The 72,089-nt window shown below is 37.6% G+C and overlaps 1 long non-coding RNA gene and 1 pseudogene across 1 annotated transcript; one reads left to right on the top strand and one right to left on the bottom strand.

Moving 5' to 3' along the window:
* Window positions 1-12,137: 12,137 nt before the first annotated feature.
* Window positions 12,138-45,949, bottom strand: LOC122136707 (annotated as a pseudogene).
* Window positions 45,950-66,316: 20,367 nt separating this feature from the next.
* LOC109095117 lies at window positions 66,317-71,792 on the top strand. Its single transcript, XR_006154133.1, has 3 exons — window positions 66,317-66,551; window positions 67,379-67,497; window positions 71,727-71,792. It is a non-coding gene; the product is annotated as an uncharacterized LOC109095117 (long non-coding RNA).
* The last annotated feature ends 297 nt before the right edge of the window (window positions 71,793-72,089 follow it).

The raw sequence follows: 72,089 nt of genomic DNA, 5'->3' as shown, positions 1-72,089 counted from the left end.
TGCAAGAAGTGATTTGTTGAGTTTGGAAACTGCAACATCAACAATGACCACAAGCTTCAAATAATTTTACCAAACCTCTTTCCAGAGACACTTTGCATTAGTGTTAAATCTTATTGCATTATATTTTGTATAGCTGATGTCAGTTAATAACAAATAATCACTTGATTTATTTGTTGAATTCAGAATAATGTTTATAATTTCAGGTCATCACTTCCAGAAAACATCTTGGTTTCGTATGGAAACCCTTGTTCCCTGATGGAGGGAACAGAGATGTTGTGTTGAATTTTCGACACTAGGGGTCACACTTGGAAGCCCCTGACACCTCTGACATCGTTGAAAAAAGGCCAATGAAAATTTGCGAACACAATTTGCATAACAGGCCAAGCCAGGATATCTGGGTATGAATAGGCCAGCATGGCATTTGCGCATTGTTTTGTTCTGAGGAAGTTTTCAAGTGTCTCAACCCACTCAGAAGCAGTTCAGAGTTGTTGGCACAAGGAACACAGCATAACCATTTTTTCCATCAAGGAATAAGGGGTTACCATACGTAACAGAGACATTCCCTTGAAGGCTCGGTCACTTCAACGTTGTGTCAAAGTTTTGCCAACACTAGGGGGGTCCCTATACTAAACTCTACAGCTGCTGAGCTGTGCAATGAGTCCATGGGGTCACAGATGTTGACAAGCCCAGTGTGCCAAGACAAAATGCACCTCTCCTCCTCATAATCTTCCAAACACCCCATGACTAATGACTTCAATCTCCAACATCCGGGAGAGCCGCCATATAAGGCAGAGTTTCACCTCCAGCTGGAGCCTTTTCTCATTCTAAAAAAAAAAACAAGAATAAATAGCGGCTGAAAGTCGCTGGCTGTAACATTGAGAAAGCGTTTGTTTCCCCAAGTGGGAAAAGAACACTATGAAGACCACGTCCCCTACCTAAAGGGGGAGACAACATGTGGAGATACATCTTATGGACTCAATAACAGAGCAGTGGACTAATACACATATGGGGCCACCAAAGGGAGCCACAACATATGGAGTAGTAATCCATTATGAGAGTTCATTCGAGGGATATTTACGCTAAACTCAGTTATGTGAAGGCGTGTTGGAGTGATGGAACTGAACTGGAATCAATAAGTGCATATTAGAGAGGGGAAGGGCTAAATGCAAGCTCTACATCCCTACCATCCACCTGAGTTCAAGAGCTAATGCTCAAAACTCTGGATGAAACTGGTTCCATTCGCAGGCAAATGTATTGTGTGTAGCCTAAGATGTAGCCCATCATGCAGCTCTGCAAATGTCTGCTAGTGAGGCAACATTCACTAAGCTGACGAAGCAGAAAACACCCCTGGGTCGCGTGCGCCCCCTCACTCCCAGTGGGCATGATAATCCTCTGGCCTGATAGGCCATAAGAATTATATCCATAATCCAGTGGGAGAGTTTTTGCTTGGAGACAGCACTCCCCCTTCTGCTGTCCTCCAAAGCAGACAAAAAGCTGTTCAGATAATCTAAAACTACATAAAACTGCATTCCCGAGAGATGCACAGGGCTCATACTGGACACAACAGAGACAGGTCAGGGTCTCCTTTCTGCAGAGGGAAAGCTTTTGCAGGGTTCCCACCTGATCCCCGAAGGAGTGGTGGGAACCTTGGGTAGGGGTCCAGTCCCGGGGTCTCATGACAACGTGAGAGTCTGCTGTCCAAAATTCTAGAGAAGGACTGTATCTGATAACCAGTTTGTTCCTCCCACCAATCTGACATCTATAGTGTCATAGTTTGCTGCAACAGCGGCCATATACACATTGAGTGTAGATGCAGACAGGCACCTGTCCAGGCCCTCTTGGAGAGAAGGATAGCAAAAAACCGATGTCACATTTCGGAGGATCCTTCCCATGGGAAGAACACCAACTCCAAAAAAAATGTGCTCCATTTCAGGTATCGTAGAGGGAGCCCCTAGCCTGTGTAATGGTATTCACCATTGTAGGTGAAAGATTTCCTCCTGGTTGCGTCCAGGGACCTGACGTGGAGGTTTCAGAAATCTGGGCACAGGTGCCAGATTGTGCCTTTCTCCTGAGAGAGAAGGTCGCTCCTCAGGGGAATCCGCCAGGGAGGAGCTGATGCGAGCAGTACAAGCTCCAAGAACCAAGTCTTGTTGGGCCAATAAGGTGCCAGCAAGTGGGCCAGCTGTGCAAGGGGGCCTTTGTTAGGGAAAAAAAACCACAGTGGGCAATAAGCGGGATTCTTGTGGTGCCAACAAATCTATCTGCCTCTGACCAAATCGACTCCAAAACAGCTGAACCAACTTGGGGGTGAAGCCTCCACTCACCTTGGGGCATGACCTGCCATGAGAGGGAGTCCCCTATACATTTGAGTTCACCCGGAATGAGACCTGAGTCTCTGCTGACTCCACAGTAAGAGATGATGGGCGAGGTGTGTGCCTCTGTGCCATGCCCATCTCAGGACTCGGTTATAATGCTAGTGCTAAAGCGGTCTACTATGCATCAATCCCAGTGACTCATGCTCGGCTGAGGATGCCATGTGCCCCAGGAGCCTCTGAAAGTATTTGAGAGGGACCGCTGTTTTGTATTTGAGCATTGTCAAGAAGTTCAGCACCGACTGGGGTGTAAAACCCCTTATTCATCTTGGCCGGGGGGACAGGCTCCATCTCGCCCTTTGCCAGAAGGGTCGTGACTTCCACTGGAAAGAACAGCAGCATTCTTGCCTTGTATTGAGGTAAACAGAATGCCACTGAACTTCAGCGGACACCCGGAGAACTGAACCGCATAGCCGAGCAAACTGTCCTGAGGATCCATCGGAAGGGCTGGAGAGCTTAAACCAAGCATCCAGGCACCTTGTCAATGGTCTGAGTGGAAACTACGTTCAACATATCTGGGCAGGGCTCCTGCAGCTTTGGGGAACAGAAGTCACAGTGGCAGAGGACATTACGTGCCTTGTCAACCAGGTCTGCCAAAGAAGTCACTGATGAATGTGGGAATCAGAGTTCGCCAACATTTGTCATACTGACTCAATGACTAACCTGTTGCATCAGTACATGAGGAGTCAGACAATCTGCGTCCGGACAGGCTCTGCGATGCACCATCTTAGTGCCTGGCCGTCACACATGGGAGGGCCAGAAATGTCAGGTAAGGGAGTGTGACCCAGGGAAGGAGGAAATAGCTAATTTAATTGCCATTTAGCAAATGCTCTGCCATGTGGAGGATACGCTTGTTGTCCCCCTGGCAGAAGTGGAGCTATGCTGGTCAGCTTGTCCCTTTATCCTGCATCACCCATCTCAGGTTCACTTAGAAGCCTTGCGTGGGTTCTTAGTATCCTGATGATGGGCTGTTGGTGCCACCTTCCTGCAAGTGACTGGCCGATGTTAAGGCTTGACTGCCAGCCCAGGCGATGTGGGGCCTCAGCAGTAATTGCAGGTGGCTGTCCCCAGTGATGAACAGATGGAGGCTAGTGCTTCAAGGGTACAGGCGTAGGACCTGAGCCACGCCGATGCAAGATGTGTTTAATGGCCTCCATTTGTTTTTGTTTTTAACCATGGAGAATTGCTGCGCAAATTCTACACAATGTCACCAACCTGAAAAATGGGGGCATTGAGAAAGTGCACTTTCTCAGCATCCTGCATCTCTGCCAAGTTGAGCCATAGGTGGCGCTCCTAGACCACTAATGTGGACATCAGCCTCCCCAGAGCCTGTGCCATAACCTCGGTAGCCCGGAGGGCATAGTCACAGTTCCTTCATGCTCCAGGTTGGGACCAACCCTTGTGCAGACCCCTTACCTGACACCTGCAGGACAACCATGGTGTACAGAGCAGATGCAGCTTGTCCAGTAGCAGTACAGGCTCTCACCACAAGGGACGAGGTAATTTTTATGCTCTGGACGGCCCCTCCAGGTGGCGATGTTTTGCACACAAAAGCATCACAATCGCTCTCCCAACCCGAGGGGACCCCCATAATATTTCCCTCGCTGGACCGCTATCAAGGGTGATGAGAAACAGGGGAACCAGTGTATCATGTTATGTCAGAAAGGTGCCTTTCAAAATTTCATCAGTCACACGCTCCTCGTGACACTTCCGGAAAGAAAGGGAATTGGGGTGGACTGTGGCTGAGTGTTGCGCTTGGTCCACAAGAACCATTCATTCAAGCGAGAGTGCTCAGAAAAGGGTGGAAAAGTCCACTCAAGCCTTACAAACCCGGAAGTGCTGGTTCAGTCGAGTCATCTGCTTCCGATCGATCAGACCCACCCCTCCGATGCTGCGATCGACAACTCATCCTCATTGCGAGTTCCGAATGAGAGTTTGAACCCGCACTGAGGCAGGTTCTCAAATTCTAATGGGATACTCTTGTATGTAAGGGAAACAGGTCCAATTTATCTCAAAGGTAATCATTTAATATTTTAAAGGGAATTTGAACAGAATCACTGTTTCATGGCTGATCCCTGAGACGGCCAGCGATTCGTTGAACAAGCCGTATAACATCAACTCTGAAATGAATATTAATATCCAAAGTATAGTGAAAACACTATTAATTAGCACAGTAACAAGATCGTCAGTTTAAGACATTAACTTGTAAGCACAAAACACACAAGATACAGTAGGTTGACAACCAAAATAGGTATTACCGCCGCGGCGATACCTGCAAGTCAGTCGCGTGTTAAAATCATTCGTGAAACTACCGCCAGGTGGCGCAAAGGGACGGATTGCGAACTGAATGTAATTGTAAAATGAAAAGAAGACGTAAAACACAACAATAACATTATAATATACGTTATAACATCCTTAAAAGACATTAAAAAAATAGGATAGTCTTAGGCTACAGTTCTACTCATCAAAAATTTAGAGAAAGACCTTTTACACACAGGATCTTATGCATGCTATTGTTATTAAACAGTCATTACATATATAGGCATATATACACATTTAGCTTTTTAATCCATATATACATATATATATATATATATGTATATATATATGGATTAAAAGCTAAATGTTTTCATTTCAGTTCATTCTTGGGTTAAAAAAAAAAAATCTTCAGGTTCTATTTGCAGAGCGAAATGAGAATGGTGCAGCATTTACAAATAATTCTTATTCACTCTGTTATTATTCTTGATTTTTCAAACACTTTGTATTTTTGAATTATGCCTTTACTGTGTGACCAAAAATTGTGAATTTTGACTTTGATCGTGCTGGTGCCTCACGCGCATATATTCATTGGAAACACCAGTCGTTCACCGAGCCATGCGGCGCGAGCAGCGGTCCACTTTGGCATATTTTGCTCATTATGATTTTTTTTTTTTTTTTTTTTTTTTTTGCGTAGATACTGAAACACGTGTGAAATCCAAACCCTATTTTACCTAATGAATAAGAGTTTAGCTTCAAATGGGCAACATGTTTGGATTTGTCCGGAATGAGAGAGATAAACCCAACCTTACCTTATGTATCGCTTTAAAATTATTTTAAATTAATTTTTTTTGTTTATAAGCCTATATTATTATTTACTGCAATTATATTTATCCATTAGAATTATACATTTGTAATTCTTGTTCTGTTCTGATATATTTGTTGAATTGAAAGGATTTGTTGTAAAGTGAAGGGAGCTAAAAATATCCTGTTGGTACATTAGCCTATAGCATTATTAGGCCTGCTGTTATTATTCTGAATGTAATAAAAATGCAACTCTCACAAATTTAATTTATTTTTTAGCGTGTTTAAAAAAATGCAGCAAACGAAAATAGGCGATTAATTGGTTAAAATGTGTTATTGTGGGTTAACAAATTTACATTATATACTTAGCAACAGAGTATGGGCCTAATCTAGGCTATGTTGTTAACTATTTACAAGTTTTCGTGTAGCTATAATTTTATCCAGCTTTATTTTTCCATTGCATCTGAAAATGACACTCCGTGCGCTCAAGGCTGCCTCCCGTGATGCTCAGCTGTGGACGATTTCAAAATGTTTGATATAAAGGTTGCTGCCACATATTATATACAGGAATTGTTCATTAAAAAAAAAAAAAAAAAGTCAAAATATATTGTTAGTTTTATGCTAACATGCAATCAAGGTCTTCAGATACTATATAAGATACAAGTTAATTTAGACTATTTAACATGCACTGTGACATTTTACTGTTTCAACTTATATACTCCTTGAGATTTTAAAGTCAGTTTAATAATATTGAAATTCAAGTTGAATATGGTATTTTTTTTTTTTTTTAAAAAAAGGTCTTAATTGCTTAAATTATTTCTATGAATTAATAATATGTTATCATGACTCTATCATCATATCATTTTTTACGAGCTGTATTCGTTTTCCATTTCGGAAAACAAGCATACACTTTTTTTCTTTTTTAAATGTATTAATCGCTCACATAGCTCAAACAAGGTTTTATTTTATTTTTATTTATTTTTTTGAGGAACGTGCCACTGTCAGGGGAGTCACATCATCATTAGAGTTGCAAATTAACTTCAGAAATGGAAAATAAGGGCTAATAGAGGTTCTTTCTTTTATTCTTTATTTATAATGTTTATTCTTGAAGAAAAAATAAGTATTTACTCTTTAAGAAAATAAGGGACGGTCCAAATATTTGTAATGTACAATAATATAGGCCTATGTCTGTCCATTGGATTTTAAAGCATAACAAATGAAGGTCTATGAATGGCACTTAAAGTTTTCAACTAAAATATTATTTCAACCATATAACCTGTGAATAAATAAAATGCGTACTTTTCAATGAAAGAACAACTTATAGAGTATAGGTTGCTTCTGGTGTTTGGATTTGTACTTCAATATAATGAGCTCCAAGTTTAGAAAAGAATAGCCTACAGTGTTTTTTATTTTTTATTTTTTATTTTTATCTCTATTTAACATCATTAGCTCAATAAAATATGTCTTTCTTTAGGTAGACTGAATGTTTTCCCCCGCCTTGCTAAATGTTGGGCTCATGATCTGTGTTGTATTCACCTCAAACTGATTTTATACAACGTGGACGGTAATTTCAGGAGGAAGTTGTCTTAACTTAAAAAAAAAAAACTGTTGCATTAGGGCTGGGCGATGGCCTAAAAAAATCCCTGATTTTTTTGCCTCCCTACTTAAAATCAATATTCAAATGACAAATAAATTGTTTAAAAAACAAGATTTAATATAATTCTTTATCATTTACCAGTCAAATTTATAACTGAAACAAGATTATTAAAAAAGCAGTAGCTAATGTTATTACCTTAATGCTGGAAAGACCTTTATTTATTTTATTTATTAATTAATTTTTTTAATACTAGCCCATCATGCATCTAACCATCCACTCGATGTTAAAAGCTGTTCAGATTAAAACTGGCAGCTCCGCAGTAAGTCAGTGTCCATGGACGTAGGACAGACCAAGTGTAAATCAGTTTTCTAGTCTATATTTTCATCTTGTTATGCCGCTGGTTTAGGTTATGTATTTATTTTTATTTCTTATATCAATTATTTGTAAATATAGCAGACACTGTCTAACCGTGTCTTGTTCATTTCGTCGGGCGAAACATCTCTCTCACTCGGCAGCAGAGTATGTGAGAGTGGAGCAGCAACAATTTCCCTCCGCACTCCAAGCATTAAATAATCACTCCGCTCCGCGCTCACTGATACCAGAAACACCGCTCCGGCTTCACTCCATGGCTAAAGTTGAAATGTTATGGCAGCGTGTCTCAAACGTGCGGGGGAGGGTTGAGCCCAATCAGAACTACGGGAGCCCTGAGTGGAGCATCGGCCGTTTTATTTTGTTGCATCCATACAATATTTTTTAGAGTGTGAAATATAAATTTTCACAGAATGTAGCCTATTCATGAACAATATATTGAAGTTTTTCTAAATCCCAAACAGAGTCCAGACATCAGTAAAGTATCCGTTTATGAACGTGTTTTATAGGCTTTTTTTACAGACGTGACAAAAAACACAAGAGTTTTTATATATTTGGAGACTTTATGTGATTTTTAAAATGCACAAACCAGAAGCACAATATCTGCAGAGAAGGGCTGGCCATTCTCAAAACATAAAATATCAATTTTATTTCAATTTTCGTTTTGTGTTTTCAGAGGAAAAATCTGTGTTAAGACATCTCTCCGTTACGGACCGTTCTGAAAGAAGAATTTATGCAAACGCATATAAAACGCTTTAAAAACTTTAACAGAGATGTCTAGAGGGTATTTAATAGGTCTGCCTCCCACGTTAGATTTTTCTAGTGACTAGTCGTTCATTTGTCATTATTCGTTGCATTATTCAACTAATCGCAGGTTTATATTAAATTTACATCTGTAATCCATAATGAGCCTTAATATATTCCTCGCTCAAGCGCTTGCATTAAGTTTTCCCCAAAGCACAGGTAGTAAGTAGCCCAATAATTGTGAAAAAGGAGACATGTTAATTATTTATTAATAAACTAAATGTTTTCTTGTCAGCTGCAAGATGAAATTCACAGTGCTGACTCTCTCCACATGAACGTGCCTTCACAGATTACATAATGCTTTCGTTCTGAATTGATTCGTTTAAAAAGACATTTAAGGCTTTCTGTAGATATATTTCTCATGTATGTGAGACACCACAATTTTCAGTTATTTCATTATCAGGAAAAAAAATCATGTGACCGATCTGAGGGCGCCTCCCTGTCATGCATGCGTAATAATTTATGCACAAACACTTGAATATGAATAATAATTCACATTTTGCATATGCATTACAAAGCAAATATATATATATTTTTTTTACATGCAATTATCCAAAATAAAACCAAACAAGATTTGTAATGAAGATAAAATATGTAGACAAATAAGAATAAATGCTGCGAGCACTCAGCATCATGCGCCGAGCAAATCTTGCACTCTGATATTTTAAGGAATTCATATTATGCAAACCTGCATTTAAATGCGGCTACAATTTATTTATTTATTTTTATTTATTTATTGTTATATATTGTTATTTACTTTAATTACATGAAAGCAAGTAAAGAAGACTGAAGTTGTCAATTAATGAAGCTCTTTTTTACATTGTGTATATTTCGTTGATTATAATGAGAGAACTTGAGTTTAATCATAAGGACGTTTTATTAATCCGTCCATTCTTTAGAGTTTCAATGATTTAGTTAAATCGTGCAGGTTTAATTTATTAGTTTGTTGTTTTAATTAGGGCTAAATAATGGGAGCGAAATTATTCAGTGCCTCACGTTTTACTAAAATAAAGGAAATAATTTATAAAACATGCAAGCCTAGCTAGCACTGCTATACACTTTTAATGCTCCAATGAAAAGTAAACCACAATTTCTTTTGAATAATATAACACATAATTCATATTATATAAATAATACTGCACACTATTTAAATGTGTCAAAATCTAAAATATGGTGTAGAGAAAATATAAGCACAGGCTCATAGGCTTGACATTTATCCTGCTTGAATTCGTTCTAAGAAACGCCCATCTTCATAAACGCACATATAATTTTGTCTTTCATTTTCCCCGACTGCAGTCAAATATAACACTTCGGTGAGGCAAAACTGACATCTATTTGTGAAAATGTGCTTTGATGCGCTTGTTTGAAAACTTGTGATTAAAGCGCCACTCAGTGGTCAAAAGCTGCAAATGCACTTTGCAGACACGGCGGCGGTAGAACCAACGTTTTGGATGGCCACCTACTGTACTTCTCTTTTCAATATGAATAAGGCTTTATTAGATAAATCTAAGACATATAAAACCAATCTAAAACATAAGCACACGCACTCACACATTCACACAAGTTGCAGGAGGAGTAGAAAGTTAGGAAAGAATGGGTTTTAAGAGAATGAAAATGTTAAATCCCAAGTTTACAGCAATATGTGAAATTGCATAGACATACCCTCGCACTGAGTTCCTCAATGAGGTTTAAAATTATATTAGATAGCTACACCAGTTTAGATCAGAGTCTGGAGGTACCTTACTTGCGTTGCCTTTGTAAAAGGGGGCTCCCTTTGTTGTCGCTGAAAAGGGGGTTTCCCGAGGTTGCTGACTGGCTGGAAGTTCAGTAGTCATTGACGTGACATCTTGGGAAGCCCATGGTTGGGCGTAGGCTGACAATGCGGAGTTGTGGGCTGGTTGAAGTTTTAGACGGGCACGCGAGGTCAGACTTGGAGACACAACGTTACAAAACTTAACTCAGGACACGAAATCTCAACGGAAAAGAAAAGAAACTAAAGTAAAATAATAGAAGTAAAAGTTTGGCGAAATTAGGTGGTGTTTCTTCTCATCGTGGCTAAGTAGCAGCAGGCGTGCAGGCCGAAGCACGCTGGAACCGTGCTCAAAGAACGCTAAAAGGGATGACAAAAAGCAGCAGCTAAGAGCTGGCATGACTAAAAGCAAAAGCTAAAAAGCAAAAGCAAAAAAAAAGCAAAATTTGATGGTGTCCTGAGTATTTAAAACTGGCCTTTCGGCCACACCTCAAATGTTGTCTTGACCAACTAGATATTGTCTTTGCTCGGGGTGTTTGCGATGTTTGTCCTACCCATTCATAAATCGTATGTTATCTTATCAATCAAGTGGTCCGAATTTTCCCGCTCTTGCAGGGTCTAATTTTGGACATGATTCCTTTTGACAAAAAAAACTGATGGTCAGAAATGTTTCAAGCAAGAAGATTCGAACACACACATACTAAACATGAATATGAATACTTAAGCTATTCAATAGTTATTAAAAAGACAATAAGTTATTAGAAACATGATAGTCAAATGTGTGGGTTTCATAAATGATATGGAGTTAAGCAATGGACTGATATTCCTTTATAAGTCTTTTTTAAGTTCATTTGGGTGCATCTACATCTGTAAAATACCGTTTTTGTGCCATTCTCTAACATAAAGATGTTATGTGGAGACCAGAGGTAAAAGCTCCCCTTAAAGGAATTTCAGTCTGGTTCTTGTCTTGTAGGTGGGGGGAGTCAATTCATGTGATCATGACTACTATCATGGGTTTACATGTGATGGTAATGCTGTGCATCTCTTTGACCATCAATCTGGATTACTTGCCCCAAATTTGACAATCTTTTCTCCGAATTGAAATTGTCAATAATTGTTCTAATGGTGTTAATGTTAAAAGCTGTTCTGTGAAAGAGTTGGTTGGTATCTTGCTTCAGACTGTGGTGCTAGGAGTTGATTTACAACATCCTGTTGCCTTTCTGTGGAATTTGGCTCATGTTTCAACCATGCTCCTGATCGAATCTTTAATTTGTATAATTGAAAGTATTCACCTCATTCTTAGTTGGATGAATGAGAGGTCTGTAGGAAATCATCTGTTGGAACTGCTCCCATAACATCTCGTTGCTTTCCCTCCCTGCACATCATCATAGCCTCATACACAGAAGGGCAAGGACGGGAAGCAGCTGAGGTGACCTGTTTAATAAGTAAAATGGAGATTTATATTAACTTATGAGAGATCATTAGCACAACATGCCGATAGCCATGTCCTCACAACAAGGACATAAACCATCCACAAAAGCTGCTTCAGCATGGGCGCGGCCCAAACACTGAGCACAGCAGTTGTGCCGCAGTGAAGCTGTTTTAGATGGAAAGTAAAAATTTAAAAAAACACAAAACCAAAAGCCAAACTGTCCTAGAAAAAGTGCCCAGATCTCAATCCAACTGAGCATCTGTGGGATGTGCTGAACAAACAAGGATGATCCATGGAGGCCTCACCTCGCAACTTACAGGACTTAAAGGATCTGCTGCTAATATCTTTGTGCCAGATACCACAGCGCACATTCAGGGATCTAGTGGAGTCCATGCCTCAACGTGTCAGGGCTGTTTTGGCAGCAATAGGGGACCCAACACAATATTAGGAATGTGGTCATAATGTTATGCCTGATCAGTGTATATGCTACTTGTGCTGCAGCATTATGTCTTAAATACTCACAGCACCATATGGCCATATGTATTGGCATTAGCAAGTTCCTGTACTTGCAGCAGCAGAAGCAGCATCAATAATCTTGAACAACAGCAATAACCAACAGCAGCAGTGTAGCAGATCTATTCTGCCAAGACCAAATACATTAACATTGCCATATCCACTACCATGTTAAAATCTTCAGAGAGTTGTCATGATAGAACTTATTTTAATTAAATCACAACTGTGCAGCCCCATTTATGTAGTTTATTTCACATTTTATTTAATTATTAGCTTTTCAATAACTCACAAACCTTCTGCAGTTCTCTTCTAAAACCCCATTTATCAAATCTGGTCTATGGAATGTGTGCATGTATCCTTTCAAAGGTGTCCAAATAGGTATCAATATCTTACCATTTCCCTTAAGGCCTCTAAAGCCTCAATGTCTCCGATCTTAGCAGCAGCACAGGCCAAAGTGGGCGTTAGTGCATCTTCAAGCTCCTGTGGACATCAGTAACAATATAGTTTATCACAACTGTTCATCAGCCTCTTCTCCTTCTTACAGTTTTTCTGAATTGCTAAAAAACTAATTTCTTGAAACCATCACTCATTTTCTCAAAACCTTAAACACAAATCAAAATACTAAAACTAAATTCACGAAACCTCTGATTCTTCCATTAAAATCAAACAATCACTGTAAAAACCATTTCAATTACACTAAAAAAAAATCAAACGTTGCTCTCAGATCACACACGAGTCAATAAAATAAACACTACAGAGCATTCCTTTGACACTATAAAGAAAAATCGAGAACACAACATCCAGAACATTACAGAAAAAAAAGTAAACATTTTGTAATTCTGTAAAAAAGTATAGTATTTGCAACTAAGGTGAATATATTGTATAGAAATACTGTATGTACTGTAAGAATAATATTGTGCTGAATATTGAATAGTACTGAATGTTGGTATATATTCAGCACTTGGATACTGCAAAAAAATACTGCAGTCCAACTGTAAAGGCCAAAGAGGTGAAATAAAACTAAATGAATAGCAGTTTATTTAATAGTGATATAATAGTTACAGTACACTCAAATACTGTAAATTGTTCAATTGCAAAACCAGGGTCAATAAAAAGAGATCCAGCCTTGATAACACTCTCTAAACCTTACTCATTCTCTCCTCATCCCCTACTTCTTAAGCCTTTGTTATACTTTCCGCGTGTACAATCCGGATGTGGACGCAGACAGCGTGGACTACTTGTAATTATACTTTCCGTGTCCGTGAGTCCGCTGTCCGCTCGGCTGATGTGTTCCACGCATGCGCAATAGATCGGCTTGAACAGACTAATCACGACGACGTTTATGCAGGAGGAAGAGCTTCTTTGTCTGCTGTACTTGGCTAATTCGCAGAAAAAAAAAAAGAAAAGACGTAGTAGGGCAAGAAGTGGTGTGTGTGGCCACTGAATGGGATCAGGACCAAAGACAGGGAGTTCAGTATGTTTGTGCAGGGGATGCATGCAATGGACGAGGAGAAGTACCATCAGAACTTTCGAATGTCTGCGGACAAATTTGATTTCGTGGCCCGCAGAATCGGTGAACGCATCCAGCACAAAAAAGAACACACAGTGCTCCGATCATTGTGGCGGAAAGGTTAGCGGTTGACTTTACGCTATTTATCATCTGGATGTTCTCAGGTCGGTGTGGCTGAAAGCTACAGACTGGCCAGCTGCACTATATTGAAGATTATTCCAGAGGTGTGCACGGCCATTTGGGACACTCTGCAGCCGGAATTCATCCCCTTCCCATCCCAGACACAGTGGATGGACATGATTTTTGGAGAGTCTGGAACTTCCCAATGTGTCTTGGTGCCATCTACGAGAAGCATGTAACCATCAAAGCCCCCCAAGCACCAGCCACCCTGCCAGGCACGGATTTCACCAACCCGCATATGTTTGTTGCAGATGCAGCTTTCCCACTGCTTCCAAATCTCATGAGCCCATTCCCAGGTAAAAGTCTTTTGTTTATCAGAACTTAACTAAAGAATTATAAAATTATATTTTGCAGTAATACTGTCACAACAGCATGACATAAACCACATTATCAATTTGTTGCTGCAATGATGTGGATGTTTTAAGTTAAGCCCATGTATTTATGTAAATAACTTCATATAGGTATATTTAATTGTATTTTTGGGTACCATTTATAATTTATAATGTTACATTTAATTACCTATTACATTATGCTTGTGTAGCATCAAAGACACCACCATGTGTGTTGACACTGTTTGTGTTCCTCTCACTTTATCCCACAGGCTCCAATCTCATGACAGCACAGCAAGTATACAACTACTGACATTCCCAGGCCCGAAGGATCATAGAAAAACACATTCGGCATTATGGCATCCCGGTGGAGGATTTTTGGCCGACCAATTGACTGCAGCCCAGACAATGTAGTACACATTGTAAAAGCCTGTGTGGCTTTACACAACTACCTAACCCACACTGATGCATCTAATCCAGGGAACATGAGATACATACCATACACCTTGCCAGATAGCCCCACTGCAGACGGAGACACCCAGCCAGGGGAGTGGAGGCTGCATGTGGCAGGCTACGCCAATCTACTTGAGGCAAGGCAGCTGACCGCCAGAAGAGCATCACGGTTTGCACTCAACACAAGGCACAATCTGATGGCATTTTTCCAGACACCAGCAGGACATGTGCCGTGGCAAGACAACGTAGTAAGGAGGGGTCTCCAGAACATTTAAAATAGTTTAAATCAGCTTTTTAAATGATTTATCACATTCAAAATAAAAGTTTGTTTACATAATATGTGTATGTACAGTGTATATTTATGATGTGTATATATAAATACACACACGTATATATTTTGAATATGTATTTACATGCATATGTACAGTATATTCATATAATTTTATTTATAAATATATTTAATATATAAACTTTTCTAATATTCATGTGTGTATATGTATATATATATACATAATATACACCGTATACACAAATATATTGTAAACAAACTTTTATTTTGAATGCAATTATCGACAGCACTAGTTTAAATGGTTGTTTATGCAGTTTGCATTTTGGTATTTGCAATTTAATAACTACATTGCTTTTGAAATTTGTGTATTGACTTTGTAAATAAACAGCTGTTTGTGATTAGGTACTTCTAATTGTTGTTCTTTGAAACCTCTCACAAAAAAGATATGGAACACAGTCAATTTTGAAAGATTTATTTGACAAACCAAATATATAAAAAACATACTCAACAAAAGCAAGAACAATAGTATAAAGAACACTCAACACCAACAAATTTTATTATTGAGTGCTGTCATTTTGAAATGCCTGCTTCTGTTTATGATAAAGAAGCTGGTGTATTTCAAATTTAGCTTCCATGCAGACATGGGGTGAAAGTTTTGCCAGCATGCTTGTAACCATCACACCAAAGGCATGGTCCTCGTCCTCTTTGGCTTTGTCGATTTGTTGAAGCTGCTGGAGGATAGCATCTTCAATGGGTGTGGTAGGTGTATGTCTTTTTCGTTTCAGGGATGTGGGGAGGGGAAGAACCTCACTTGGCGGATGATGAGGAGGGTGTGGGGGTGATGACAGCCCAGCTGCTGCGGGGGTGGTGGGAAAAAACCTCTGGTTGTGGTGATGCCGTCAAAGTTCTTGAGGAAATGGACTCATCTGCTTCAATTGTTTCCAGGTTCAGTTGTGAATGTGTCGCCTTCTAGCTGCAATACAGTAATATTAGTTAACCATCTATGTAAATTCCTAGCAGCTAGTATGACAAATGTTCAGTACTTATGGCTGACAATGTAGGGACAGCAACAGAAATGTACATTTCTTTTTTAATTATTCTACATGATATATAAACATATATACTACTATATTGTAATTTTAAATAATGAAGTGTAATCATGTAGCAACTAAGCAAAAAAATTTAGTCAGAATGTTTACTACAATGATGGACGGACTGAAAAATTGAGTGTTTACTGTTGTCCTTTGGCATTATTACACACTATTTTTTCCATTTAATACTGTAAGCTGCTTGGACACATCTGTATAAAAAAACAAACAATACTACATTCACTTCACAAAGCTGCCCAAGAACCAAGCAAACATAAAAGGCATAAGTTTGATTCGCATTAAACGTTACCTCTACTGGGAAGTTTGAGTCTGTGTCCCGGTGTTTCACGAAGAGTCGGACAACCAGCTCAAGAGGGAAATGATGGAGGAGGGAACAACTCTACCGCCTGGTGCACCGCTCCTTCCCTTCAGCTTCTTCTTTGCCTTCACAAAACAATCTCTCAAATATTTCCACTTGTGGCGACACACACTTTTTTCTTTGCCCAAACCCTCCAGGAGTTATTGCACATTTGGATGTCTTTATATTGCTTTAAAGAAGTATTGTACAGGTGCGGGTAGCAACGGACTTCTTCACACAGCCTCTCTTCAAATTTCGGTCTCCATGTTGTTTTTCTGGGGAATGCGCAATTGGTGCTTTTGTAGTCCGCACAGTCATAAAAAAATGGGAGGCACGCGGTCGTCTACTCAGAGCCTCCGCGCACACTCTCAGATGACGATTTTTTACGTCACGCGCACCATAGACACTATGGACACTAGCGGACTCGCGGACGTGGAAAGTATAAACAGGGGCTTTATATGTACTCTTTCTCCTCTCCTTCTCAGATTGTTTCCATCTATTGTTTGTATCATCATTCAGTTACCTGTGCCAACTTGTGCACTCTGAACTGACTCATATTTTGTACAGCTGGTTTGATCACATCATTAGAATCAAGTGTGAACAATTTTTAACCATGAGTTCGATGACAACTGTGCTTTACTTGTGTTTAACCTTTGCCACTTGTGTTTACATTTTACAGCACAAATGCATCACGGTGTGATAAGTGTATAAGTAAATGAGAATGTGTTTAGAGTTTTGCAAAAAGAGTGCATGAGATTTGCAAAATAGAGCTTAACTGCCTGAACATGTTTAAGATTTAGCAGAAAGAGTGCTTTATTCAAAAAAAATGTGTTGAAGCTAGTGAGAATTTGGTTCAGAGATTGGGGTTTTAGTGTTTGAGCAATTCAGAAAAAAACTGTAATACGGTTCTACCATATAGAGTTACAGTATACAAACTTGCATACTGGGTGGGAATTCACTATGAATGAATCGCCCTCTAATAGCATTATTTGTTTGCACACAAGATCTGCATTTTTTTTTAAAAACCTTATTACTAAATTAATTATGCTAATGAGGTAAAAAGCACAAACATTTTGTAATTAATATAGTTTAAGAGGTCATGAACTGAAAAAATCTAAATTTCCTTGATCTTTTGACATATAACAGGTAATATCCTCTAAATTTCTCATTAATTCAATCCCCATATTAGTAGGAGTGGAAATACAAGACAGATACAAACACAGGATCACTCCATCAACGAAACCGTAGAGATGCATCCAAGGATTACAAGATCCTATGTAGCGTAAGTTTTGAAAAAATGGTCCTTGAACTGCCTTCCTTGTGATCATAACCCAGATAGCATGGTGCCATTGATACAATGTTGTGTTTTGAACCAAACCATCATTTTGGTTGAGATTGACATTTCAATGTTTAATGTATGTTGGATCAACATTGAATTTTGATGAAAGCCAACAGCACACATGGGTAAAACAGTGACATTGTACTAACAGTCATTTGTAGTTAAAGGGATACTCCAACCAAAAATGAAAATTTAGTCATTAATCACTTACCCCCATGTTGTTCCAAGTAAAGAAAAGCTTTGTTCATCTTCGAAACACAATTCAAGATATTTTGGATGAAAACCGGGAGGCTTGTGACTGTCCCATAGACTGCCAAGTAAGTTACACTGTCAAAGTCCAGAAAAAGTATAAAAGACATTGTCAGAATAGTCCATCTGCCATCAGTAGTTCAACCGTAACATTATGAAGCGACAAGAATACTTTTTGTAAGTGAAGAAAACTAAAATAATGACTTTATTCAACAATTCCTTTGTCAACAGACTCATCTGTGACTCCCCACATCATCCTTGTGTGGTGGCTGACACAGAACAACCGTAGGCAGTTTGAGTGATTAATGACAAAATTTTAATTTGGGGGTGGAGTATCCCTTTAATGACCACAAGATCATGCAGGCAGAACACTAGTGGGTGTTTCTCAATTAGTGGGGCATGTCAAAACCATGATGGGCATTTTTAATTTCTTTAGCTGATTTGCTCTAATCCATTTGGGTCTTGGTTTAGGGGTGGGCCTTCATGATTATAGTAAGTCTTTTTAAAAAATGGTTGAAAACCCCTTTTTTTTTGCAGTTTTGAAAATGCGCACTGATTGGTAAAACATCCATGTTGGTCCTGCATGTGCACTTCTCAGTAGTCTAATTGATGCTTCCTTATTAGAAAGAAAACAAAGGTGCATCCTATACAGTGGTCTTGTCTGTGAACCACCTGACATGCATAATATGCATCTATATTATTATTTCTCCTTTCCTTTGTTCTGTGTGCTTGTTATTTGCATTTGATTTATTGTAACTTAATTTTTTGTTACTTTTTAATTAAAAAAAGTTAAGTGTTTGAATAAACCATTCATTTTTCTAAATTCTTAAAAAAGAATCTTCCTTTAGTATTATTTATTAGAAATTTTCTGATTAAAGTTCCAACAACATTAACAGATTTCTTGAAGTGCAAGTGACATGAACACAAAACAATATTATCATACTTTACACATAGCCCACATGCTGCATCTGTTACTCAATGCTTGCAGAGCACCTTGCATTCTTTTCTTTAGTGGGGTGAAGGCAGATGGGGTGGGACAATTTAAAAAATGAGCACACTCTTCTGATAATGGTGATATTTATTATACATTGTGTTTTAGTCACACAGAGGATCATCACCTAAAACAGGGTCATCACCTAACTGCCTGACAAAAAAAAATAAACCAAAACTCCCTACATATAATAACACATAATACTACAAAAAAATACAAAAACACCATCACCAAGTCAATCTGCCAAAACGACAGGCTGTGGAATGTGCCACTTTATGGAGTAATAGTGTGGCTTAACCCCACCTCCGCAGCAGATCAACACATGTTTCTACATCAATGCCTGTTTAGCCTCGCCCACTGATTCACACATGTAGTGTAAATAACGAGAGGCAAACACAGGTCAATGCAGAAAACCAAACAATAAAGATAGCTCAAAAGACAACAAGATACTGTGCAGTGCCAAGTTGTGGATAAAAAACAGTCTTTGTATCATCTGCCTTCTGATCCCAACATTAGGAAAGAGTGGATGACCTTTATTTTTTAATGAAGTTCCAGACCGCATCAATAAGAACTTGTTCCTTTGTTCACTTCATTTTACCGTGGATTCATTTACAAAAGCACAATTCATTTTCAGAAAGATTAAAACTAAAAGATGATGGTGTGCCGACTTTACTGGATCCGACAGTAATGTCGCACCACACAAGCATTAGTAACTGTTTTTATTACATTGTCACTATTGCTTTGTCTGTTATTACAGATTGTTTGATGAGTATGAGTATTTATGCATTTTTAACCTAAAATCACAGCAGCGTCCATCTTTTAAGGATGTAAGCTGTCAAACATACACAAATGTTAGCCAGTCATACCAGTGAGCGTTTACTTCCAATTCTACCATCCGCCATGCCTAATCAAATAGAACTTTTTCCGATAAGAGGGTCAAAACAGGGAGAACAGTATTTTTTTTTAATAATAATAAAAAAAAACAAAACACAACAGAAAACAATACAAAATAATAATAATTTAAAAAAAGGCAGTTAATGACTCTTTTGATAAGGTAATCATTTATATTACTGAAAACTGTATTAAATACGAGTAATTTACAGACTATGATAAATTGACACACTAAACTATTCTACAAAATTTAAATATTCAACATAATATAAATAAGCAATCTAAATAATCTAAATAAGCAGAATATTAATATTTAAACAGATTAGGGTCTACATAAGGCATCCAAACTCGGTCCTGGAGGGCCACAGTCCTGCAGAGTTTAGCTCCAACTTGCCTCAACACACCTGCCAGAAAGTTTCCAGTATGGAAAGGATTAGCTGGTTGTAACGGTAACAAAGGGTGAGGAAGCAAGTGCAAGAGTGAAACAAGAATGTTTATTAAAGTCAGGTATACAGATAAATCCAGGTGGAACAACAGCTGGTCGCGGTGATGACTGACAGTGAACCAGGAAGTGGCAGAGAGGTGAGGCAGCAGGAGAGCGTGACACAGGCCTGAGATGAGCAGTCCGTGGTGGTAAGACGTGACATCCGGTGGTGAAGAGTGGACGGGGTTCGAGGGTCAGACGAACGTCGATGATGAAACACAGAAACAGGAATGAGAAACCAGGCAAATTAACAAGACTTCATACAACGCTCTGACAAACACAAGATGAAAGACAGGGCAATAAGTAGGGATCGGGTAATGAGTAACAGCTGGTGCAGATGAACAATCAATGGAGACACCCACATGAAACAATCAGTGCTGACACGAGCGACACACACAAAACTCCACCCACATAGTGCAAACCAGAGACCACGGTTTACCAACCGTGAAAGTACCCTCCCCTCGAGGAACGCCTCCTGGTGTTCCCAGCCGGCCCTACCTGTCGATTGTAATCATCGCCGGAGGTAGTTTGAGGCCAACTGTGACCGGACTAATGATCTTGGTTACAGGGAACGGGCCAATAAATTTGGGAGCTAATTAATTAGAAACGGAATGGAGAGGAATGTTATTAGTAGAAAGCCACACTTTTTGACCCACGACGTATACGGGAGGCTTAGACCGGTGGCGATCGGCTTTGGCCTTGGTACGAACCCTCACTTAGAGCAGAGTCTCGCAGGGCACTGGTCCACGTGCGGTGGCGCCTCTGGACAAATGCGTGAGCGGAGGGGACCGCGACTTCAGATTCCAGACTAGGAAAAATAGGTGGCTTGGTAACCTAAAACTACATTCAAACGGAGAGAGGCCCGTGGATGACACTGGTAGCGAGTTATGAGCGTACTCAACCAATAGAGAGTTGCTGACTCCAGGAATAAGTATTCTTGGAGACCAAACATCGCAACGTTCTCTCCAAATCCTGGTTGGCCCGCTCAGACTGACCATTGCTCTGCGGATGGTAACCCGAAGACAGACTAACCGTCGCTGCCAACAATTTACAAAACTCCCTCCAAAATTTGGACACAAATTGAGATCCCCTGTCAGAAACCACGTCTACCAGGAGGCCATATAACCCGAAAGATCAATCACAGTGACCGCTGTCTCCTTGGCTGAAGGTAATTTGGGCAAGGGAATGAAATGTGCCACCTTCAAGAATCGGTCCACTATGGTCAAAACGAGCGTCATGCCATTAGAGGGCGGGAGGGCGGTAACAATATAGAGCGATGTGGGACCAGGGTCTCGAAGGGACAGACAGCAGTTGAAGAAACCCATCCGGAGGTCGGTTAGACGTCTTACCACTGGCGCAAACGGAGCAGGCCAACACAAAATCGTGAATGTCGCGAGCCATAAGTGGCCATCAGAATCGTTGCTTTACCAAACATCTAGTGCGACTTATTCCTGGAGGACAAGCGACAATGGAGCAGTGACCCCATCGAATCACGTTGGACCGTAACTCCTCCGGAACAAACAATCGGTGGACACCCAGGCGGAGGCGTTACCCCTTCTAAGGCCATCTTGACCTTCGATTCCAGGTAAAATACACTCGGGAGTCACCGGGTGTTTGGATGGATCAAAAAATACGTGACAAAGAATCGGGTTTGACATTTTTGGAACCCGGGCTGTACGATAGAGAAAAATCAAAACGACTGAAAAACAGTGCCCACTGAGCCTGCCTGGAGTTGACTCTTTTGGCAGTTCTAATATACTCTAAATTCTTATGATCGGTCCAGACAATGAAAGGTACCCCCGACCCCTCCAACCAATGACGCCACTCCTCCAATGCTAAGCAAATGATTAGCGTTACGTAATGAACCAAATGATAAGCGTTACATAAATCCAATTTTGTGAAGACGGATGCTCCCTGTAAACCTCTCGAAGGCTGAAGATATCAACGGCAAAGGATACGTATTCTTTACAGTGATGTTGTTCAGCTCTCGGAAATCAATACAAGGTCGCAGAGAACCATCCTTCTTGCCCACAAAAAAAAGAATCCCGCCCCTGCTGGAGAAGAGGAAGGGCGGATGAACCTCGATGCTAGAGAATCAGAAATATTTTCTCCATGGCCTCCCTCTCAGGAACTGAAAGAGAGTAAAGCTTGCCTTTAGGCAGAGACTTACCTGGAACTAACTCTATAGCACAGTCATAGGGATGATGCGGAGAAAGAGAAGCAGCACAGGACTTACTGAACATCTCCTTCAGGTCCAGGTACTCAGCGGGCACGTTTGACAAAACCGTGGGCCCCCTCCTAAAACACAGAAAAACAGACACAGCAGGACAAGCAGAAACCAGACAAGACTCATGACAACATTCACTCCACGAGGTGATGGTGTTGGAACCTCAATCCACTCGTGGGTTGTGTTTGACAAGCCAGGGGTGACCAAGGACGATGGGTGCCACAGGAGAGTCCATGAGGAGGAAAGGGATGTTCTCGGTGTGGTTGCCAGAGGTGAGAAGGGTTATAGGTCCAGTGGTGTGGGTAATGTAGGGCAGTTCCTGGCCATTGAGTGCACTGACGGTGATCTGATGTGAAAGAAGTGATAGGGAGTCTCAGGTGTTTGTGCAAGGGTTGTGTCCATGAATTACCTTCTGCTCCTGAGTCCAGAAGGGCGTGACATGTGTGCGTGTTGTTGGCCCATCTCAGTTTCACCGGAAAGGAGAGTGGCGGAGATCCCACCCGATAGTAGCCTCAAATTTACTACCGGGCTGGCTCTTTTACTGGGCAGGAGAGTAGAAAGTGTCCAGAGCCACCACAATACAGGCATAGACCTCGGGACCTCCGCCTCTCTCTCCTCCCAGGTCAGTCGAGCTCTACCTACCTGCATGGGTTCGTGATCGAAGACAGGACCAGCCGTGTTCTCTCTACTCGAGCCGCCACTCTCAAGGTTGCCGGGGAGACGTGTAGGACAGGCATGCGCCCCCAGGCGCTCGATGAAAGCATCCACGTGAAGCGCCAAGTCGATGAGTCCATTAAGACTGGTTGGCAACTTGGAGGTAGATCTCCTTGTGAACATGGTCGGCCAACCCATGCAGGAACATATCCCACTGCGCCTCCTTGTTCCACTTTCACGCGGCCCGCCAGGGTGCGAAAACGGATGGAGTAATCCGCCACGGAGAGAGTCCCCTGCTTGAGCTCTGCCAGCTCGCGGGCCGCCTCCCTGCCGGCCCCGGTCGAAAAACTCTCATCTCCTCGGAGAGGGAGTGGAATGAGGTGCAGCATGGATCTCGGTTCTCCCACACCGCCGTTCCCCCACAGGCAGCCTTCCCCCGGAAAAGCAGAGTCAGCACGAATGCCACCTTGGACTCCTCGGCCTCAAAGGTACGAGGCTGCAGGGAGAAATGCATGGAACACTTTGTTAAAAATTTTCTGCAGTAGTTGGGCTCACCGGAGTAGCTCTCGGGAACTGGTAGGCGTGGTTCGGGTCGGTAGCTGGGTTCGGAGATAGCCCGGGGAACTGATGGTGCGGGTGTCGCAGCGGGAGTCATCAGCTGTTGGATCTGCTGGGTGAGCTCGGACACCTTTGTCACCAGTGCTTGGACAGCGCGTCCGGTGTTGCTCTCCTGCTGCTGATCCATGCGGTTGACGCTGCGGTGGATGAATTCGGAGAGTGATGTGGAACTCGCTGCTTCCATGTTGGTCAGATCGTTCTGTCACAGTAACAAAGGGGCAGGAAGCAAGTGCAAGAGTGAAACAAGAATGTTTATTAAAGTCAGGTATACAAATAAATCCAGGTGGAACAACGGCTGGTCGCGGTGATGACTGACAGTGATCCAGGAAGTGGCAGAGAGGGGAGGCAGCAGGAGAGCGCGCAGGTGGTGAGTCATTGCATCCGGTGTTGAAGAGTGGACAGGGTTCCAGGGTCAGACGAACAGCGATGATGAAACACAGAGGAACAGGAATGAGAAACCAGGCAAACGAACAGGAGACTTCATACAACGCTCTGACAAACACAAGACAAAAGACAGGGCAATAAGTAGGGATCGGGTAATGAGTAACAGCTGGTGCAGATGAACAATCAACGGAGACGCCCACATGAAACAATCAGTGCTGACGAGCGACACACATATACTGCACCCACATAGTGCAAACCCGAGACCACGGTTTACCAACCGTGACACTGGTTCAGGTGTGTTTAATTGGGGTTGGAACTGGACTATTCAGTACAGTGGCCCTCCAGGAGCAGGATTGGACATCCCTGATATAAGATGAATCTGCAGCTTTAAAGAAATTTTCATTGAAAAAAAAAGAAAAGAAAAAAATACACACACAAACGCTTTATTTTATTTGAAATTTAACTGTTAAAGGGGTCATATGATGTGATTTCAATTTTTTTCCTTTCTCTTTGGGGTGTTACAAACCCTTGGTGCATAATGAAGATCTGTAAAGTTACAAAGACTAAAGTCTCAAATCCAAAGAGATATTCTTTAAGTTAAGACTCTGCCACGCCCCCCTAAAATGGCTCGTTCAAAACACAACCCCACATGTCTAGGGAACTATGTGGAAATATTTGCATAATGCCGCCCAAATGTTCATACAAAGAAAGATGGCGTGGTTTCAGTAACCGCAGTTAGTGTTGAAGCAGCCATGTCAGGGAGATGCTGTGTTATCTAGGCGAAAGCTAAAGCACTTTATTTGGCCTTCAGAAAGTAGATGCATTTAGGAATCTTTAAGATTACTTACAACAGAACAGCAATGCATTTTATGGACGACCTTTTCAAGAACCTAGGAAAGGAGGTAACTTTTCTGACTTTGCTACGACAATCTGGCGCTTCTGAATCAGCTACTGTAAGTATGTTTCGTTATTAGTTTAAGTATTTGCTATTGACTGTTCAAATGCTGAGTTTGCGCGTCGCGTGTGCACGCATGTGTGTGTGAGAGTGAGAGAAAGAGAGAAAGGATCACACAGTGGAGTCAGCTGTCTTAACCGTCCGTGGCTTGTGTACTGCAAACCAGAGGTGGAAAGTAACAAATTACCTCTATTTGCGTCACTGTAATTGAGTAGCTTTTCTGCGTACTTCTACTTTTTAAAGTAGTTTTTAAAATCTGTAATTGTACTTTTACTTAAGTATATTTTGTTTGAAATATTGTACTTCGCTACATTTCAAAACACATTAATTACTGAGTAAAAAAAAACTAAACAAACGAAAAAAAAAAATCGCTCCCTGGAAACTGCTTAAGGTAATAATGGACAGGAGAACAAACCGGGCGCTAAAATTGCAAGAAAAGATGCAGACGTACAAGACAGCCATTAATGGTGCAGACCCATCTGAAACTCTGTCATATTCTGCTGAAAGTTAAACTCAAAGGAAATGAAGCAAAGCCCTGGGCATATTTAAGCTCTATTATGCAGTATAAGTTGTGTTTGCCTAGAAAGACCAAACTAGCAGCTTATAAAATTTCGACATCAACCCTTTGCAAGCATGTAGGTAAGGTAAATACTTGCATCGTTGCATTGGTGGTTAAAATGAAGCTTTGACAGTTTAGCAAAAGGTTTTGCACAAATTAGCCAAAAAGATAGTGGTGCAGTGTGTGTGATATATATATCGTCTGTGATAATATCGTAATTGTTGTTTTAACGATGTGCGATTTGACTATCAGTAATTTTCCAAAAACCAAACAAAACCCTCCCACAGAGTGCCATGAAGTCTAGTAGATTAGACTAGTGCATGCGTGCATTTAGAGTGTGTTAAAATGCATTTAGAATGATCGCAAAATTGAAGATATAGAGTGCCATTTTTCATCCAAAGACTTTATAAACCAAATACCAAACAAAACACCCAAAAAACTAAAACACATTTCCTTCAAAAATCAGCATGATTACATACAGATTTATTTTTTTTAAACAGTTCAATAAACAAGGAATTAATTAAGAGACTTGCATTTTAGACACCTAATTGCCTGCTTTTGCTCTCTTTCGACAACAAAAATTATTCCAAACAGCCACCATAGCACAGTTTTGCCTCTCTCCGCAATGACGGTGTTTTGTTCCTGAATGAATCACCTGTTTAAATGATTTGGGTTCAATCGCAATGACTCACTTATTACAGTTTTTTACTATTGCTTACACACTTTAAATAACACACAGCTAGTGAAACCTTACACTCAAAGAGCAAAACCTCAGCCCAGGTCTGCACAACTATAAGCACATTCTCAGCCTCACACTTTTTGCACTACACTACACACATTGTTTTGCAAAACACTAAACACACTTCTCTAAATTAGACACAGAAATATAACATAATGTCACTTTTTTGCCATTTCAAGACACTACTTTCCAGAATACTACACATATGAACCTATTGATCAAACATGGCCATCAGGTGTGCAGACACTTAGGTGCTTAACTGTAAACTCAACAATAAAGGTGTAAGCACTATAAAAGGTTAACAGATTAATTTTTGTCTTCAACAAAAATGAAAGGCAGTTGTGCAGGAAGAGGAATAGGAATAGGGAGAAGAGCTCTTTTGAATGTCCCAGGTCAATGTGGTGGTAACATCACAATATATACTGCAATCAGGCAGAATGGGGACCTCCAGTGGCATGTCCTTAAAACACCGACCACATACGTTTTTAGAAAGACTAAGCAGTGGACAGATTAGGTGTCCGGTCCCATTATTCCAGAACCTCCCACAACACTCTCCCTTCCTTTCCTTTTCCCCTTCTGCATGGCAGTGGAAGGTTTATGATCTCTGACCCTATGTTATACCCCTCATTCAAGCAATGGAGGAGGCCTGTGACCTAATAGATGCAGAGTCTGTGTAAGGATGGATTCGCCATTTGAGAAGATTCTTCTCTCGCTGTCTTAGGAGGGAGGACATCGACTGTGATATAGATAAAGTGGCCATACCCAGCTATATGAAGAGATGATGCTAAGGTGTTTTTTATTCATCTCCACAAAAGTTTATGTACTACTGTATATTGTATTGTATTTGGAATATGTTCTGCTTCTCAGTACAAAATGCAGCCTAATTGCAATGATGTACTGAAGGATTTTACAATGTGGTGAGAAATAAATATTTTCATGAATGTGCAGTACTTGTCTTATGTGTTGTTTTTGGCAATATATTCATGTACTTTAACAATATAAAAAAAAAAATAAAAAAATAAAAAAAAAAAGAGTTGAAAGTGTTTAAGATTGTGCCCAGCAGTGTCTAAGTGGTTCAAACTGAATATTATTTTTCCACAGTGTTTACGTAATCGTAATTTTTCTTTTTTTATAAATTTTTAATAAAAATTCTGTCTTTTGTCATTGATTGTGTTATAATAAACTGTAAAATAAATGGACTCATCTACTGGAAAGGTATCATTTATGTCTGAAAAGGTTTTCACCAAACTTTTAAATGGTCAGAAATATTAATGTTGTTTCAACATTAACTTGGAACATCAGTTGGCAACATTATTTTATGTTGACATTTCAGTTGTTTTAATGTTTATTTTTGTTTCAATGTTTATTTTTGTAAATTTTAGTATTGATTCAACATCAGTGATGTGGAATCAGTCATAGTGTAACATTGATTCAACAATATTACCACTGATCATTTTTGTTAAATTTCAATGTTAATTCAACAGGAGTGATGTAGAATCAGTCATGCTGATTCAATGACATTACCACTGATCATTTTTTTATAATTTCAGTGTTGATTCAACAGCAGTGATGTAGAATCAATCAGAGTAACGCTGATTCAATGGATTTTTAATTTTGTTTATTTAATTATTATTTTTTTAAATCTCACCATTGTTCCAACATCAATTGTGGGTGCAAAAAGTGATACTGAACCAGTACCATAATGTCATAATCATAATGTTGATTCATTTACTTTTTAATTGATTTTCTGTTGAAATCTCAATCTTGGTTCAACATTAATTGCAGGTGCAAAAGTGATATTGAACCAACACCACTTTGAAACATTAATGCAATGCAGTTATCATTGACACAACAACGTTGACTTAAAGTTTTTTTCAATTGCTAACAAGCGTTTACCAATACTTAAATTACTTTTCTAAACTCTTAACACAGCAACACAACTACATCAAACAATCAGCCAAATAGTACATTTTCTGGCCAAAACCACTTTTTGTTAAAAAAAAATACAAACTCTACATTTCAAAATGCTGAATACCTTTTTTTTCATATACTCTCGTTCAAAACACAGAAAACCTGATTCAAAATCGAGTCATTCGGTGAAAACATTAGCACTAGTTTCTATCCAAAAGAAACATATGGTCAATCACAGCAAAGTGATTGTCAAAATACTTAGAGTTGATGGCTTTATTAGGGTTGCCCTCAGGCGAAGTCATAAAAAATTTTTTAAAAAAACAAAAAACAAATAAACAAATCATGCGAATTAAAGATTGTTAATAGCTAGTAATCATTAACTACTAGTCTATGGTAATACAGTACATCAGGCAGAACATCCAAACACTTGCCTATCATTCATCAACCTCAAATATGGCTTATCTCAAATATGTAGGTATTAGCAACTTTACATGGCCGCTTAATCTAATGTTAACCTAGAGGAATGTGTGGTATCGTGTCTGTGTGGATAGTAAAACCTGAGGCTGCACAATCAAATCAAATAAAAAAGAAAAATACACCTTTACACATAACAACTCTAAAAATATGCACCCCCAACAATTAAAGCAAACCAGATAAGAGTAACACATCTTTCAAATCTGTGAAGACTCTATGTTTATTAGTGTGGACTCACAATAACAACAAGAAATGAACCGAAACTCCTGTTAACTGTGGAACTCATCACAGAAATGAACCGAAACTCTGTGAACTTGAGCGCGAAACTCCTTGTATACCTTTGCCTTACAAGACATTAAAAATATGTCTATAGAGAGTGAAATGTCTACTTTCAAATGAACCAATCCAAATGGAAAACAAATATTCTCAGATTATGTAATCCGTGTGAAACATGAATACAGGCACGTCCACTACTGCTGAGATTATGAGTCAGTGTTGCCGAGTTCATCTCTTAAACAGAGAACAAAGAAAGCATTAGTTTATCAAATTATTTAAATGTTAATGCAGTCTCCTTACTGTTTTTTCACTGACACATTACTTCTGCCGGTGCACTGTGGCAAGCTTTATGCATGCACTTGAGTGCTTATTAGGCTATGTAGGCAATTAAAGGCTCATTATAATGATTTAACCAGTTTATTAATAAACGTGTGTTTAGTCGAATAACCCAAAAAAATAAAAACTACAACCCTACCATAAAAAAAATTAGTTAAGGGCAACCCTAGGCTTTACAAAAAACAGCATTACTTGTCATGTTTCAGTCCTACCAGCATTTAATAGACATTATAAAAATCCAAAGTTTTTTTGTAATTTAGCCTTCAGTTTACCTTCAGCTGAAACCCATTTTTACATTTTTAAGTGTTGAATGTGTTCATTCTTGGCAACATATGATCTCAAACTAAATGAGTCTTTACTTTATAGAATGTACAATAAAAAAAAAAGGGTCCCCCAGGCAGAAATTCAGTTGGAACCTTGATTGAAATTGCTTTCCAGTGGGTGGTTGTTGGATGTGGATGGTGCCCCATGGTAGCTGATGCTAGTGATTCAGTGAAAAATTCCAACATACATGGCCTTTGGTTACTATGCTAGCTTGTATTTGTCACATAATTAAAAAAAAAGTAAAAACAGTCATTTTGACCTTTTTATCTCACAATTTGGACTTCTGTTATTGGAATTGTGAGTTTACATCTTGCAAATTAGACTTTTTCAGAGTTGTGAGATACTGCAAATTCACAATTAGGTTCAAAAAAAGTCAAAATTCTCAGAAAAACACACAGAAACAATCTACAATACATTCAACAAATAAAATCTCAAAAATACAAACAAACATAAAAGCTGCACAAAAGCAAACCAACATAAAAAAAAAATACACAGTCCACACATTCTCACTCCTCTCCCCTACCTCTTCTTTTCTAAACCAAATGCTCCTCTCCCTCTTACAACTATTTCTCTACCTCTCCAAGGCATTTTCTCTCTCTCTTATTTTCTAATTCTGTGTTGCTCTGCATCCACAAAACCAATTCAAAGAGGTATTTTTTTACTCTATGTTGTTGATGTAATGGGAAGAGCTTCAAACACCTGACTATTCCTCCAACTGAATCTGGAATCAGCTATTTCTAAATATTTTAGTGATCTGCTACTTAAAAATGCTTATCAGTTGTTACAATATTTTATATAGAGATTTTTTTTTTTTTTTTTTTTTTGTGTAAATACTTTTGAGCTGCTGTTGTAGCAGAAGTAGAAGCTTTTTACAATATTTAAGGTTTGGTACATTAGGTCTTCATTTCTGACACGCTGTGTTTAAGCATTTGTGAATAAGACTAAAAAGATCCATGAACTGGGTTTTTGTTAAGCGTGTATGAGAAGAAAATGTAAGCATTTTAAAACATGGTAATTGACTGCATATTGTGTGAAAACAACATGAATTGTGTCACAACAGACGGATGTTGTGCTAATTGTGCTTAGAGTTTCGAAAATGTGACTAGAGATCGGACAAAAGCATGTTAGCAATTAAAAAAAAAAAAAAAAACTTTAACATTGTTTCAATGGTTGCTTGCTATCTGGGAACACTCGGACATGAGCATTGTTGCATTGCCAGTCCTTTTCTTTTTCATGTCAGAAGCAGTGAGAGCACTTGGAGTATGCCAGAAATAGAACAGAACATCAGTTTACTGTTGAGGATTTGTTGTGTTGCACCACATTGCACCATTGTAGACAGAATCACAGATTATAATGGGTTCTGCTGTCTTCAGTTGCATTGTGCCACTCGCATCCGGTGTAAACACAGTGTAACGTTAGGACAGAGCTCCAGATCTCGTCAGTGAAACACTGTTTGTTTGTTTGGCTTTATTTTACTTTAGATTCCTTTTTAAACAAGACAGTTTGACACAGGCTTTTCAGAGAGGCTGAAAGTAAAAGATGATACAGTGCTGAGTATGACTATATTGGATCCAACAGTAATGTCGCAGCACATAAGTCTGAGTAAACATGTTTTTACCACTATTGCTTCTCTGTTCCAGATCTTTTGAGATATACACTAAGTATTTATAGGTTTTTTAACCTAAATGACTCATGTTGTTTTCAGAGTACATCACAGCAGTGTCCATCTGTTATTTTCATATGCAAAACTGTTAGCCAATCGTGGCCGTAGGCATTTACTTCTTGAGTCCTGAATGCGCCCCGCCTCTAAAAACAGACTGTTTAGCAGAGAGGGTCAAAATAGATATAAAATGGATAGAAAATAGCCTATTACTTCTACATTATGATGCCTTTTGATGACAAACGTTTGCTAACATCAGAGTCATCAGAGAACACTATAAAATAATTGTAAAAAAAAAAAAAAAAAATTCCAGATCATGACCCCTTTCCTATGTAATTTGTCATTAGTTAAAAGACTAATGCCTGTGTAGTTGTTCAGCTAAATAAATTTTTTGATAGTATTTTTTCTTTTTACATTAAGAACATATTTCAGTATGGTATTACTGTAAATCTGTAGCACATTGTCTTATTCATTTTTGTATTATGTACTTAAGTTTAACAGTTTTGAAAAGAGTATGTTAACATGCAAATTGACCTGTGTGTACATAGAGTTTTGGTGGAGTTTGTGTCGGAGTGAGAAAATAATTAATGTAACTTGAAATATGTAGTCACTGAATGCATATTGTTCAAAAAGCAATGATAAATTATCCACAATTTAGTCCACATAGACTGCTGTCGTGCTCACTGTGTGAAGAGTTTTGAAAAAAACCACCTGTAAAAAAAAAAAAAAAAAAAAAAAAAAACTGTAAATAAAGTTATAAAACAGGTAAAAAAAATGCCACTTTCATTTTTATCTATAGACTGTATGCAAATTATGTCACACAAAAAAGTGGCAGCATCGGTATTCTGCTTGAATGCCATAAAAAAAAACATTTAAAATGGGAAAGGGCTGTGCGACTGACTATACAAATAGATTTAACATGAAATCTTTTACAGAATGCTGAAACTTGCAGAAAAGAAAAGCAAATGGTTCACTGCAATTTGCAGAAATCACTAGAATTCAGGCAGCGAAACGTGTATTTGTAGTTACCATTTTGTCAGATATGTTTGAACATTGGGGTAAAACTATACCTAGTACTAACAACTCCAATTAAATATTTAGTATCTTACAGTATATGCTGCGTATCTGTAAAGTTTTTGTCAGCATTTATTAAAAATATACACTTAGCCCTGTGCTCTACAAACGGGGATGGTTAGATAATGTAAGTTTTCCTTACAAAGCAAGGACAGACAGAAGTGATCATCCAGACTTAGATCTACCTATATTATATTTATAGTGTTGTCTAGCAAATAAAGTGTTAATAGGCTTTGCTTTACGTATTTCCTAGGCATCGAAATCAGGAACAAATGCCAGGAAACTGGATCTTGTTTTACTCCCAATTTCACAGTTTCCCCTACTAAAGCCAGTCCATGTTGCAGGATGTTTTGCCACTCAGTCCGGCTAAGGGGGCAAGTCCCAGCGGGCAAGTGACATCAGTGCATAGTCTCTATATCGCACACCCCTACTCCTGAGTGTTTGAAGTGCAAAACAATGTTAGAAACAGACAAACTGCAGATTACATTACCTCTTTAAAGCAAATGTTGAAGGACTTGGCAATGGCCTGAATAAAGCGACTGTCACTGAGAGAAAGCTTTGCTCCTCCTGGTTTTACCATCATTTCACCACGCAGATTGCGACTCAGCATCTTATGAAAAAATAACAGCTTTAATTCATAATTAATTTAAAACATATGTCTTTCAGTTTGTCAACTGTACAATTGTTCAACCCACATGCAGATGAAAAATATATTAAAATATCAGTATCTAAAAATATTGGCTTTTTTATTGCAAGGCAAAGTTAGTTCAGGTTGTAAACTCCACAATTAATAAATTACTATTAGTAGTAAAGAATAAAAAAAAAATAATTACCTTGATGAATAAATAATTTAATAACTAACAATATGTCATGTGGTAAAAATTTTTGTTAAACATTTTGCATACCTTTTTCTTCTCTTCTGTACTGAGGTCTTGTTTTGCCAGCACATAGGAGAGTTTTGAAAGAGCAGCTTCCGGGGTCATATCAAACCCAGCAACCACTCCAGCCTTACTCAGAGCCTGAAAGGGAACATTAAAAGCTTGCACACACCTGTAAACACTCACATGAGGCCTTTCTCAAACAAAAAACACATACCTGGCCAGTCGCATATGAGGTTGTGACAGAGCCCCTGAGGCACTGAGTGCAGTTGATCATGATGAGTCCTCTCTCAGTCGCTTTATGGATCTCATCCAGGCAGGTCAGCGCGGTTGTCAGGGGCGTTAACCACTGCCATATGTCTCCAATACGATCCCATCCATAGGAGGCTGCAAGAAGGCCCTAACCTGATGAGAGAATAGATATAATTTAAACATTTGAGCACTCTTAAAGGAATAGTTAATCCAAAATGTCTGTCATTATTTACCTAAAATCGTGAAATGATGAACATGTTCCTATGCTGAATGAAGAGATTTGTCAGTGTAGTAAATAAAGGCAGACATTACAACACAACCTTACCGTATCAGCAGTGATTCCTGGGAAGAGTCGCAGGAGACCCACATTACAGTTCATTTGTGTGTTGACAGTAAATTTGGCAGTAGTATTGGCTCGCCACACAGTGTCCCAGTTAACTGAAGAGAAAGAAATAAAGCATAATACTCAACATTTAAATAAAAAACTAACTCAGTAAACAGCATCACTAATTAGGGAGTTCACATGAAATTTCAAGCAGTGTCCTGAAATGTGACAATTACACATTTCTTTCTTAATTTTTTGTGTAAGTATTACATGTGCAGTTTTTATAAACTAATATTAATTGCAAGGCAACATGGAATATTTGTAATTTATTCTTCACATCACAGGATTAAAGTGAACAGCAAAAACTGATTAAAAAAAAATATTTATATATATATATATATATATATATATATATATATATATATATAAGTAAAAAAACAAAACAAAATAAAAACTAAATAAAATCACATACATTTTTGCCAGCTAACTTTTTTTTTTTTTTTTTTTGTAGTTTTATGCCAAATTATATCTACTCAACATTTGTTACATGTTTTGTGTGATTATTTTACACATTAGTAACAAATTAAAGTTTTTAATCATTTACTTTGTTTCTTAACCAGTAGCGGACTGGCCATCTGGAGCAACTGGAGTCTTCCTGGTGGGCCGCTTTATAATGTGGACTGGCCCATTTCTTAACTTTTTATATAAAGAATGAATTATAGTAAACGTACGTAGTTTATTGTCACAGGTTCTGTGCTCTAAGGAGACAGGCGCGAGACGCAGGAGTAATCCAGCACACAATCTTTAATTCCAACTTCAAATCAAGAGAATAACCAGGAGACAAATAAAAAATCACAGGCATCAAAGAGCAAATTAAACATGACGGTGAACAGACAAAGACTAAGGGAGAATTGAGGACTTATAAGAGATACCCAAACAAAGGGGAACTAATTAGATGATTAATACAACACAGGTGATCTGAATGAACGATGATTAACTAAATTAGAACAGAAACTGAACCAAATAAGGAAAGACAGGAACTAAACAGAAAACAAACACGTGACCACCTATATACCTCCATCAAGTGGCCTGCGCGGCCCACTTGAGTCAAAAATTCTAATTAATTTAGCATGCTCTGGCTCTGTGCAGTGGTTCAAAAATGCTTGTCAATGTCAGCATGTTGAAATAGCCAAATCATCGACAATTCAGAAATATTTGCCAACTGTAAAAAAAAAGTTTAAAAACAGATATGAATTTTTCTTTGATGCAAACTTCACTGGCCCAAAATGCTCATATTTTAAAGCTATTGCGCGTTAATCATCACAATGTACCCAGAAACATTAATGTAGCAGTTTGCAGCAGACATAAGATAAGAGTGAATATATATCTCTCATCCAGACTTTCTTCTGTAATTTCACGAGTATAAAAAAATGTAAATAAATAAATAAATATATAAACTGTAAAAATATCATTCTCAAAACTGACACTTACAGAACACTACAAATTTGAAATATTTTAGCTTTCAAGTGCCGTGGAGTATGAAAATGATATATATTATAGCCTAATAAAAACATAATTTGCTAATTAGTTAACATGCATTATTTTATTTTACACACTGGCGGTCAAAAGTTTAAATAATTAAGGCTTTTTATTTATTTATTTTTTAAAAGAAGGCTGAATTTATTTTGACCAAAAATACAGTAAAGACAATAATATTATGAAATATTTAAAATATTGGTTTTCATTTAAAGATCTTTTAAAAATGTAATTTATTTCAGTAATCAAAACTAAATTTTCAGCATCATTACTACAGTCTTTTAGAGTCACATCTTCCTTCAGAAATCATTCTCAGAGCCGGTTTCGAACCAACAAAAAAATAAATAAAATACAAGTTCTGCAAAAAAAACAGTTATATTTTTAACAACATAAGTGAAAGATAAAATTATATTTCTCAATTGTACAAATCTTTCATTAGAACATTTTGAAAAACACACTTAAGAGAATCCAGAAAAAAATTTAATTAAGTTTTTTTTTTCATGTCAAACAAATGGTAAAAAAATAAATAAAACATAGCTACTGATCATTCTACTATATGCTGATTTGCTGCTAATTTATTATCATTTATTATTTGTTATCAATTATTAATAATGGTTCTTATTATTTTCAATACTGAAAACTGTTTTTTGCTTCATAAGATTTTTGTGGAAACTGTTATACTTTTTCAGGCTTATTTGATGAATACAAAGTTAATGAACAGCATTTATTTTAAATATAAATAATTAGCAAAAGGTATAAATATCTTTACTGTCATTTAAATCCAGTAAATGCAACCCTTTTGAATAAAAGTGTTATTATTATTATATTATTATATTATTATTATTATTATATCATTCTGCACTACATTCCAAGTCTTTTAAGAAGAGCATCATTTCATAATAACTAATAATATTATATTAAAAAACAGTCCACATTCTGCACTACATTCCAAGTCTTTTAAGAAGAGCATTGTGTCATATGGACTAATATTATGTTAGGTATATTAACTTTAGTAATATTAAAACTGTCCCTCTATTATAAAAGAGATGTGTAAAAAATTCTTCACAATTACTGACTTTTTGCTATTTGCCATTTACGGGACACCAGGAAAAACAAATTATAATGTAAATGAATTTGTTGACTATCTCAGGTCATTTATTAATGTTAATGATAAGTATAATATATATTATATAATATATATATAGATATATATGATATATATATTATAGATCTATATATAGAGAGAGAGAGAGTGTTTCTATTTTTATGTTTGTTCTAAGTGTGTGTTAAAAATGGCTCTGTACATGTGGCTTATGGTGTGGTGGTGTGTACAAGGTGTGGTGGGTGCCGCTCATTGCCACACAGTCCAGGGCCAGCTTTAGCCCAGTCCGCCCCTGTTCTTAACCATGCAATTAGACTTTCATGCTTCAAAATGAGCACTGGGCTCAAAAATTTACTGAATTTTTTTTCCCGAATTTCCTAAAAAAAAAAACACTCAAACTCATTTTCTGATTTCTAAAGCAAATAATAGGTAATACAAGAAGGACAAGAGTAAAGTAGAAGTAGAAGAGAGAAAAGAAAAGAAAAGAAAAAAAAAGAAAAGAAAAGAAAAGAAAAAGAAAAGAAAAGAAAAAAAAGAAAAGAACAACAACTGCATTTTTCATTTATGGGTAAAATAATCTTTTAACAGACTCAAAGACTACGCATAAATGTTAGAACAAATGGAATAACTTTTGATGTCAGCTTCAGCATTGGCTAACGGTGGCAGATTTGGTGAGGAAAATGCATTAAAACTTTCAGCGTCCACTTTAGTGACACGATTTCCTCGGTACAGCTTGTGATGAAAATAGAGGCAAACCTGTGAAGAAAGACACGGTTATTACATAGTTATTACATAAACTTTTATTATTTATTATTCTATATTATTATTACAATAATTATGTAAGTTTCTTTACTGTGCTATGTTTGGAATGGCAGAAACACCAGTGTACTGCAAGACATATACTGGTAATCATCTCAAAAATACACATTTTAATTAAATAAAAAAAATACAAAATATCATTTCCTTTTTTCATTATTAAAATTCCATATTAAATAAAAAATCAAATTATTTAAATGCTTTTTTTATTCCTAAAATTAATTAATAATGTTATTTTGTCAACCACTTTTATACTTGCAGAACATGCTCCAAAATATGAGTCTTGAAAGCATCACAAATATTGGATAGTATTCTTGCACATTTTGTATTGGCTACAAAAGAATCTCTCATAGAGATGAAAAAACAAAAAAATCTCACCTCAGGGATGACAAAACTGTCCTGCTATCAACAGTGCACCCAAGAGGTTTTCCCTCCCATCACTTCTCAGTTCAAAGATGGGCACCTGCAATATACAAGATGGTTGTCAAGTTAATAGTCTAAGGGTAAATAAATTATTTTGGGTGTGAACTATGATTTTAAAATGTGTTACCTGTGAGCCAGTGAGGATGACAGACTTTCCCAGATTCTCACACATGAAGGATAAGGCAGATGCGGTTGTAAGCCATTGTGTCTGTGCCGTGTAGGATGACAAAACCATCATATTGCTCATAGTGTTTTCTAAATGATGAAAAAAAAAAATGTTCAAAATTTCAGAAACTCAAAGATTATCTACATGATGATGATAAATAACAATAATAATGTTCATACCAGAATCAAATGATTTTTCATGATCTGTTCTGTTCACAAGTTCATTACATGCAGTTGTGTCAAAACCAGGGCTCAGCAGTCCCACTATTTTAATTATGTGTGACTGAAAATATTTTAGGTACACTGGTGCAAGTGACTGGACGAAATTGCATATACACTGTTATGTTTCACACAGCAAAAGATAAAAAATGTAGCAAAGAAACTCTGCAAGTCAAAGCCAAACATAGAGATGGTAAAAAAGGAAGCACCTCAATGTCTTTTCCAATAGTGGCCCAGTCATCTGTGGTCATATATTGCAGGAGTCGAGCAGGGGAGAGTACTCTAAAAATGTATATACAATCCTCTTATTCTGTTTGGGACACTCTGGGGGTTGGAAAAAAAAAAAAAGAAAACAGCAAAATTGTAATGTTTAATGACTACCCAAACACTGACAACAAGCTCTAGAAGTAAAACAAAATAATAGTATTTAAAACCAGCTACCATTTATAGGCAAACATGCAGTTTAGCTAGATCAACTAAAACAAACAAAAGAAGTGGATTATTTATAAATAGTGAGAGTTTGCATATTTCAGGGGCATCTCCTGTAATTAAAGAAAAAAACATTGTGCATCAATGGATGAGTATTTGCAGCAGACTTCAGACTTTTAGATATCGTAAAGTAAGGCTGGATTCCATGTTGGCATATAAATTTTGCATTGGTGCAAAATCCTCGTAACATGGTCTATGGGTAATGAAAGTGATACTGGATTATCATTATTAATTTTCAAATGTTTTTATTTTTTTTTATTTTTTTGTTTTTTTTGTTTTTGTATTTGATATTGTGTGAATTATTTTCTTTTGTGACATAAGTTAGATACTTTTGAATTTCCTTCGGGATTAATAAATATCAATCATGGACAGTGGCCATTAAATTTGATTCTTAGACGTAAAAGCTTAAAATTGTTAACAGACCAACACATAACAAATAAAACATGAGACAAATGTGTTGTGTATCACTTGGTGTAAATAATTCCAATGTGTTGACTTAACTTAAAAACAAATATTATATAAAATATATATATATATATATAGATATTATATATATATATATATATCATCTATATATATATATATATTACCACACACATCATTATGTGAACAAGCCTTAAAGGGGTCATGAACTGAGAAATCAAATTTCCCTTGATCTTTTGACATATAACAGGTCAATGGTCAGCACACAAATCCATAAATGGAACGTTTTCCGGCAGTTTCCGTCTATGTGCTCTGGCGTTTCTGACTTCTGGAACACTGACAGAAACAGACTGTTTTGTGTGCGGTAGTTTTCCAGTCCACTCACTAACGCGATAAAACTCCCAGACATATACGGAAATGTTTACTCACTCACCGGTAAATCCACATACATCCCTGTGGCCCTGTGTGAAGTAAAGTCTCCACAAAATCCAGGGTACAAGTAGTTAAATTTCCATAAACGGACATTCATGTCTCCAGTAAACGTCTATAAATTACTGCACACTTAATGTTATAAATGCTATGGGCCTTCTATACAAAAATGCATCATATGCGCTAATAAAAACTGTCAACAAAGCCACAAACAGAGCAAGGCATCAACAAAACTCTTTTTTTTTTTTTCAGCAAATGCAAGACAGCAAACATTTAACAGGACTGCAAATATTATTAAACAAACTATTGAATATGAATATGCAAACATTTTAACAAAATAAGAGGGATCATAATGTATGCTATTTTTATTTAGTACCATCATGAATAAGCAATTTTACATAGATATTTAAATTGACTGATTTATAAAACACACTTTCTCTAAATACATTGTACAGTTTTCATTGTTTAAAAAGATGAAACATAACATGATAATACAAATGTAATGAAAACAGTCGGTTATTTATATATATAAGGTCTTAACTGAACTATACGGCAATTCACAAGGTCACATATGTACATATAGACAGAATAAGCATATTTGACCTGCTGTCGTCTGGGAATGGAGGTGAGAAAAGTGGCGATATATAGACTTCCTCTGATGCTAATTGGTTGGATTATCTGAAAATGTTTCTCCTATACTTTGTTAAAATAAGCTTCATTAATCAGGCATGTGATCAGCTAGAGACAAAAAAAATAAAAATCTGACCACGCCCTAAGCCACGCCCACAAGCCACACCCCAAACACTCAATATGAAAAATATATATTTTAGCACATTAAAAGATATATCTTATATTGTAAAAATACATTCTGTCCTGTAAAAAAAATAAAAAGCACCATTTAATAATCATGACAAAAATATAATATATTATAATAAAGTACTATTATATATATAGTAAAGTATATAGAATTGTTATTATTATTAAAGTACCTGCCAAAATCTTCTGCTAATCAAGGCTGAATTTGATCAAAAAGTAAAAAAAAAAAAAAAGAATTGTAAGAAATATTGTGAAATATTATTACAAATTATTAAAAAAAAAAAGTTTTAAATTTTAATATATTATAAAATGTAATGTTATTCCTATGATGCAAAGCAGTACTCCAGTTTTTCCAGTGTCACGTGATCATTTAGAAATCATTACATAGGGTTCCCACACACTGATTAACTTTAAATTCAAGGACCTTTCAATGACTTTCCAAGTCCAATACCCTCAAATTCAAGGACTTAATGTGGGGACACAAGTTTTTTTATGTTTTTTGGAAACAAGTATCTTCTGCTCATTAAGGCTGTAGTAATAGTAATATTGAGAAATTTTGTTTAAATTAGAACTGATGCTGAAAAAACATTTATTGTAATTAAGAATGTTGAAAACTGCTTAATATTTTTGTGCATTTATTTTTTTTTAATTTGATTTACTGCTCTGTTATGATTATTGGTGCTCAATCATTAATATTAGCTCATATTATTATCAATATGGAACACATTTTTTTCCGCTTTGTGTAAATCATGATATTTGAAAGAGCAGCATTTTCTTGAAATATAAAAATATTTTTTAAAATAAAAAACACATTAACAAAAACATTTAAAAAAAAACTAACATAAAACAAAAAAAGCATTAAGTCACAACACAATTTCTTCAGCAGATGATGATTAAATGAATGTGATGTATAAATAATAATAATAATAATAATAATAATAATAATAATAAAAGCATACTGTGTTTTCTATATTGATAATCAGAAATGTTTCTTGAGCAGTAAATCAGCATATTAGAATGATTTCACTGGGGACTGGAGTAATGACGCTGAAAATTCAGCTTTGAATCACAGGAATAAATTACATTTTAAAATGTAATCACAAAAAAAAAAAAAACTGTTATTATAAATTTAAATCATATTCCACAATATTACTGTTTTTATTGTTTTTTTTTTGTTTGTTTGTTTTTTTTGATCAAATAAATGTAGCCTTAATAAGCATAAAAATACTTCTTTCTAAAACATTAAACAATCTCAATGATCCCAAACTTTGACCAGTTATAGGCCTGTTTTAAATTAATCATTCAATTTGAGAGTAATGCAATGATGATAATCTTGGATATGTGAGAAATTCTTCATAATTTAAATAACTTTAAATCACTTCTTTACCAGTTCTTACTGAAATCAGCATATTTGTGATATTAAAATGATTTCCAAGGTGTGTTTTTTTTAACTAAAGAAAGGGCAATTCTTTCAAATTTTTTCATACTCTAATAAAAAATGTTTGCATTATCTTTCAGAAATAATAACATTTCATTAAGGAATTGACATTTACATTGCAAAATTACAAATGCATGAATAATGTTATGAACTTAAAGTTTTTAAATCATTTTTAATATGCAAAATATTAAAAGTTGAAAAAAAATTGATATTTAATTTTTTTTTTTTTTTTTTAAATTTTAAATATAACAGTAAACCGCCAGTAGGTGGAGTCAAGAAACTGTTAATTAGTGAACATGTAAATCATTAGTTTAAGCGATTCATTCAGACAGCTGAATGAATCGCTTCATTTAACAATCAAGCAAATGCTGTCTTTACGAATGGATCGCTGAATCATTGACTCAAATGATCAATTCAAAAGCGCTGAATCATTAAGTAACAAAACACCGATGTGTGCTACTTGGAGATTAGTGAATGATTATTACTTGTTTGCTGAATGAATAAAATCAATGTCAAATCTGCAATCATGCTGATATTTGGGAATCAGCACTCTCTTGGTCGCCTCATGATGCTTAACTAGGCTACATCATATGGTGTAAATATAAAAACTTTTTTATATTTTATTCTTGAATTAGATGCAAAAATCGTCACAATAAGATCCATCAGATGATCTTCAAACTGGGGTTGTACTCACAATATGACTGGGTGGCAATTCCCACTACCCAGTCTAGTCAATTTCCAGGGTCTGGTTGTTTTTTGACAGGAGCTGCAGGTTCGGGGAATAAGCACTCGTTGAGTCACTCGTCTCCCACAGCTGTGCGACATGATTACTCTGCTAGCCGCCGTTGTGCTCACCGCTGTTGCCTTCGTCTCCGACACACACGCTGACTCACTCATCTCCAACAGCTGCGCCATCTTCACAACACTTCGACTCACTGTTTTCTGCACAGCCGTAAAATGTTCGGTTATCACTGCTCTGTGTTCCCTGCGCACAACACTCGACAGGGCATAGACTTCTACACTTCATAGACTTCCACGTAAGTGATGCAATCCAAACGACACACCTCTCAGTCTCTCAAGCACGGTCTTAAAGGGCAACAGTCTCCACCTCTTTTTCTAACCAACCTATGACACTAGGTCACTGATTAGTCTATCAGCAGAGGTTTTTAGAAGAATGAGCATAGCAATACAAATCACTTGATCAATGAACCAATCATATAACATTAAAACGTATAAAAAATGCATTCATCTCAATTCACTCCCATCACATCCCCCCACACTAAAATATCAGCAGTCCCTGCGATTACTTAAAACCCTTCATCTATACCGCAGAGGACATTGCCCTAAATTCGGACGTACAGAACGTCTAACTTGATTCTCTTCATTCACATGATCAGGCTCTGAGGCAACCCACATGCTATAAGGCATGGGATCCAACTGTCGCCTCGTCTCTTCAGGCACTACAAGTTGCGGGTAGCTTACTTCCGGAGCACAACACAGCTTAAGGGCATTTCGATGCAAACTTCTCTCTTTTCCCCCTTGTTCTGGTCTCACCCGATACACCAGTCCAGTATTTCCCAAAGTCCCTAGTACAACATAAGGTGTAGGATCCCACCAACTACACAACTTCCCGCGTCCCTGCCTATTTCGGTCCCGAACCCAAACACGCTGACCCCCGCCAACAATGGGGTAGCTTTGGCCCCACGATCATAGATCTGTTTAGATATTGTTGCAGTCTTATCCATGGCTCTTTTTTGCCAAGGCATAAGCCCCAACACAATTTTTCATGGTGCTCTTTTACCCACCCAGTCAAATCCTTTCTAGTTTGTCCCTACTCCCACTCCAAGGCTCATATCTACAGGTGTCCGCAAGGAACGGCCAAACATCAGATACGAAGGTGTAAACCCTGTAGCCCCATGTATGGTATTATTATATGCTTGCATCAACTCGGGGAGAAATTCTGGCCACCTATCCTGCTTATCTCTCTCTAACGTACGCAGCATTCCCAACAATGTCCCATTCACCCTCTCTACTCTACCATTCCCAGCTGGGTGATAAGGGGTTGTTCGGCTCTTAACTGTACCATACAAGTAGCAAAACTCTTTCATCAATGCGGATTCAAAATTTGGGCCCATATCAGAATGGAATCTCAAGGGGCAACCAAAAGTCTGGACAACCTGTACCCACAAAGCCCTGACTGTCACCTTAACAGTTTCATCGCTCGTAGGGACAGCCCATGCATAACGAGTAAACAAATCAACAATGACTAAAATGTTTTGACATGAATCAGCTGGACGGCCTAATGTCAAGAAGTCTAATGACACCACTTCTAAGGGGAATGATACCAGGATTGGATTAAGGGGGGCCTTCTCATTCTTACCTTTCTGTAGGCCACAAGCGGACACAACCCAGGTGGTACCCCTTGACAATCTCCTCCATCTTCGGCCAGAAAAAAAAAAATAGTGTCTGACCCTTGAAAGTGTCCGTGAAACTTCTGCATGTGCAGACGCATCATGGTATCTTCGCCATACTTCCTCTCGTCTAGATGCCGGACAGATAATCTGTAGATGCAACTCATGGGTACTGGGATCAATCATTCTCTTATACAAAACACCATCTTGAATCACAAGCTTAACGCTCTGTCGAAGTAGTTGTTTTCACCGTAAGAGACATATTCGCTCGCTCCATGGTCGAGGGTACACCTACTTGACTCCACATACTTCCATACCTGTTGAAGTTCCTCATCTTCACTTTGGCTCTTACGCCACTCTTCAACATCTGGAAGGTCAATTACTGGCTGACAGGCATCTTCTGTTGCCTCAACTAGTCGTACCTCAATAGGAGCCATTCAATCTACTGGGAACCTGGACAGACTATTAGCATTAGCATTCTCACGCCCAGCACGATATTTCACTGTGAAGTCAAAAATTAGCCAGCTGGGCTGCCCAGCGCTGTTCCACCGCTCCAAGTCTCGCTGTCTGTAGGTGGGCCACCGGATTATTATCTGTAACCACAGTACATTTTGCTCCAGTCAGATAGTCCTTAAATTTCTCTGTCATAGCCCATTTTAAAGCTAGCAACTCCAACTTAAAAGAGCTATAATTAGCATCATTCCGTTCCGCAGGGTGGAGGCTGCGACTTGCGTAAGCGATCACTCGCTCTTGCCCATCTTGGACCTGAGATAATACTGCTCCCAGCCCCTGGTGACTAGCATCAGTATAAAGAACAAACAGCAGAGAGAAATCAGCAAATGCTAGGATAGGAGCCTGAGTGAGACAGATCTTTAATTTTTCAAATGCAGCTTGACACTCCACAGTCCAATCGATCCTATGATTATTTGACTTCTTGTTGACTGGAACTCCTACTAACAGGGCATTTAACGGCTGTGCCAGCCGAGCAAAATTGGCGATATACCGTCTATAATAGCCAGCTAGGCCCAAGAATGCCCTCACCTCTCGAACTGTGGTTGGAACAGGCCACTCTTGTACCGCCACGGTTTTACCAGGATCTGGGCTGATGCCGGTCTTGTCCACTACATGCCCCAGGAATTTCACTTGTTGCTGAAGGAACTGACACTTGTCCAACCTCAACTTCAGTCCATACTATGCCAGCCGCTGGAATACTCGCTCCAAATGATGGGTGTAAAAATCTATGGAATATACAATGACATCATCCAAATAGACCAACAGAAAGCCTACAATATAGTCACTCAAACAGTGCTGCATTAATCGCTGGAATGTAGCTGGTCCATTACACAGGCCAAAAGGCATACGTTGAAATTCAAATAGCCCCAGCTGAGTTGTAAAAGCAGTCTTTTGGCGATCGTCCACATGCACCCCCACTTGCCAATAGCCACTCGCCAAATCAAGGGTACTAAACCATTCAGCTTGAGTTAAGGTGGTCAATGTTTCTTCTATCCGGGGAAGAGGGAATGCATCCTTATGGGTAATGGCATTCAACTTTCTGTAATCAACACAGAGGCACCAACTTCCATCCTTCTTCTTGACCATGACTATTGGGGCTGCCCATGGACTCTTACTCTCAGAAATTACACCTCTTTCCAACATACCTGCCAGCAGTAGTTTCATCTCCTTATACATCATTGGGGGTAGGGGGCGAAACTTTTCTCGGACAGGAGGTGCAGTGCCAGTATAGATCCTATGCTGGACAGTCTCATTAAACCCCAGATCATCCTCATTCTTAGAAAACACTCCACTCCCTCATAAGTGCATCAAAAACTTGACGTTGTTGATCAGTTAAATCAGATCCAAGCATCAATGGACTCACCTCATCAACAGTTACCTCCTCTTTAGGGCTTCCAGCTTCCACCACACGAATATCGACGACCCCATCTGTGCTCGAAGTCAAACTCAAGATCTCTTTGGCCATAGATGTCCACGCCAGACGTTTCCATACAGCCGACCAAGCTTCTGGTACCGGCCTACGTTCACTTTATAAGGCTGCAAATTGCACAATCTGATAGGGATCCTATCATCCTTAACGATAGCAACAGTCCGGGCAGCGGCCCAACCCGTCCGGCTCTAGCAGGGGTTCCACCAATCCACAGTAACTGCGCTTCTGTCGGCCCATTCGGACACGGCCCCACACGATGACCTCACTCTGGGGTAGAATCCATCTCCTGTGACGACTAGCTGGCCACACATAGCCCAGGAACCCATCATCTTGAGCCCAAGCAGCAACACGTTGGCATGTTGCCATAGCCTGTTTCCACACCTGCTGTTCTGTAGGGTTCTGAAATGACAAAGACTGGGAAGAGCATTCCAACATGAGCAGGTAACATTCATTCCAATGATTAAGGGATTAGTAGAAAATTCGTCCTTCACAATCACAACACCCCTTCCCTGAAGTTGGATACCTGCCACTTCAAAGTCCAATAATGCATACCCCACATAAGGGATTTCTAGACCATTTGCAGCTCTCAGTGTCAACAGAGGGGTATCACCCAATCTATAGCTAGGAAAAGTCTCTTCTAGCATACTCTGCCGCATTAAAGTTACTGTAAAGGCCGTGTCTAACAGGCCTTTACAAGGAAACATTCTAAATCACAACATCCCCTATAGGACAATCAACAATAATGGAGTGGTTATCAATAAAGGAGTGGGTCCCTTGATTATCGGTTGGAGCACGTAACCCTGTTGTCTGGACCTCTACAAACAGGGCATTCTCGTTTAAAGCTTGTCTGAGCTCTCTGTTCTCTCTACAACAGCGGTTCTCAACCCGCGGCCCGTCACGAATTCAAATGCGGCCCACCCATGCTGAAACACAATTAAAAAAAAAAACTTTCAGTTTTACAATTCATTTTAGTTTTTACATTCATTAAAAAAAATTACTAAAGAAATATAAGCTATAGCCTAATGTTTTATATGTAAAATTCTTTTGTTTTTCATATATTATTTTCAGACATGAGCAGACCTACTCACATAACGTTCCACATTTTATGAACACACAGTACAAGCGCGCTCTTTGGCAGAATTCAATACAAATAGTCATCAACAGCCATTAGTTCGGTAAAATTGAGCATCAGAATTGACAAATTTGTTTTTAAGGGATTAAAAAGGAGTGTGTGGAAATGCCAGCAAATGAAACACATACAAACAAGAATAGTCACAGTATCAGCAGTGAAGGAGAGTGCTGGATTTTCGGTTTGAGCCGTAACTCGAATACGTTCAGGCAAATAGAAACACCCATACTACGCAGCAATCATCCTTAATTGCAGAAATGTGGCAAAACATCTCTGGAGAGAAGTTCATATTATTAAATTCGAAAGTGCTTTCCATATTTGGATCAACATAGGCTACATTTGTGAACGCACATTTTCTGCAATGTCGCGCGCGTCAAAGTCATGCTCCCGTGCACGTCTTACAGACTGCAACTTACAATCGCAACTTCATTGTGCTGTTCCTCCTTTCGAGCCGAATTTCACAAAATTGGTCAGCTCCCGACAGCATCAGGTGTTTTATTTATGGAGAGTAGAATTATTAATTTATTTCAATGAATGTAATCGATTAAATATCATAATATTTAGGTTATAATATTATAAATCAGGTTGGTTTGTATTGGTAAAGTAATATGTAAATGATATGCGTGCGGCCTGTGAGACTTGCACTTGGACCATAGTGCGGCCCGTTGGAAAAAAAGGTTGAGAACCACTGCTCTACAATGACGGGCCACATGACCTGGTTGCTGGCAGCGTCGACAAATGGGTCTACCATCAGGGTCCCATCGGTTAATCGACTGATATTCTCTCCTCCTAGGCACAGGAAAAGCCGGCTGTTGCAAGGATGCAAGATTTACAGGGGCTGCACAATTAGAAGTCCTCAACTCTCTTACCACTTCCTGAGTCAACTCTTGAACCTCCAAAATTTCACATGGCCTTCCAATCCCCATAACTCAAACCATCACCTGTCCCACTAAATTTGGGAACTCAAGGAGCCCGAGGGAAAACTGGCATCAACATTTTTACCCTAGTTCAATCTACCACGTGAGTGTCAAAACGTCCTCAGTCCCTCACACAGGTTCAACAGATAATCCTGCCGACTACGCCAGATGCAAAGGGGGAAAAAAAGGGGGGTGGTTCAAGGGCTTTTCTTATAATACTTTCTACGACAAACCAGCAATACTGTTGGTATTAAAACCCACTTACATAAAAGTAGCAGAGACTACACCACCTAGGTTGTTTACTAAAACCCAGGACCCAAGTTCACCTTATTCAATTATTCACTGAGGGCTGGGCACGATTGACACTCCAACAGTAGATTGAATTACAAAATATTTTATTACCATAAAACCAGGATGATCTAGATATTTAAAACAAGTATCAAAAAGAGATGCAGTCCTTAGCACAGTCTGGTATGACGTCTTTATGGTCAACCGAATGAATGTCCTGGTTGGTCCCACCGCACATAGGTCTCCACAGATCCAGCCAGTAGTTTACTAGAGAGAAATACGAAACAACTACCAGTATCTCCAGTCCAATGATTACTCTGCTAGCCGCCTTTGTGCTCACCGCTGTTGCCTCGTCTCCGAACACACGCTGATCACTCGTCTCCAACAGCTGCGCCTGTGATTGCGCTACGTCAGCATCTTCACAACACTTCGACTCACTGTTTTCTGCACAGCCGTAAAATGTTTGGTTATCACTGCTCTGTGTTCCTTCTCAGATGCCAGCACCTGCGCACAACACTCAACAGGGCGTCGACTTCCACGTAAGTGATGCAATCCAAAGGACGCACCTCTCAGTCTCTCAAGCACGGTCTTAAAGGGCAACAGTCTCCACCTCTTTTTCTAACCAACCTATGACACTAGGTCACTGATTAGTCTATCAGCAAAGGTGTTAGAAGAACGAGCATAACAATACAAATCACTTGATCAATGGACAAATCATATAACATTAATCAAAAATAAAAAATGCATTCATCTCAATAATTCACTCCCATCACATCAATTTCTTTTGGTTATAAAAACAGACCTAAGCCATCAATAGCCTTTAATATGACTTAAAATGCATTATATATCGATATATATATATATATATATATATATATATATATATATATATATATATATATATACACACTCACAGGACGATCAAATCCTTGTTTAGGCTATTGGCCAAACATTTAATTCAAATATTCACTTACTCTTTCATTTTTGGCCACCTTTTTGATATAGATGACAAAGCCTCTATTATTTCTTCAACAAAAAAAACATGTGGACATCACAACCCTTAACAAAAATAAACCATGGTTTTATCGTATAGTAAAACTGCTTAATTTTCTTTTTCATGATTTCTGAATGCTTGAGACTACAAAATAAATTAGACATCTGTATTAATAAGGTCATAGCCATAGGTAAACTGTCGAGAGCTACAATTGTTATTTGTAAATTATACAATTTATTTATTTACTTTTTTATTATTAAAATTCCATTTTGACCCCTATAGTAGGTAGTTTTTGTTGTTGTTGTTGTTGTTGTTTTTCATAATATTTGAGGAAGGGAGGCACAACAATACAATCCTGCTTAAGGCACCCATTTGGCCAGCTGCAGCCCTGTTTACAGCAGTATATTTGTTCTATGAGTTGTCTGTGCAGTTGCACTCATTTGTTTTGATTTCTCCATGACACACACACTCCTGCTGCACGAGCTTCAACATGTGTGACCTTGTTAGGGTCAATACATTATTCTTTATCAATCATCATTTTACGCCGAATGTAATAAAATCAGAATCATTCTTGTCGAAATTGCTCAATTGCACTACTAGACAATTTCTTTCTGACTTTACAAAATGAACATTCTCTCCTCTTAGTTTTACTCCAGTCCGCCGCTGTCCAAACATCTGGCGTTATGGCAATTTTGCACCGGCCAGACGCAATTACCAAACTGTTGCGCATTTATCACACCACTGTACATATTTTGTGACAGCAAATTAAAAAGTTATTAATTATGAAGGCGCTATATTCAAAATAAACTGGTAATATTTTTATTCAAAACCATCTAAAAAAATGTAATGCCTGCAGAAATAAATTTGATGACTTTTAATGCTTTTTACTGCCCCGCGGAAAACCCTGTGAAAAGAGCACAGGCTTATGTAACCAGAAGTTTTAATATATATGAATACGCTTTTAAGTTTTTCATTGTTGTATTTGAAATAATACAATATTGAACCAATTTTAATGTTATTGTAGTAATGAGCGCGCTCTGGTTAAGTGAGGGTGGGGGGGAGGAACTATGGGCTATTTAAACACGTACACATACAGAACATATTAAGTGATGCACAGAACATGAAATGGGGTGAGAACGCCACAAAGGAAGTGTGATAGGGTTTGGTGTGTGCCCTGAGAACCTCAGCGACCAGAGCGGCTAAATTTAAATATGCTGTTAACAGGTATGAAATGTATTTGAAGTTATTTATGAATTAGTTTAGACGTGCTTTATGTGATTTTACTTTGTTAATGTTGTATTTTGTGTATTTTTGGGGACAGATTGCCATGGTTTTGATTTAATTTGTCTCATTTCTTGGAGTTTATTTTTTGTTTGTGTTGAATTGATTGGAGTTTTGTATTTTGGTTTGAGTGATTGTGTGACGGCGGGGTGAATGAAGGACTGGAAACAATAGCGAGTTATACAATTTAAATGAAAATAAACAAACAAACAGAAATGAGACAATGATGCTGGGAAGACGACAAATCCAAGATGGTGGTGAGGTGGTGAGGAATCCGGATGATGACGGTGAGAAGAAGGCAGCAGGCGAGGATGGCACAGGAACTGTGGGGAATAGAGCCGAAGGTAAGTCTTTGTGGCAGAGTGATAGTGCGGAGAGTGGATGAGGTTCCGGGGAAACAAGAACATCCAAACGCAGACAAACACTGAAGCCAACAGACAGGGGGAAACGACATTAAACAACGATCTCACAAACACAAGACGTAAGACAAGCCATTATATAGAGAGTGAGTAATGAGTGCCAGCTGTTGCTGATGACAATTAACGGAGACGCCCACAAACTAATCAGTGCAGACGCGAAATACACCGACTTCACCACAAAGTGCAAAACCCAGAGATCACGGTTTACCAACCGTGACAGATTGCTAGCAGTGATGGGTGCGTTATATGTTTCCCTACCCTGTGAGGTGGGGGTTGGTTAAAGAGTTTTAAAGAATTTGTGTAAATAAAAAGACTGGAGGACCTATAGCGGGTGTTTGTAACCACACAACAGAATTTTGGCAACTAGGATGGGATCTCTACTTCTGAGGTCCGTCTAAATATTATCTTCTCTGTTGTTGTGGTTTGTTTTTCCTTTTTTTTTTTTTTTGAGACAAAATTAAATCAAAGCTGTGGTGAAGATAGAGACGGTGGGTCTGGGAGACGTTATGGAGGCACTTCAGGAACAACTGACAGCCCTGGAGAGGAGACTGGTACAAGAGAAAGAAGAAAAGAATAGACTGGCTAAGGAAAATGAACAACTGTTAAGGGGTGTAACAATGGAAACTGGGACTGTGCGGCAAGAACGAAGCACCACAAAGGTAGAGGGTATCTATGTACCAAGAGAAAAGAGATGTAAACTTTATACAGGTAAATATTCTAGTGTACCATTTGAATGATTGGATTGAAGGTTTGAAAAGTGTGTTTAAAGCTCGACATTTGACCCCAGACCATGCAGTTGATTTCATATGGGAACATTCAGAGGGTGAGGCCAAACAAGAAATGAAGTACAGATCAAAAAGAAAATACAGTCCAGTTCAGAGAAAATTTTTGAAGCATTCCGCGAAGTGTTTGGAGATGCTCAATCATTCACTGCATTACAGAGACAATTTTTTTGAACGACAACAAGGGAAGACTGAAACACTCATTGAATTCTCACATGCCTTAATGGCTTTATTAGAAAAATTAAAAATGTTGTAATCCAAAAGGTGTGTGTCGGATGAAGATGTAATGCTCAGGGATCAGTTTGCAGAGAATGTTAGAAATAATAGAACTTTGTAGAGAGTTGAAAGAATGATTAGACAGAGATCAAGTCTAACATTTCTGGATTTCCGTAAAGAAGCTGTTGATGTGGGCAGAGGATGGGTTGAGTGTTCCTAGAAACATTGTTTGGGTCTGAGGATTTTGGTGTAGATAGTGAAGCACTGACTGCAAAACACCCTTCAGAACCGATGTTGGAAGAACGGCTAGGAATAGTGAAAAGTCAGCAACGGCAGTTTAAGTGATCTAACAGATAAAATGGCCAATTGGCAGGCCCCTAATAGGCAACCACAGGGAATAACACAAAGATTGTATTCCTTTGATCTCTCAGGACAACCTATTTGTTTCAAGTGTCAGAAGGTGGGACATATTGGTCGTCATTGTAGATAGACTGTGAACCCCAGTCAAATACGGGGGCAGCAGAGACATTCAATGGAAAATGTATCTGATTCCCTTGCTCAACAGTCAGAGTTGTTAAAATAATACCCCTTGATGTGGGGAGCCACACAAGTGAGTGAGGGGCAATCTGGCTCTATTGTTAAAGGGACCATTACAGAAACTTTTAAACAATTAGTGGGCCCATGTCCAGTAACAGTTGTGAGATGGGAGGTGTAGAAGTAAATTGCTTAATTGACACTGGGTCGATGGTTTTCTATGGTAACTGAGAGCTTCTTTAAACAGTTTATGGGGGATAAGAGCACCGATGCATTGAGAGTGAGGGGAGTTTTACCAGCAGACATTTTGGTTGTAGGATCAATAGTAATGCCAGAGAAAGGACAATTATTGGTCCCCATAATGAATGTGGGTACTAGTGATGTTATTCTGAATCCACACGTTCGGCTGGCTTCTATTCAGAGGTTTTTGAGGTGGTAATTTAATGATGGGGATCCAGATTAAAAAATTTACTCCTATGCAGGAAGAACAAAATTGTACAGTGTATATTGAACAATGTAATGCTGCCTAGACAGGGGTAATGGTAGTTCGGGAAGTTGGGACCTTGAAGTTTCCCCAGTTGAATGAGGAACAGGAAGGCAAGGTTAGGAAGTTATTGGACCAATATGCCTCTGTTTTTGTAGAAAAGAAATGGGGATCTGGGTTATACAGATTTGATTAAACATCAAATTCCATTGTTAGATGATGTTCCAGTTTGTCAAAGATATAGGAGACTGCCACCTAGTCAATATGAGGAGGTTTAAGGCTCATATCAAACAACTGTTGGAGCAAAATGTAATTCGGGAGAGCTGCAGTCCATATTCATCAACTATTGTAATTGTAAAGAAGAAAGAAGGATCTATTCGGATGTGTGTGGATTATAGGCAGCTGAATGCCAAAAACAAGACGAGATGCACACCCACTGCAAGGAATATGCCGGTATCAAATTTTCATGTTGCAATTAATTGATCATGTTTTATCACGGTATTTAAATTAAGTCTTAAAAAAGTGGTCATAAATACTGTCATAACAGGTAAATAAACTTTCTTTCTTATAACAAAAATAACTGAACATTTAAATACAATAAAGCAATACAAAAAAAATATATTTAAAGTTAAAAATTTTACACCGATTAAAGTGCAAAAGAACTTTAAAGACCCATAGGTATCACTTTACAATAAGACCCTCATTAGTTAACCTTAGTTAATGCATTAACATTCACAATGAGCAATGGCTACATTTGCTACAGAAATTACTAAAAATCTTTGTTAAAAAAGACAAGTCTTAGCTCATGTTAGCTCATTAAATAACAAAGTTGCAACTTTCGATTTTAACAACGTGTTATTAAATAGTGGAATACTTAAGATTAATGAATGTTCAGAAGAATTTTTCATTGGCAGTATGTTAAACTAATGAAGCCCTAATGTAAAGTGTTAATGAAACAATAAAGAATCAAAACACTTTCAAACAATATCTAGGACGTTGTTGTAGTCCAGATTAAAATGGGAAAAAAAAAAAGAAAAAAAAAAAAAAAAAAAAAAAAAAAAAAAGAAAAGACAAAAAAGGGAAAAAAAAAAACAAAAAAAAAAAAAAAAAAAAAAAAAAAAAAAAAGAAAAAAAAAAAAAAAAATTATGGAAATATATAAATATTATTTTTATATTATTTAAATGTTAGAAAGTAGCAGCTGCTTTTATTTATGGGGTTTCCAGGGTAAGGGCTGTATTTTTCTGCAGTTTAGCGCCATCTGCTGTCAGAGAGTGAATGTGCTTTTCATTCAGCTCATCTCTCACGTGTTCCTCCATGTGCTTCTCATGCGCTTGTTTACAACAGAGCTCACATGCTCTTTAAAGCAGCATACAACGGTGTTGTGTGCATTTTTGACCAGTTGATGGGAAAAGTAATCTTAAAATGCCTTTCAAATTCTGAATAAATTTGTAATATATAATTATTCTCGGTATTTGGAAGTGCCCACGATAACAATATTGTGCGATATATCGATATATCACATTACCGAATACCGGCACAAGTCTACCCACTGCACAGGATTGAAGAATCTTTGGATGTTGTGAGTGGAGCCTGTTGGTTTTTCTACTTTAGACCTAGCAAGTGGGTATAATCAGGTTGGCAGTGGCTGAGAGGGACAAACAAAAAGACGGCTTTTTGTACACCATTTGACCTGTTATAGTATAATATAATATATAAATATAATTGTTTACTGTAGGGCCTATCTAATGGTCCAAGTACCTTTCAACGTTCTAACAGAACACATATTCAGTGATAAAAGCTTTCAGTCAGTGATTTTATGCCTGGATGATGTAATTGTATTCTCATCAACAGTGGAGCAACATTGGAGAGAACTGGAGAGAGTCCTGCAACAATTTTCAGCATCATGGTCTTAACGTCAAGCTTAGCAAATGCTGTTTCTTCCAAAAAAGAGGTGCGTTATTTAGGCCATTGTCATTTCTAGTGAGGGGGTGTCAACAGACCCTGAGAAGATTCAAGTTGTGGCAGAATGGGCAAGACCTCAGGGACCGCCAAAGAGAACTTGATCTTTTTTAGGATTTGCGAGCTACTATAGATGCTTTGTTCAGGGATTTGCCAACGTTGCAGCACTGTTACATCAGTTGGCCACTGCTAGGGAAGTACCGAAGGGTAAGATGCAAAACAAGAGAACTTAACCAGGTGAACAGTTTAGACAGAGAAGTGGGATCCCAAGTGTAAAGAGGCATTCCAATTATTGAAAAAGAAGTTAACATCTGCCCCTGAGGTTAGCTTACGCTGACTTTACAAAGTCTTTTGTCTTGGATATAGATGCCAGCCATGCAGGACTTGGAGCAGTGCTGTCACAGGAGGAGGGAGGCAAGCTGCGGCCAGTTGTCTATGCCAGCAGGGGTCTGAGGGAATCAGAGCGTAATATGGATAAATTACTCTAACCATGAAATATTTTTTTAAATAATTAACCCTCTATGGTACGCATTATTTTCTAACCATGAAATATTTTTTTAAATAAGTTTTGTATTACATGAAATAGCCTCAATTATACAAATCAAAAAAATATTTTTAGTTTTGGAATGAAAAAAAAAAAAAAAACAACAAAGAAAAAAAAAAAAAAAAAAACAAAAACAATACGACATCATTATTGCTCGTGACAACGAAGAACAACAACAGTATTAGTAATCCTGTCACTCAAAAACAATAAAAACCATTTGTGGGGGTATTTAGGAAAACGTTGCCATATGGCAAACAGTGTACCACAATGGAAAAATGGCCAAAAAAAGTAGTTTTCTATTAAATTATGATATTCTTTTCTATTTAAATTGTCATTTCTTTTAGATTTTGATAGATTTTTCATACTTGGAACTCATGCAAAACAAAAGTAAGTAGGTTCCAATCATTTAACCTTCAAAATGGTACTTAAAAGTATAATAATAATGCTTGCAAACAGACAAAGAAATGCACTTTTGTACCATCGTATATGCACATCAAATTCATCAGCTTTTTATTGTTTAACATCCAGAAACTTTCCAACAACAAAAAAACAAGTCTTTTTGAAAGTATTTTTTATACAAGTTAAGTAATATATGGTAGCTTGGAACTTCAAAAATACAGGGATTACAGTAGGAGGCTCCCTGTAGTAAAGTGTGTTTTCCCCAGTCCATCCATGTGTCTCAGTCCAAACTCATGTCACATTTCATGGCATCCAGTGAAACTGCAAAAAAAGCAGTTCCTTTCAGTTGTGCATGCAAAGGTGCAAGTCACATTTGCTGCACTTCATGCGGACGATCCTCTTGCAGCCAGGGTATTTGCACTTCCCTTTCTTCTCCATGACAGGCCAACTCTGCACTCTTCCTATTGGCCTTTCCATAAAATATTGCTGTATTCATTTTCTGAAAAGAAGAAATAGTTTTGTAATTTATACATAAATACAACTATATTACAATAACCATTTCAAACCAGTAAATAATTGTGATCATTATATTGATGCTACTATCTATAAAATATCCCAATGGGGAAATACATTACTGCAATTCCACTGTGGTACAGTGTTGCCATATGGCAACGCACATATTTTTCCATAGTGGTACAGACTTGCCATATGGCACCTTTGATATTTTCTTAATTTACAGTAAAACTATGTTAGACAAAAATTGATTTATGAATGAAAATATCTAATTTACTTACCAAAGGTGTTGCAAAAAAAATCCTATTGAGAAAATATTTTTAGAAATAGGGTTAATAGAGCAATTTCTGGAGCACTTCAACAGGTGTCTTCTGTGTGAGGGTGACAGTTGGAAAATGAGTTTTGGAGGGGACATTCAGTTGTCATGTGACTCAAAAACAGCACATCATTGGCTCCTTAAGGCCTACCCTTTTAATTCCCATAATGCAGTATATTGTAGTTTTTTTCAGAATAACAAGGAAATGAGTAGAAATTAATTGTTGCCATATGGCAACTCCATAACATAGAGGGTTAAATGGGCGGTAACAGAGAAAATTTTGAGATTTTTTAATTGGGAATAGGTTTACAGTCTTTACTGTCAACAACCTATTGAGCCATTTGAAGACCACTAAAACTGGGGGCTGTGGAGCAGCGCTGAGCATCGCAGTTGGCCATGTTCGATTTTGAAATTTTGTATCGGCCCCAGGTAGGAAGAATGGAAACGCAGATGCTCTATCTCGACAAAATTTTACAGGAGGAGAGCAGCGGGTGGTGTTACAGGAATGGTCCCCACGACGACAGTGAATGCTATTTCCGTTTTTCCTGAATTTCAGATACAGGAGTATGCAGAGGCTGCAGGAGCAGGACCCTATCAATTCACAGTTTAAATTTTACTGGAGTAAAGGAGGAGGGACCAGAAAAGAGAGAGACAGTAAGTGCCAAAAGACACAGGGAATAGTTAAGACAATGGGATAAAATGGAAGCATTTTGAAGGGATCCTGTATAGAATGGTTGCAGACGCTAGAGGGGGCGGGTCAGACAGCTTTTGTTACCGCAAGAGTTAAAACAGGAGGTTACTTAGTCAGCTGCATGACCACCAAGGCCATCAGGGGATGACGAGCATTTAAATTAGTACATCACGTCAATGCTTTGATATGGCCAGGGATGTACCAATATGTGCAGAATTTTTGCAAAAATTGTCTCTGTTGTATTGTGTCTAAAGACGTTCAGCCAAAAGTAAGAACAGTGATGAACAGCATTCAAGTGGGTCAAAACCCTTGGTAGTGGTGGCATAGGACTTTACGTTGTTTAGAACACTCCCAGAGTGGAAAAGAAAATGTGCTGGTTTATAACGGATGTATTTTCTAAATTTACAGTTGCTGTACCCACTGCTGATCAGCAGGCTGTAACAGTGGCAAAGCTCCTTGTCAAGGAGTGGATTCATCGATATGGCGTTCCAGCTCGGATTCATTCTGATCAGGTTCGGTGCTTTGAGGCTGAGATAGTGAAGCAATTGTGTAAAGTGTATGGTATACAGAATAGCCGAAACACAGCGTTTCACCCCCAAGGTAATGGGCAGTGTGAGCGTTTTAATAGAATGTTGCGTGACCTCCTCCGGGGTCTCCAATGGTGTCCAAGCTGCTGGGCTGGAAGGCAAGTTTGACGCTCACAGAGGGCCACAGCAGGACAGCACAGCAATATTTAAACACGTACAGATACGGAACATATTAAGTGATGCACGGAACAATGAAATGCGTTGAGAACGCCACATAGGAAGTGTGATAGGGTTTGGTGTGCCCCCTGAGAACCTCAGCGCGACCAGAGCAGCTAAATTTAAATATGCTGTTAACAGGTTATGAAATGTATTTGAAGTTATTTATGAATTGATTTAGAAATGCTTTATGTATTTTGACTTTGTTAATGTTTGTATTTTGTGTATTTTTGGGGACAGATTGCCATGGTTTCGATTTAATTGGTCTAATTTCTTGGAGTTTCATTTTGTTTGTGTTGAAATGATTTAGTTTTTTATTTTTGGTTTGAGTGATGCTGGCTGTTGATGGGTGCGTCATATGTTTCCCTACCCTATGAGGTGGGGGTTGGTAAAGAGTTTTAAAGAATTTGTGTAAATAAAACTGGGTATATTTATTAACAGACTTGAGGAGCTTATAGTGAGTGTTTGTAACCACATTGTAACCACACAACATTATGTTCTGAAAAAAAAAGTAATTTAAAGGGTTAATGTATTTATATTAACTTCGTCTGATGTAAATCTCTCAAAAATTCAGCGCGCGCGCAACAGCGAAGCACCTGAAGCGGGAATAAACGGCTCGAAATAACTTAATGCTAGAAATACAGATAAAAAAATAAATCATACAACATCAAACTAATTTTAATGTTATGTTCTTGTAAACATGTTTTTCAAAATGGTTTTATGGATTCACACTTACCTTCGTCTGAGGTAAATCTCTCAGAAATCACTGAACGTTGTCAGCCAGTAGCCCCTCACTGCAGAACACAAGCGCTCCTGTCAGCGCGCCTCCGCGCAAATTCAAACAACAGCTGCGGCGGGAGGGGTAAGAACAGTAAGTCGATTCCGAAAAGATTCGATTGGCGTCAAGAATTGCATAGGTCTCGTGTGAATCAACTCTAAATGCGAGGCCTGGAATGTCAATGTGTGATATAACCTCTATTACCAAAACAACAAACCCCGAGATACAGCACTACCGCAAATAGTGTGGATTTATTTTATTAATCTCGCTCAAAGTTTGCAGTTCTCTTCAAAAGACTCGTTTAGATTCATTCAGTTCGGGTTAATTTAAACTAGCCTACAGATTTACAATGAGGATGATTACATTTTTAACCGATAAAACACCCCGATAAACAAGACAGCGCTTGCTCCCTTAATTACGACCATTAACCATGGTACATAATAATAATAATAATAATAATAATAATAATAATAATAATAATAATAATAAACATGATTATTGTATTCAACATGGTATCCATAAATTAACCAAGGTACACTAACCATAGTTTACGTGGTAGCCTATTTGTACTAAAACTGCCGTTATACAAATGGCAGTCAAAACTGCCAAAAAAACATAGTATACACTTTTACTATTGTAAAAACTATGGTTAATTTTTATGAGGGCTGGTGTACTGTAAATCTCTGAACACGTCTAGTGTGTGCAATCAGAAATATCCTGTATCCGGAAAATCTCTGTGCATCTCAAGTGTATGGTCGTGTACGGGACTCGGCACACTTGCCTGGGAAATTTTCACTCAGGTCAGGTCAGGTCAGAAGCGGCGCAAATGCGTGTATGTCGAAATAGAGCGGGACACCAGTTCACTGTCGGGGATTTGTTGTGTCAATCCGTCCCGCATCCAGTATAGACAGAATCGCCAATTATAATGGGTTATTTTGTCTAGTCGCGTTGCGCGGCTCACGTACGGTGTAAACCACGGGGTCAATTTAGCAAAGAGCTCCAGATCACGTCATAGAAACACTTTTTTTTTTTTTGTGTGGTATTTTTTTTTTTTTTTTTTTTTTTTTACTTTGCTAGGGATCATTTTTAAACAAGACAGTATGATGCAGGCTATTCAGAGAGACAGAAAGTAATGATGATGCAGCGCTTGGTCTGACTAGAGTGGCTAGTAATGTCACAACACAGTAAACATGTTCTTACCACTATTGCATTGGCTGTTCAAAAACCATTTGATATATACTGAATATTTATATGTTTTCAACCCAAATGACCCATGTTGTTTTCAGAGTAGGCCTATGTCACAGCAGCGTCCATCTGTTATATTAATAATCGAAACTGTTAGCCAATCGTAGCAGCAGCAGGCGTTAATGTGTGATTCTTGAATGCGCCCTGCCTATTAAAGCAGACCATTTTGTAGAGAGGCTCAAAACAGGATTTAAAATAGCCTATAACTTCTAAATTATGATTTTTTTTTTTTTTTTTTTTTTTTTTTTTTTTTACCATCAGTGACACTAACATTATAAGTGAACTGCAGAAAACATTATAAAATAATAATAATAATAATAATAAAAAAAATCAGTTGATGACCCCTTTAAATAATGTTATAGTATTACACCTTAAATTGCATGAAAACTGCTGTCACCACAATTCGGCAATTAGTTCAGCAAACCAGCAGATACAGTATATATTACACAAAACATGCAAGCATGTTCCAACATAGTTTTGCAAACGTGCAAGAACATACGTATACATTCTACAAGGGCACACATTATGCTACCAGTACTAACAGGACCAACTTAATACAGGATCAGCTGAATGAGTGGACTTCCTGTCAAAATAACACATATATGTAATATTTTTGTATAAAAAGTTAACAAGAAACAGCATCCACCTTCAACTATAAGAAAGAAAAATTTTTAATGAGCACTTTAGCACTCACTATTCTAATTCTATTCTTAAAAAAAAAAATCTAACTAGCTTTCTAATCTTTTGTATTCTATCTGTTTCTTTTCATTTATTTATACAATTAACAAAAGCAAAAACAAAAAAAAAACTCTAACACTAGCTTGCTCTATTCTTTTTATATTCTATCTGTTTTCTTTTTATTTACTATATTATTTAAAAGCCCTTGCTACGTGTACGGCATTTAAGCTAACTGAGACTTTTTATAGCACTTGTGTATCATTGCTCTTTTGTTGATTTTTATTGCTTCCATTGTCCCTCATTGGAAGTCGCTTTGGATAAAAGTGTCTGCTAAATGACTAAATGTAATAATATTCATTGTTCAGGGTAATGCATTATATGTAACATGAAATTAGGTAATCAGATTACTTTTTTTCAAGCAACTAGTAAAGTAACATTTTCCAATTTACTTTCCAATTTACAAGAAAATATATGAGATACTTTTTCAAATAAGTCATTTTTTAATACTTTAAATGAAAAAAGTAACTAAGTAAAGAATTAGTTAAATTTTTATGGATTAACACAGTGTTGTAGGCATTAGTTATAAAAGTAACTTTAGGATTTAGGACCTTTAAGACTGATGCAAGAAACCAAACTATTCAAACCTGTATTTTGTAACCAAATAGTGTACATATTTGTGTGCATCTGCCTAGGAACTTACGGCAGCACCAGTGTTTTCTCCGGAGTCTTGTCATACAGTCTGGTCTGTTGTGCATATTGCTCATCGTGCAGAATAGGGAGTTCGCGTAGTTTTTCAACAATAACGTTTTCTTCTGGAGACAGACCTGCAAAGTTTTGAACAAAGACACATTTAAAAACAAATGCACCAAAGTCATATACACACTGAACAAACTGATGAACTGATGCTTGCAACTAAATTTGATAATGAGGCCAAAAAGATCCCATCTAAAATACATGGTACATTGTATAGTGTATAAACAATTGAATAGAGCTGAATTGCTATTGTGTTTGACCTTTTTTAAAAAGATACTTTCATTTTTAGCAAGATAAAGATTCAAGTTTGTAGTTTCAAGATTCAGTTATGATATAAGTTATGGATTCGTGTTACTGTTTTGAGAATATGAGGCATAGTTTCAAGAAATGTGTTTATGCAGAGAGGAAAAAACTGTAATACACAACTGTTTCTTTTCTTGATTATGTTCCCCTTGTATTTAAAACCCTCATTTTCCCTCAGTTCTTTGTCGGGTATTGTTTTTATGTTTGCATTGTTGTTGGTTTTCCCCTGTTTTCTCCATGGATTTATTAAAAGTACTTTTGGATTCTACTCCTTTGTCGTGCGCTTCATATTACTCCAGCAATATGTTACAGAATACCCACCTAAAGTGAATATTGCAGCATTTGTCTTTTTTTTTTTTTTTTTTTTTTGTTCCTTTTTTTTTTCTCCGCTCCCAGAAGGACCTGCCCGCCATCCAGCTCCTCTGCTTGGAGCAAAGAGATCACTCCCTCGAGGGCCACACAAGAGACTTTAATGACCTGGTCAATCTAACCAACTTCCCGGACCACTCACTTTGTATTTTTTGCGAAGTCAGCCTCAGCGGGTGGTCCCGAGAAACCCTGCCCATATCAGATCCTCGAGGGAGTTTCGCCTCATTTGTGGAGTGGGTGCTGGAGAATAATGGACTATAATTCTCTGTCTGCCCAGTTGAGGAGGATATCTCCAACCCCACTCCCAATCCAGAGTCCAGCCATCCGCCTTCCCTGTGCTGCACAGAGCTGATGCCTGAGCCGACCGCAGACACAGATTCTATGCCTGCCACGATGACAGAGCCAGAAAATAATCACTGAGCCAATCATCGCCCCAGAGCCTGAGCCCAATCTTAGGTCTGACCAGGTGAGCAAGCTGGCAACAACAAGCATCGCAGAAGCTAGTATTAGTAGAGATTGATGGCTTGGAGGGAAGACCCCGCCCCAGTTTTCTCAACGATGCTTCCACTGGTTCCTGTCAGTCCCTCAGCTCATCCTCAGTCCGCTCCATCCTGTTTTGCAGATCCGCCTCAGGCCTTCCAGTCTCCAACTCCGCCTAGGCATGAGGATTCCCTTTCTCCGCCTCTAGCCTTCATGTCCCGGACTCCACCTCGGTCCTCCGACCCATCATCTCTGCCTTGGCTCCTTGCTGCCTTGTCTTCACCATGGCCCATCATCCCACTGGCTCCTCTGGTCTCCCTTGTCCCTCCGGCTCTGCCTTGGTCAGTCGTCAACCCTCCTCCGCCGTGGGATTCCACTCCCCCAGCTTCTACTTACCCCTCCATTTCCCAGGCTCCATCTGGCTCCTCCTTCCCTCTGGATCCACCTTTTATCTTAGTTGCTCTGTCTCCACCTCAGTCTTCTGGCTCCCTGCCTCCACCTCAGTCGCATGAGCCATCAGCTCCACCTTGGCCCTCCGGACCTCTGGTGTCACCCTGAGTTGTAATCGTCACGGACGAATATTTAAACGTTAAATTTATTACCAGAATTTTCCTTATGAAATTTAACCATGGTTTTTACCACAAATAAAACCAAAACATTTTAAACAATATTACAACTGACAAATGTTATATTAAATTGTTTATAATATTTAACAAAAAAAAAAAACAATAAAAAAAAACCTTTCTCAATTGTGGGGTTATTTTATGTTCCGTGGAAAATCACATTCGACTGTCGCCACAACCCACATGAAAAAAAAAAAATATACTATAGTAATTTTATAGTAAATACTGTAGGGTTTTTGAAACATACTTGTATTATACTGTATATATTATAGTATTTACAAATAGTTTTTAATGAATGCTACAGCATACTGTAGTATTAACTATAGTGAACTGATAAACTGTAATAAATATTGTAGTTTACCTTAGTTTTTACTACAGTAAACTGTAGTGTATTGTAGTATAATATAAAATATAATCTTAGTACAGTATTGGGTAAAGTAATTTGTTTATATTACTATAGTTGTTATATTACTACAGCCAGAGGCGTCATGCCATTTAGAGTGAAGGGGCACGTGCCCCCTCAGAAAAATTCTTATTTTGTTCTATATTTTTTATATTTAATAAAATCACACCCGTGTGATTATAACGTTCAGTGCATCATATCATCAGCTGTTAAATTCAAACCTGTCTTCGCTGGCTGGCGCTGAGCCAGAGACAGAAGCGTTTTTACAGCACTGTGCATTATAACCAATCACAGATGATGCTGTTGAGCTTATGAATACAATGGCCAATCAGAGGGGTTCAGATGAGTCATCGCTAAAATGCCGGTATTTTCTTCACTCGCTCCTGACTGAATACCTCTTTCTGGCGAATTCTCTCGTTAGAAACAACAAAGTGCAGATGTGTGTACAAATCTGTAAGATATTAATTTCACAGTGTAAACGACTTCAGTGATTTTAATGGGAGTTTTTGAGAGTGCTTAAAATAGAATGTCAGTGAAAATGTTATTTGATAATGTAAAATGTTCTTGCTCTCTTTCTGTACAACGAAAGTGTTATGATTAGTAGCCTAATTTGCAATGTTTTTATTCACATTAAATTTCAACATTAAATTACATGAAATATGAACTCAGTCTAATTAAAAATATGTTATGACGTAACACCCATGTTAATTAAGTAAACAGATAGTTTTTTATGCATATATAATAGATTACATTATTAGGTCATGACCATCGCCCACTATAGATCAAACATAATCTATAAAAGTGAGAATCAGATATTTCATGATAATTCAGTTAATGCGTTTGGGAATGGTTTCGAATAAGTGCTGTTGTGGCTGCTGTGTGTCACATGACGACCCAACCCAACCCCCCACCCTCATAAAAAAATTAGTGCATGACGCCCCTGACCACAGCAACTATAGAATTCCACAACAAATTTAATTCAAGTACTTTACAAGAGTATGGTTCAAAAAAACACTATTGAAATTACTATAATTATCCTCAGTTGAACACTGGCAAGATCACACCGCCTAGAAAGATGTGGTTCCTAGGGCTTTGGTCCTGACACGGCAACATCCATTACTACTGCATAATGCTGCAGTGCCCATATTCCCCATGCCTAAAATTCCCCACTTCCCAGCATTAATTTCTTTACAGATGCCACTTGATTAGATGCAGTAGGTTATGTATCATACAATATGTATTGCATTATAATATACACTGCTCAAAAAAATTAAAGGAACACTTTTAATCAGAGTATAGCATCAAGTAAATAAAACTTCTGGGATATTGATCTGGTCAGTTATGTAGCAGAGGGGGTTGTTAATTCATTTCAGCTGCATTGGTGTTAATCAAATGACAACAGGTGCACTATATGGGCAACCATTAGAAAACCCCAAAAACAGAATAGAAGCGATCAAAAACAACAAAATAGCAATAATAGGTATGTGCTATGAAAAGTCTCGGTGGTTTATCCCAACCCAGTACACGTAGCAAGTTACATATATATATATATATATATATATATATATATATATATATATATCTATATATATACATACATATATATATATCTATATATATTATATATATACTTATTATATATATATATATATATATATATATATATTATAGAAAACACCAGTAGATAGAACAGCTAGAACAGAAAAAGAATAGAGAAAGCTATTTTATTTTTGTTTTATGAAAACAAAAAACAAATAGAGAGTGCAATTGTTAGAGGGACATACACAAGCAGGCTTTGTAATCGGCTAAATAGGGGTCTGAGTGTTCGTAAAAAAATAAAAAAAGAAAGAAAAAAAAAAATAGCACCAAATCTTAAACTACTTAACACTATAAAAACGTAAACTTTTTATACTTTTGTACTTATTATCACTGTAAAAGTGATGTTTTATCTGACTCACGTGCAGGGGTGGCGTTTTTCACCTATGAATGGGTCATGGAACTACGAAAAAAACCTTAAATTGATTATTTAATAATTTTTAAATAAATTTAAGTTATTTATTTACGAAATCTTTGTTTATGTAAATTCTGCGTGTTTTAATGAGCACGCGCTGAACACTGATTCAAACACTGGAGGGGAGGGAGTTGTCATGCTTTCGGTAAGTTTAGTCCATGAAAATCGTACAAATATCACATGCCACGTCCTGACACTTCTGTTGCTTGCATTTGACCCGCATCTGTTGAATTTACTTCATAGAAATGGTTTAGTGTCTTCAAACAAGTCCGTTAGCATCTTAACCGTTTTCAGAGAAGGTAACGTATGCTAACTCCATAGACTGAACTCTTTATGAAAGTTTGGGATTTTAATAAACACAATTTTGTGTAGAGAGAGGCTTTGACAGTTCTGTAAACGTTTTCAATGAATGATTGAAAAATAGGCTTTTTATTAAACCTAAAATATACACTAACGTTACCGTTAATCGTGGGTGGAGTCATTACATCAGCGGTACAGTTCAAGCGTATTTTGATCTCGTCTAATGGTAAAACAAATATTGATAAAAAACTGTTCAGGATATTTATTAAATACATATTCTTTATCTTTTCTACATTTCACCTGTGCTCTAGCTTGGTTCCTTGTGATAAAACTGGCATTGTATACTGAATATTGTTGGCTCTGTGACAGATTGCTTGTTATATTTCCAGATTCTTCCGTGCTTGATGTCCTTCTGCATCCCAGAGTCTGAGCAAACCTCCTGTCCAACAACATCTCCAAAGCACACTGAACCATACGGCTAGCAGGTTAACCCCAGACATACACTAATGCTCAAAATTCAGATTTTATGTTTTTGAAAATAAGTATTTTATGCTTACCAATTTCTGAAAAAAAGCAGATTAAAAAAGTTAAATCAATAATATTGTGAAATTATATTACAATTTAAAATAGCAGTTTTCTGTGAAATGTAATTTATTTCTGTGATGCGCAGCTGTATTTTCAGCATCATTACTCCAGTCTTCAGTGTCACATGATCTTCAGAAATCATTCTAATATGATGATTTGCTGCTCAAGAAACATATATGATTATTATCAATGTTGAAAACTGTTGTGCTGCCCAATATATGTATGTGTTTATGTGTATATATATAGAGAGAGAGAAGAGAGAATTCTTTGATGAATAGAAATTTCTTATTTATTTGCAACAGAAGTCTTTACACTCACTTTTAATTAATTTAATGCATCCTTGCTGAATAAAAATATTAATTTATTTTTAAAAATTTAGTGTACACTACCATTCAGAGGTTTGGGGTCTATATAACAATGAAGCCTTAAAATAAATAAATAAACTCTATGCTGTTAAAACGGTTTACACAAAAATATAAAACACTAGAGCTGTTTTTTTTAACATTCATATTTATCCAGAAGTGTTTCTTTGGCAAAAATTAGCATATTAGAATGATTTCTGAAGGATCATATGACACTAAAGACTGAAGTAAAGATAAACATGAATTCACACCAGAAAACATCTCATAACCTTGCACTTCTGTTATATGTGATGAAATAAATAATCTTTTGTGTGAAATATGAACTGCTATGCAAGTCTTTCTCCTTTTGTTTCCTGTTTCTCCAGCCTCGCATGTGAAGACTTCAGAAGATGCCAGACCTCACAAAGATTTCAGATGATGGCAACTATAGATGAACATGCAAAGCTGCTAAATAATCCTTATATTGTAATCATTGCCCTAAAAGGTAAGTTTGCAGATTTTTAACCAGCTTTGTATGGACCCTTTTCACATTTCTGGGTTTTCTCAGCAGCGGGAAAGTAGTCCAATTGGGTTAACTTGAAGAGCAGTGAATGGAAGAGCACCACAAATATATTTTTTGCATTCCCATTTGCTCAAATAACAAAGAAAAAACTCCATGATAGTGTTTTCATGACATCAATAAAAGGAAAACAATTGAGAGAGACTAATAACAGCAGTCAGAAGAGAAAAACGATTGTCAAATTTACCATCCCTCCCATCGACGCTGGCATTAACGTGAAAGTGACATACAGCCAAGTATGGTGGACACATACTCAGAATTCGTGCTCTGCATTTAACCCAACCCAGAGTGCACACACTCACCGTGAACACACACCCGTGAGCAAAGTGGGCATCATTTAAGCTGCGGCACCCGGGGAGCAGTTGGGGGTTCGGTGCCGCCTTGCTCAAGGGCACCTCAGTCGTGGTATTGCCGGCACAAGACTCGAACCACAACCTTAGGGTTAGGAGTTCAAACTCTCTAACCACTAGGCAATGACTTCCCCTTCCCCTTAGAAACAAATAATTTGTGATTTGCTGCAAAAGGTGATATAATACAAAGAATAGTGTTATAAATGTTTAATACATTTAAAAAAATATATACGAGGATTTACGATGCTGATGACTGTTTAAATCATCACAGTCTTGTGAAACGGGTTCCATTGTTACAGTTTTGGTAATACAGTGTTTCCCAAAGGATTTTGTGAGATTGGTGGGTAGACCTTGTTCTAGGGTGAACATATGCGCCATTATAGGGGACACGTCCCGGCCAGGAATTTTAATATTGCCTAAAACATCCAAAAGCAGTTTGACCAATTACATGCAGGTATTATACACAATCGACCAATCGTGGGGTTGCTGCGCGTGAGAAGGTGAGATCTACAGGGAACAATCAAAGCAATGCAAATATGCGCACGTGTTCGTTCGTTTGTTTGACTTGAAGCGTCACTGCTCAAAAAAAAAAAACAAAAAAAAGACTGCAAAGTAGGTGCGAGAGCGATCCGAAAGCATAAGGAGGCCGTCTGCTCTGCTCTCTAGCTCTCATGAAGTGTCACACAACGATCGACCTGCAAACAGCGCCAAAACCTGGATATTTTAGGCAATATTAAATCCTGGCTGGGACGTGTCCCGTATGAACGGCGCATATGGTCACCCTACGTTAACTGTTAATCCGTTTTACCCCCATAAAAAAAAAACCCTGGTTAACCTTTAATCACGTTTCACACTGCTCAACTTCACGTGGGATTAACTCTTAATCCTGGCTATTCATTAACAGACGTTTCACACTGTACATTACTAAACCCCAGGTTAATGTTCTTATTTACATATTTGTGGTGTCACTGTCACTAATTGGACGAACAGCCGGCAACCAGTTTACACAGCTTTCCTATGTCTTGCCAGTTTTATAACCAAGAGTAAAAAGTGGTGCTGCATACCGCCCCCCGTAAAAATTTTTTTGTACATTTTAAAGTTAAATTCATCTACTGTATCTGGTGCTCTTTGAGAGTTCAAAATTAAGAACTATATATTTCTTAGCTTTTACGGGTTTGGAAAGGCATGGGGGTAAGTGAATAATGACAAAATTTTCATTTTGGGATGGAGTATCCCTTTAATTTCCATCGATACGATATAATTCCGATATTGATGTGAATACTAAAAAAAGCTTCGTAAAAAAAACTGCCAAGAATGCCCACAACATATGTTGTGCATACAACTTATGAAAAATTAATTTGCGAAGTTTATGACACCTTATATAAAACCATATAATATTTTAGATGAAAAAAAAGCACAAATAAATTTATGTTCACCTTTTATTTGTATTTAGCCTTCAAGCTAACAAGAAATGTGAAATCACTGTCAAATAATCGTCTCGGACACACCTATTTAATATTAATATCTTTAACCTCAAACTATAGGCTTTCATAAAATACCAGTCAAAATTTTTGAACAGTAAGATTTTTAATGTTTTTTAAAGAATTGTCATCTGCTCTCAGCAAGCCTGCATTTATTTGATCCAAAAATACAGCAAAAACAGTAACATTTTGAAATATTTTTACTATTTAAAATGTTTTCTATTTGATTTTTAAAAAAATGCTATTTATTCCTGTGACTTCAAAGCTATATTTTTTTAGCATCATTACTCCAGTCACACGATCCTTCAGAAATCATTCTAATATCTGTTTTACTGCTCAAAAATATTTTTTTGTTGAAAACAGCTGAGTACATTTTTTTCAGATTTCTTTGATGAATAGAAAGTTCAGAAGAACAGCATTTATCTGAAATAGAAATCTTTTGTAACATTATAAATGTCTTTATCATCACTTTTGATCAATTTAAAGCATCCTTGCTAAATAAAAGTATTAATTTCTATAATTTCTTAAGAAATCATACACAGGAATAAATTACATTTTAAAATATATTAAAATAGAAAGCAGCTATTTTAAATCTTAAAAATATTTAAATAATATACTAAATTGTTGCATTGCTGTACTTTGTATGAAATAAATGCAGGCTTGGTGAGCAGAAGAGAATTAAAAAAAATCTTACTATTCAAAAAACTTTTGACTGAAGACAGGCTTATTGAAAATGCAAAAATTGAAACAAATGTGCTTTAGCAGTATAAAGAGTATGAAAAGTGCTCTGAGTTGCAGCAGAAGAAATAAAAGAGCAACAACAAAAACATGTTGCTGGAGACAGGCTTATTGAAAATGCAAACTGATTCTGTGCCAGCAGGAGGCACTTTGAGAGCGGTAGAACTAGCGTTTATCTCAAGTAACGGCTGTAATCAAAGCAGCTCTGCTCATGAACGCTTCTTTGTCAGATAAATGAAAACGCCAAAGAAACTTTTCTGAAGACAGTCCTTTCCCTTCAGAGATATGTTCATATAAAACACCCGCAATGTGTTTTGATTTTGAAACGTGCAGTGCTCATGTTTATTCAACGAAAAAGGAAAACACCACAAATAAATCAATGTATGGAAAACACTGGTAATGTATATCGAAATATCGGAAATGTGTTTAAAAATCATATCAATATGAAAAAAATTATATCGCAATACATATTGATATTGAATTATTGTCCAGCCCTAGTTGAATGTGAAACTAAACGAAGAAAAAAGCTGGTGAATTGACTTGAGCTTGAAATTTAAAGTAGGGCTGTGCGATATGGACAAAAAAAAACTATCGTGATTACTTTGATCAATTTTGCGATTTCGATTTTAATCACGATGTTGACACACACAGACATGCTTTACAGTCATAAATGCATTTAGTATATTTTTGAAACATATTTCCAAAAAAAAAAACAATTAGAGCTTTATCAAAAAGTTGTAACATGTCTCTAGAACAGACAGAAGTCAAAATAATCACTAAATAAAGGTGTTACAAAATGTCTACCATATGGCAAATCAATAAAATAAAAATAAATCCCGTGTACAGGTATTTTTTTTCTTTTTTGCCATGTTTGTTATACATTATACATGTAGCGGTGTCTCAGGTGTTGAAATATATTTGTTATACATTATACAGCACAAGTTCACACGTACTCCGTCTGCAGTGCGTATACAGTATGTGTATGCTGTGCAGAAGCAGCAGTGAAACAATAGTAATTTTTTCATCACATATTTTTTTCATATCCCTCCGATTTTTTAATGCAAAACAATAGTAATTTTTTCATCACATATTTTTTTCATATTCCTCTGAAATTAAAAGAATACTGCACATTGTAATTTCTATAAGTTAAGTCTATTATCAAAGCATTTGTCAGTAATACAGTTAAAATAGGGAAAAAATGTGAACGAATGCATTGCAGGCTGATTTAAGGTGTGCCCCTAAATGTTCTGCTTGTACTCCTAAAAATTTCAGTCAGGGGCTCTAGTGCTCCTAGTAAAAATAGTTAGTCTGGAGCTCTGTAAAATATTAATCAGTTTGGACATCTTTTTGCATGTTTACTGAAGAGCACTTTGGGGCTCGGTATTTATTTATGATACAAATGTAAATGTCTGTAAATGAACCTAAAAAAGCTGTTGCATGCCTTTCTCATAAGCACTCGCCTGTTAGCAATGCTAATTTTATTTAAAAACATTATTAATGAGATCATTAAAAAAGTAATATTGTGCCTTTATTAAACAATCCTCCACGAAAACACATTTTTACTGTGTTATCGATGTACTTTCAGGAAGGATCTTATCAGCAAATCTACTTCACAGCACATCAGTGAAAACAGTTGACCGTTACAGACGGGGTGTGTGTTGGATCAGGTTCAGATCTGAATTCTGATGGTAGGTAAATCTCCAGGAACAGGATTGCACAGCCCTGTTATATTGGTAATGTATGATGGATTTTGAACTGTACTGTTTTTATTGCAGGTTTTCTGGGATGACAGTTGAAGAGATCAGCACATCAGATGTTGGGTCTGGGACAGCTATACCTACAGTACACCACACTGACCTCTCTGCTTTTGCATAGATAGCTGACTACTACCATGTCCTGTGGAGGTATTATTATAGCAAACCTGAGCACCTGTGACAGTGGAATAGTT

The sequence above is a fragment of the Cyprinus carpio genome, chromosome B3, assembly GCF_018340385.1.
Source record: "Cyprinus carpio isolate SPL01 chromosome B3, ASM1834038v1, whole genome shotgun sequence".
In the NCBI taxonomy this organism is placed as follows: domain Eukaryota; kingdom Metazoa; phylum Chordata; class Actinopteri; order Cypriniformes; family Cyprinidae; genus Cyprinus; species Cyprinus carpio.
Note: the sequence above shows the minus strand (reverse complement) of the source record. Positions and strands in the feature narration are given on the sequence as shown.